The 72089-nt window shown below is 41.1% G+C and overlaps 3 protein-coding genes and 1 pseudogene across 3 annotated transcripts; 2 read left to right on the top strand and 2 right to left on the bottom strand.

Moving 5' to 3' along the window:
- Nucleotides 1-115: 115 nt before the first annotated feature.
- On the bottom strand, nucleotides 116-7108 carry LOC139477143 (uncharacterized). Its single transcript, XM_071259693.1, has 5 exons — nucleotides 7003-7108; nucleotides 4586-4663; nucleotides 2449-2514; nucleotides 1632-1805; nucleotides 116-1067 (listed from the first exon to the last, which is right to left on the bottom strand). Exons 1-5 carry the CDS (start codon nucleotides 7087-7089, stop codon nucleotides 834-836), a joined length of 639 nt encoding a protein of 212 aa, XP_071115794.1. The 5' UTR covers nucleotides 7090-7108; the 3' UTR covers nucleotides 116-833.
- A 1209-nt stretch (nucleotides 7109-8317) lies between these two features.
- LOC139477068 (GTP-binding protein Rheb homolog) lies at nucleotides 8318-8893 on the top strand. The gene has a single exon (XM_071259626.1). It carries the CDS (start codon nucleotides 8318-8320, stop codon nucleotides 8891-8893), a length of 576 nt encoding a protein of 191 aa, XP_071115727.1.
- Nucleotides 8894-25966: 17073 nt separating this feature from the next.
- LOC139477109 (uncharacterized) lies at nucleotides 25967-53882 on the top strand (annotated as a pseudogene).
- Nucleotides 53883-58785: 4903 nt separating this feature from the next.
- Nucleotides 58786-62300, bottom strand: LOC139477067 (perilipin-4-like). Its single transcript, XM_071259625.1, has 4 exons — nucleotides 62117-62300; nucleotides 61230-61255; nucleotides 60316-60501; nucleotides 58786-60204 (listed from the first exon to the last, which is right to left on the bottom strand). The coding sequence occupies exons 1-4, from the start codon at nucleotides 62298-62300 to the stop codon at nucleotides 58786-58788; spliced, it is 1815 nt and encodes a 604-aa protein (XP_071115726.1).
- Between the last annotated feature and the right edge of the window lie 9789 nt (nucleotides 62301-72089).

The raw sequence follows: 72089 nt of genomic DNA, 5'->3' as shown, positions 1-72089 counted from the left end.
AATTGATTGGACATTACACTTAATACATGAAAATTACATGTTCCAAGTAAAAACTTTAGGAAACATTTGTTTAACGTCTCCAATTAAATACAAGGAATAGATACTTTTGTGACAAACAATTTTTTTTAATGGCAATAGAAAAAGAACATGATGTCAAAATCTGGCAAACCTTTATACTTGAGATGGGGTTTAGCCGCATCATGTTATGCACGAAGTGTCAGATAATGTGGGAGGAGAGCCAAAATAGATGCAGATTTTTGACGTTAACATTTTGGTGACACTAATGAGCATGGGTATGGAATCATCATCCGAACGAATTTAAAAGTCGGTAGTAGGATCCTGACACAACTCAACACAATTGCGATGACTTTAACAGCGGGGGTCTCCGTATCCTGCGGCAGCAGCAGTAGTAGAAGTCGCAGTAGTAGAAGAAGAAGTAGTAGTTGTTGTAGTTTTAGTAGTAGTAGTAGTAATAGTCGTAGTAGTAGTAGTTGTAGTAGTATTAGTGGTAGTAGTAGTAGTAGTAGTTGCAGTTGTAGTGGTAGTAGTAGTAGTAGAAGTAGTAGTTGTAGTAGTAGTAGTTGTTGTTATATTTTTAGTTGTAGTTGTAGTGGTGGTAGTAGTAGTTTAGTAGTAGTAGTAGTAGTCGCAGTTGTAGTAGTAGTAGTAGTAGTGGTAGTAGTAGTTTAGTAGTAGTAGTAGAAGTAGTAGTAATAGTAGTAGTAGAAGTAGTAGTATAGTAGTAGTAGCAGCAGCAGTAGTAGTAGCAGCAGCAGTAGTAGTAGCAGCAGCAGTAGTAGTAGTAGTAGTAGTTGTAGACCACTTTGTCACGATCACGCCTCCGTTTCGTTTTGTCCACTAGGCAACTTTTTGTGGGCGCTAATCTCACATTTCTTCTTTTCCGGATGGTGGAGGACGACTGACGAACATTTCCGCCCAGCAAAGTACACAAGGAAAAATGCCAACAGCAGTAGAAATATGGATCCCAATAATATCCCTATCACCATAATATCATAGTTGTCGTTCTTCTCTTCCGACAGTAACTCGAAGTCTCTTATTATTATGCCCTGTGAAAAAGAAAAGTAGACTTATGATTGTAGAAGCTAGCGTATGACATATACAATGGACTAGTCCACACACACACACACACACACACACACAGACACACACACAGAGTCACACAGTCACACACACAATCACACACACACACAGTCACACACACACAGAGTCACACACACACACACACACATGCACACTTGTAGGACTTCAGCAACCCTTGCTTTCCATAAAAAGGCGACTGTGCTTGTCGAAAGAGGCGACTAACGGGATCGGGTGGTCAGACTCGCTGACTTGGTTGATACATGTCATCGTATCCCATTTGCGTAGATCGGTGCTCATGATGTCACTCACTGGACTGTCTGTTCCAGACTCGATTATTTACAGACCATCGTCATGTAGCTGGAATATTGCTGAGAGCGGAGTTAAACAACAAACAAACAAATGATGACACAGTTGAATTTATGCACACACAAAATGTTTTAGAAAATGTATCTGTCACATTTTTCATCCACGGGTACAATTTTTATATTAGTGTTTCGCGATTAAACAATATACAGTAATAAGATACTTACCTTATTATTATGACTGCATATTGCTAATCTGTAAGTGTTTTTATCGTTTCCAGATAACGAAAATGTGCCAGAACACTTGTATAACTCTCCATACTGGCCGACGTCGTCGCAATGTCCACCGGGCGGCTCCACCGTTTGACTCCATATAGCCTTGGCCTGTGAATCCTCACAAGGCTGAAAGTGAGTGAGTGAGTGAGTGAGTGGGTGGGTGGGTGGGTGGGTGGGTTTGTGCGTGAGTGAGTGAGTGAGTGAGTGAGTGAGTGAGTGACTTGTTCTCGTGCTCAACTTGGATGTAATGTCATATGATGTTTGTTTGTTTGTTGTTATGCTCGAAATACGCATATGTCGGAAAGCGAACGTTAAATTCCTAATTTAAGTAAGTAAGCCCTTCTTTACTTAACTAAGGATCGATAAAGTTACCAATAAACAGTGATGTGGATTACATAGTTGTTTGTTTTCAGCGTATGTCTAAGTTGGTATCTCTGCTATCCAAAATGTTGATATATATGCGATGTTTAATAACGCTAGCAAGGAACACTGGCAGGTTTCGTATTTAATTCACGCTCGCGTTAATTTCAAGATTTACAGTATTTAGTAACACCTTTAAGAGTCTGATGACAAAGCTGTAAGTGAGTTTGGTTTAACTGTCATTATTAACAATAATTCAGTTCGTGTCTTACGATGCTTACGCTTGAAAGACACGAGTTGGAATGTCATGGATGACAAACGAGGCCTTACATCTGTTAGCGACTTTGGACGCATCAGGCCACATACGATACTGTTAAGCTTATAAACCTTCACCTTTTCCTCAACCTACCCGAGATCTTTGTGCTGTCAAGTTGGTCTTTGAGGCATCAAACAGCATTAGATCCAATGTGTGACCCTGCAGAATTAACAGTACATTGTATATACCAAACTGACATGAGCTATATATATCAATATCACATTAACGACACCTTTCCCTCGTCTAGTGGTAAACGTCTGTATATACCGAATATGATAATATTATAAAAATGTAATGAATTGCAAAAGTTATATATCATCCAACCCCCGATGTGTTCCTTCTTACTGCTAAACACCTGCCATTTTATACTTTTAATGTCCATGAATAACTTTAAACATGTCTTGGGGCAAGGGTGGCCCAGTCGTCGAAGGTGCCGCGATTCGCTATGCAGAGTTGCATCCCTCGGGCACGTCAGAAACCTATGATTGTGGGTTTGAATCCCGGACGGTCCCGATTATGTTTCTAGGTTTGTCAGCACCATACCCGTGCTCGTGGGTTTCACCGAAGTGGTAAACGTCTGAGACTTGCATCACTTCGGGCTTTCCTCCCACATTATGCTGACACGCCGTGATATGACTGGGATAATGTTGAAAGCGGCGTTAAACCCAACTCACTCACTCACTCACTCACTCACTCATGTCTCCTTGTTCATGTATATTCAACTGAATGCATATATTACGAATATTGTAGTTTATTACACATTTTCATAATATCTTATACCTCCATATAGGACTTGTTAAAATTTATTGGCCTTTTTGCTGTATTTCTATTGAGGTGAGACAATAATAAGCAATCTGTCTGAGTGTCCGTCCGTCCGTCTCAGGCCTAGGTCACGTCTTGCTTTCCTCCCATGTTAGGCTGACGCGCCGTGTTATACAGTAATGCTCTCCATACTAACTCACTCAATGAAATATCAGTAGATGCTTGGAACCAGAAAATGAAGGTTCATTTATTGACTGACACACGCCCTGCACTCGTCGTATATATATATATATATATACACTGTAAAAACCCTCTTTTCACTTGACGTTTTTATACTGATGGAAAGGTGTAGGCGAGGTGAAATGGGGTTTAACGTCGCGCCCAAGATCATTGCACTTACATAGCGACGTGCGTGTGTATGGCTGCCTGTGCTGGTCAAGACAAATGCCGATTTTATAATGCTAGTCCGCTGCTAAATTTAGTACCATCGTTTCACGTAAGTTTGTATAACGCGATCGAGGATCGAACCAGGGGATTTCGCTCTCTATGGAGGAGGTCTTGAGTGAGTGAGTGAGTATGGTTTTACGCCGCTTTTAGCAATATTCCAGCAATATCACGGCGGGGGACACCAGAAATTGGCTTCACACATTGTACCCATGTAGAGAATCGAACCCGGGTCTTCGATGTGACGAGCGAACGCTTTAACCACTAGGCTACCCGACCGCCCCAGAGGAGGTCTTGAAAGAAGTAAGGGACGGTAGAATGATCATGTCTTGCATCAGATGCCGCATTACCTTGAGAGAGCCTAGAGATTTATACACACCTAGAATCGTGTTAAATACCGCTCACTATATATAGTCAAACACCGTTGTGTCGAACTTTGATGAGTCGAACTTATGGTTGTCTCCAAGCAAAAACTTCTTCATTCATCAGTTTTCGGGTATGTCGAACATCGGCTATCTCGAAGTATTTCAACTTCAACAAAACGGTGTTTGGTTCTTTTCTAGTATATCTGGAATTTCATTCTATGTTAAGCCAAGAGACGTATCGAATGAGTAAGTATAGTTGTTGCAACATTCAGGCAATATCACTGCGTCAGAAAAAGCGTCAAACAATGTACCCAGATGAGCAAACACTTTGACCACTTTGCTACTCTACAGCTTACCAAAGAACACTTAAATTCCTGAAATTAAACCTGATAAAGATGTACATGAAGGAGAATGAAACTCGAAGATAAAACACACAGAATAAAACAGGCAACATCCCCAGATGACGTCACAACAAGATGACGTCACAGTTGGATTGTCATCGTGTGTTTATGACCTCATGTGAGTTGCACTGTAAATATTTTCCCACGAATCAGTTTTCATTGTACAGATTATCAGCATTACATTACCCGTGTGCAGTGGATATTGTCTTTACCTCAGAAGTCCAAAGGAGAGGGGAGTTGGTTTAACAAGTGCCTCACCTTGGGTACAGTCAGCTTGTATTGATGTGAAGTGGCGTCACTGTCTGCATGGACTGTTTCTTGAAACACGTAGACATGCTGAAACATGGGACACTGAGTTGCAAGGGACCGGTCACAGTTTTGTATGTTTCTTATTCTATTACGTATTCTTCATAATTTGTATTATTAATTCTCTTTCTGTGTCTCTCCGTCTCTCTGTGTCTCTCTCTTTCTCACTCTCTCTCTCTCTCTCTCTCTCTCTCTCTCTCTCTCTCTCTCTCTCTCTCTCTCTCTCTCTCTCTCTCTCCACTATCTTTCTCACTCACTCTCTCACACTCTCTTTCCTTTTCTCTCTCTCTCTATCTCTCCCCTCTCTCTCTCTCTCCTCTCTCTCCGCTCTCTCCACTCTATCTCACTCTCTTTCTCACTCACTCTCTCTCTCTCTATCTCTCCTCTCTCTCTCCTCTCTCTCCACTCTCTCCACTATCTTTCTCACTCACTCTCTCACACTCTCTTTCCTTTTCTCTCTCTCTCTATCTCTCCTCTCTCCCTACTCTCTCCACTCTCTTTCTCACTCTCTTTCTCACTCACTCTCTCACACTCTTTTTCCTTTTCTCTCTCTCTCTATCTCTCCTCTCTCTCCACTCTCTTTCTCATTCACTCTCTCACACTCGTTTTCCTTTTCTCTCTCTCTAACTCTCCTCACTCTCCACTCTCTCCACTCTCTTTCTCATTCACTCTCACACTCTTTTTCCTTTTCTCTCTCTCTCTCTATCTCCTCTCTCCCTACTCTCTCCACTCTCTTTCTCACTCACTCTCTCACACTCTTTTTCCTTTTCTCTCTCTCTCTATCTCTCCTCTCTCTCCACTCTCTCCACTCTCTTTCTCATTCACTCTCTCACACTCTTTTTCCCTTTCTCTCTCTCTAACTCTCCTCTCTCTCCACTCTCTCCACTCTCTTTCTCACTCACTCACTCTCTCTCACTCTCTCTCTCTATCTCTCCACTCTCACTTTCTTAATTTCTCACAGGGGCGGTCGGATAGCCTAGTGGTTAAAGCGCTCACTCGTCACGCCGAAGACCCGGGTTCGATTCCCGACATGGGTACATTGTGTGAAGCCCATTTCTGTGATTTCTTTGATATTTCTTGGAATATTGCTAAAAGCGGCGTAAAATAATACTCACTCACTCACTCACTTAATTTCTCACTCACTTAATTTCTCACTCACTCTTTCTCACTCTCTCCCTCTCTTTCTCATTCACTCTTTCTCTTTCAATCTCCCCCACTCTCTCTCCACTTTCTCACTCCACTCCCTTGCTCTCTCTCCCTCTCTCTCTCTTGCTCTCTCTCTCTCTGAGACAGTACTGGTAAGTTAAAATTCCCACCCGGATATTTTGAAAGTATAGTAATAGTGACTTATTCAAGAGATCCTTGTATCTACTTCCTCGGGCTAATATTGTGAACACCGCACGTTTCAGAACAAAACACATGACGTCACATCAGACATCACAGTGGTCGTGTTGTGAACATTCCAACATAACAAGGGAATATCTGTTCTGTTAACACCGGACATCATCATCCTGCATTATGTGACCGCCTCCGTGGTCTAGTGGTAGAGCGTCCGCCCGGAGAGCGGAAAGTCCGGGGTTCGATCCCCGACCGCGTCATACCAAAAGACGTTAAAAGATGGTACTTGTTGTTACCCTGTCTGGCGCTCGGCCTAAAGGGGCTAAAACAAGGACTGGTCGGCTCGGAGTCAGAATACTGCGTTCGAGTGGGGTATTTATGTTAAACTGCGGCATGGTATCTCAGTGGGCTAGCACTATAAATCGGCATTAGTCCGGACTAGTACAAGCAGCCACACACACACACACACACACACACACACGTGCATGCACGTTGCTATATAAGTGCAGTAATCTTGGACCCGACGTTAAACCCAATTTCACCTCACCTTCGTTATGCAAGCCGACATATGTTGATCGATAAAGCAACGAGTATTTACTTGTGATTACAAACTAGATGCTCTAAAGTTCCTCCACCAGTGAAGATTCCGGGTTAGAATTGGTCTTCAGTAACCCCTGCTTGCTGTAAAGGGCGACTATGCTTGTAGTAAAAAGGCGACTAACGTGATCGGGTGTCACGGTCGCTGACGTGGCTGATACAGGGCATCGATCCTAATTGCGTGGATCGATGTTCATGACGTCAATCACTGGATTGCCTGGTCCAGACTCGATTATTTTACAGGCCGCCGTCATATAGCTGGACTATTGCTGAGTGCGGCGTTAGACAACAAACAAACAAAACAAACACACCCTAAAGTTCCTAATATAGGAATCATACATTGACAGATCCTTTCATTAGCAAACGTGTCTTGTCTGATGTCATGAACTACCCCCTCCATGACATATGTAACATGTATAACCGCATATACTTACTTCAGTAGTGTTGATATTTCTCGGGACGTTGTAGTGCCCGTACACCCCTGTCCATAACACAACAACTAGGTATCGCCATACCGACATGTTGTGTGTGATGATATGAAGACGATCAATGGACTAACTGCGCTCACTGTTCCGTTTAATAATATATTGATTCCTTCACCACCTGCCTTTGTGCAGTTGAAATACTGACGAATTGTTAAGCCAGTCATGAGGTTGATCAATTTTAACTCGCCATGACATTGGTTACCTGTACTGGCGGTTTGGTGACTGATATATCGACCAGTAGCATTGAGTTTCCAAGTCAGTATTATGGAGATCTGTATCGAGTCTGGACGTATTTCTGCAGAAATGTATTTATGACTACTAGTCGCACTTGTCTTCGTGTTAACCCAGTTCTACCCCCAACACCCACCACGAATACACACACATGGGGACACACACGGAGACATACACGGGCACACACACGGAGACACATGCTCACACATACACATATCCATACACACACACATACATATGAACATACATACACATACATAAACACACACACACACACACACACACACACACACACACACACACACACACACACACACACACACACACACACACACACACACACACACACATACATACAAATACATCTGCACACACACATACATACACAAACATATGCATACACATGCACACACACATACACATACACCCCCCCCCCCCCAACACACACACAAATACATGCACATACGCACACACACTTACAAACACATACACATAAACATACACATATACATACACACAAATACACACACACATACATACACAAACACATACACATACACATACACATACACATATACACACACATATACACACACATACATACACAAACACATACACATACACATGCACATACACACACATACAAACACAAACACATATACACATACACATATACACATACACATACACATACACATACACATTCACATACATACACATACATACACATCAATATGATCAAACCTTTATATAAGTCCTGAATATACGCATCACTGAAAACGCTATCGGCATGAAACAAAGTCACAATGTAACCACATTCTAGAATATGTCATATACACCATTAAATCAACGTCACCTTAAGTGAACTGAATCATTCATAAGGATCGTTGACAAATGGGATATTGATCAGGCACTTATAACGTACATGTATATATATATATACATGTTCCCGTTTAATAACCGTCGCCCAGACACTGTATATGCATCTCGATGGGAGAACGGCAAGACCACAGTGAATAACACAGCGCCAAAAATGAACAGGGAGTCGAAGATCACCCTCAACAATGATTGCTGTGACCATGACGAACTTGGCAGCTTCCACATTGCAGTCTGTGGTGACCACGGGGTAGGGAAGCGCACCCTTATCTCCAAGTTGAAGGAACTTTGGAAGGAAACGGTGGACTCGGTGTCAACGAAGACCACCTATGACGCGTATGGCATTTCAGATATGGGTCTCGCAGTCACCAAACGGAACACCTCACGTGTATCATCTCTGGAACGAGTTACAGTATGCGATGCCTATCTTCTCGTCTATTCCCTGACTGATGCTGCGTCGTTCCAGTCTGTGGTAGCCCACAGGGAGAGGCTCCTTGACCAGCATGGCATCGCTGTTCCTATTGTTTTCGTTGCCAACAAGGTGGACATTGCAGGGCCTACCGAGAAGGTGGACAGTGTCACCAGGGATCTCAATATCACGTGTCAGTGGGAGCATGGGTACGTTGAGGTTTCAGCTGAGGACGACGTTTACATTTACAAAGTGATTGAGCAACTTGTAAAACATTACACCAGAGTAGGCCCTGAACTACGAAAAGGTTCCAGCAATGCTTGAGGCTGGTGGAACCTCTTGAGGAACACCATGTGTCACGTCAGTATTTGTGTTTGTATCCGAAAGGGGAACGCCTCCATTTTGGTCCCTTCTTAAGGACAGATTTAGCTCTCTGGGTTTTTATGGACACACGGTGTCATGGTGTATTTGAATGTGTTTCCGGGGTAATTGTCTTCAATTTAGTTACTGTTCCCAGGACAAAACTGACATGACCTGTTGGTTCTTCAAATGATCGCCTGGTTACATCATACCGTGGTGTGTCGTGTATTTAAAGCTGTTCCACAGAAGAAAACGTTATCCCTATACTAACGTTTACTTGCCCAGAACTGGCAGATGGTCAGGACATTCTTGCTTGTTCTATGGACACATTGTGCCATCATGTTATCCGCCTTTCGTTTTCACTTCGTTGCCTTTACCAGTACATATCTGGTTTTAGGGGAGTAGAACAAATCTTTCCTCGAGACACCCGCTGCCATCACCCATGAAGCAATCATAATCCATCTAGTTACATCGGACAACGTGTTTACATTTGTCTAACTCGTTTTTGCTTGACTGTGAATTACTTTCCATTTGAAGATATGTCACGACTGATATGTACATGTTTCTGGTGTTTTAAATTGAATCTGACTTAACATTGTAACAGTTGATCAGCTACATTATGGAATCGCTTGATCCTTTTGATATATCCCTGAATACCTGACGTCACGACGTGTCAAGTGTTTCTATTTTATTAAGACGTTTATAGGAACACGTCAATGTATGTAGTAGATGTAAGCCCAGTGCTAGCCCCTACCCCCAGGAACAGAATGATACACTATGTCATTGTTAAGTATCTTGAAAACTATATTTCATGATTTAATAATGTTCCTAATTTAACCAGTCGACTGAGAAGTGCCTTTGCTCTAGATGCACCTGTGCCATTGATTTCTATTTTCGAAAACCACGGGGTCGGGTAGCCTAGTGGTTAAGGCGTTCGCTCGTCACGCCGAAGACCCGGGTTCGATTGTACATTGGTACAATGCGTTAAGCCCATTTCTGGTGTCCCCCGCCGTGATATTGCTGGAATATTGCTAAAAGCAGCGTTAAACCATACTCACTCGAAAACCACTCACCAGTTTAACACATATGATAATGTATTTTGCTTTTTAAGTAATGCTTGGCGCATGTACAAAAAACTTTCTTATACATGTATTAGTGCCTGCATATTAAAATATTTACGAGGTATCTAGTAACATTAACTATCCCTGTGAAATTCAACATGTTTGTTTTATTATATCATTATATATGCATAATGTAACGGCCGAAACCTGCTGTGCTATTTTAAAACAGAGGAAGCCAGTCTCATTTAATCCTTTTAATATAAGCACTAGAAGGGTGTTTTTATTATTTATAATGAAAGTGTGTACATAGTATATAAGCATGTATGTTTTACTCATCTCAGCCTCCTGTAGGTCCGGCGTTGCCATCTGGAAATAAACAATAAACAATCCGTCTGTCTATATCTGAACGCAATTTGTCAAATCACTAACTTATTGCACCCCTCCTGTCCCAAAACCCTGTATCCGAGCTTGCATTGGTCTACAATGAGTGAGTGAGTATGGTTTTACGCCGCTTTTAGCAATATTCCAGCAACATCACGGCGGGGGACATCTGAAATGGGCTTCACACATTGTACCCATGTCGGGAATCGAACCCGGGTCTTCGATGTGACGAGCGAACGCATTAACCACTAGGCTACCCGACCGCCCCGCATTGGTCTACAGAAACTATGGATTTATTCCATCAGATCCATCATTCCATCAGTTCTAGCATCATACACAATTCAACATTTCTGAATACAAATGACATCATTGCCGTTTATTATTCCGTAAATGTGGGAACACGTGCATATTTGGATGTGAATAAACGGCTCAACAATGTGTTATGTATTATTAAATCAATAGCTCACTGTTGTATGCAGCGACAGGGAGCTAATAAATGACACTTATATACAACTTATATAGGTCCCCTTACGCGACCAGGCAATTCCTGTAAATGTCACGCATCGGTCTCTGTACATAGAGACTGTTACACAAGATGTGTTAGGTGGCCTTTTGGCTGGTGAGTGGTGAGTTGGGTTTAACGCCGCCTTAAACAGTATGCTAGTAACATGACGGTGTCATATGGAAAAGGAAGGTGACCTTAGGGTGAGTGGTGAGTGGGTTAAACGCATTTGAGTAATATGACGGTGTCAGTTGGATGTGTGACTGTAATACTACTGAGTGAGTTGGGTTTAACGCCGCTTTTAACAGTATTCCAGTTATATCACGGCGTGTCAGCTTAATGTGGGAGGAAAGCCCGAAGTGATGCAGGTCTCAGACGTTTAACATTTCGGTGAAACCCACGAGCACGGGTATGGTGCTGACAAACCTAGAAACATAATCGGGGCGAACCGGGATTCGAACGCACAATCATAGGTTTCTGGCGTGCCTAAGGGACGCAACTCTGCACAGCGCATCGCGGCGCCTTAGATGAGTGGGCCATCCGTGCCCCCAAACTGTAATGATAAAATTATTGAATTGGAGTTCATTCCAACTCACTCTCTAAACTTATTGACGAGTAAATGCATATGAATTCAGACCGCACAAAATGACGCCAACACCTGTTGAAAACTGCGCGGACAGGTATAGAAATGGCCTGAATTACATTCATTTATTATAAACTATTGATCCCCCGATCTTTATAACAGCCACATCATTGTCATGACGATATTTATGTCCTCGGTAATAAATTTCTATATTAACGGATACAAATGCACATCGAATGCACGTATAGTATACACAATGAAACACAGTCCACTAAGTTAATATATCACATGAGATGATGTTATTGTGTTTGTTGTTTAACGCCGCACTCAACAATATTCCAGCTATATGACGGCGGTCTCTAAATAATTGAGTCTAGACCAGACAATCCAGTGATTGGCATCATGAGCATCGATCCACGCAATTGGGATCCATGACATGCATCAACCAAGTCATCGAGCCTGACCACCCGATCCCGTTAGTCGCCTCTCACGTCAAGCATGTCGTCTTTTACGACAAGCATGGGTTGCTGGAGATCTATTCTACCTCGGATTATATTACGGGAATATTATTAAAAGCGGTGTAAAGCCATATCTACCAACTCACTCCCTCACCCAATTATGTGCTTATAATAATGTACTAATATCAGTATATAGACGTCGGTCAGTTTCTGTCTGATATCTAGACCTCACCTCGATACAAATAAACATGGTGTAATTATTACGTGTGTTTGTCATCAGATGTAGTCTTGCAGAGGATAACCATGATTCATGTATAGTGTGTCACTAGCACATCATCATCATCATCATCATCATCATCATCATCATTATATCTCTGTTTCTAGGTATGTTTTGCCAGTAGGTGTAAATGAATTTTTTTAAATTTATCATTTTTGTTGCATTTTACATAAGTTGCGCATACATATTAGACTTGTCACTTCATTTTCTAAAATAGTAACTGACAGCTTGACCAGAACTTATTAAACATGCTGATGAAATCGTAGCCAGTAATCACAACCTCTTCCAGTGAGTGTTCTTAAATAAATCGGGGGCACATTGACCAACCAAGGCCAATGGGCTGCAAATGTATTCCTCAGATGCAGACTTTATCTCCGTTTGTCCACAGTGGTAAAAGTCTAAGCCATCCATCACTTCAGACTACGGCAAGAATCCTCCGACATCAATCTGACACGCCATTATACCTGAATACCCTTCAAAGCGGCGTAAGACAAAACTAAAATATGATCCTTCGTGTAATTACAGATAATTCATTTCCGAACAACCGAAGTAATTAGTAAAACATTAGATCGGCAAACTAATCAAGCCATCACTATAAATAACTGGATCAATCTCATCATTGTTAAGACAAATGAAAACATATTTATAATATTTTCATCTAGGAACATATTTTTATAGCATTTGTTATGTCCACAGCATGAAGACGTGAATTGCGTCTGTCCTCAGTACAGAAAGGTATGGAGACCGTCGCGGATATCAGGTTGTTGTAGTCTGTTTCACACGCCAGTCGTAGTTTCGTCAGATCTGCCACTATTTTAAAAGCGATATTCAGCGCAGTGACTTCACCAGCTCCAACGGCGACGTTAACGTTACAGCATCTGACAATGGCAGTATCACGTCGGAGTCAACAACGCCGTTAGTTCAACATTATCAACGGCAACGACGCCAGTATCAACGTCTATAATTACATCGATATCAACGCTAATTTCAAATACAGTGAAACCGCCGTTTCAAAATCGACAATGAGAGTCTCAACGACAACGTCATCAACTCAACCAACACGAACGTCAACATTGACAACGGACGTATAACGAAACTTAAATTGAAGAAATATTGAGACTGAACTGTTGGCTCATAGTTTAGCAAGTATAATTGATACATCTTCCTGTGTAAGATCACCATGATCTTGTGATTTGAGTGGAATTGGAAAAAAGTGTAGTTTGTCTCTTCAAGTAATCATCGTTCAAAAAGAGATTGTGAAGTGTTATATATCTGCTATACATTGATTAAATCGAAATCCCTGATACGGGCACGGAAGAGGGTGGCTGACGCGAACACGTATTCTAACATGGAAAGAAACCATCGCTACACGGGAATCAACAACATGCATTTGTGGGGTCTGTATCAAACTTTGAATATTTAAAGGAATTTAAATTCACATACAGCAAAGGTACCGAACATAATATTGCCCTTTTAAGAATGTGTAGTTATGTCTTTGAGTACAATGAAGTCTATTGATCAATGTTACTAGTATTTGACACTAGTAACAGAACTAAAGCATGTGTTCATGAATTATTTGACCAATTGCATGTGACACAACATAAGAAACTCCTTGGAAGTATGAATGTCTCTGGTTGCACCATTCCTGAACGGATGTGTGGCAACAATTTGATCACTCTCACCATCGTCGGGGCTGTGGTCAGTGCTGTTTGTGTCGTCGGCAATGGCATCATCCTTGCTGCTTTCATAACGGTCAAATCCTTACGCAAGCCCAGCAACGTCCTCCTCACCAACCTCGCATTTGGGGACTTCCTCTACGGCTTCATCGGCTTTCCTATCTACGTCATCCCCGACTTCCAACATCATCTGTTCTGTCACAGTACGTTTGTTTATATAAGGGTATTCATATTGCATCTTGTCTTCACTTTGTCCTTGAATAACATCTTTGTCATCGCCTGTGAACGATTTCTTGGTATAGAGTACCCCTTTTTCTACAAATCCCATGTAACCACAGCCACGGCCCTAATTTTGTCCACAACGAGCTGGACCTTCGGGATTGTTCGAAGCATTGTCTTTTGCACGTTCTACTTTAATCAAGAGAACGTGGCGATAAGCATAGAACTTGTTGTCATGGCGATGCTGCTTTCCGTAACCTGCATTGTTTACTGTCGTGTTTATTTTATCAGTAGGCGTCACCTGAGACGTGACTTTGAATTTGGGATCAGGAACCAAGAGAGTAGAGCACAAGTGGTGGTTATGATTGTGGTCGTAAACGCGTTGTCGTGGATGCCCGTCATTGTTATTCGTGTTCTGAACATGATGTCATTTGATGTCGGGAACTGGCTGCAGGCGTCGTGGCTTTGTCCTTTTGCCGGAACGGGTCTGAATCTTGTCATCTACACCTACAGGATGAGGGACTATCGCGAGGCTGTGAAAGCTTTGCTGGGAAGAAGGAACGTAGTTTCACCACCTGTTCACACCATTGAACTGTCTGTGCATTAAAAGTGACCTTAGTTATCACGAAGAAGTAAAAGGACGTTTATTTAGGTAAAGTGTATTTTAACTTCATGAAACAGTTCATGTGATTTCTTAATGTCAGATTTTCACATGCTGACACTTATGACGTTATTATCAGAGTCATATTGTTATGTGACAGTACGAACAGTTGAAAGTTTATTTGTAACGCTTTTAATACATGTATGTCGGCGTGAGTGGAATTTAGGGTTACCGCCCCTTGTTGTTTACACACACACACACACACCAGGCTTCATCGTTGGAGAAATTTCGGGATCGGGCAATTTCTCTGAGGCTGACCCTTTTCGACGCCTTTTTCGACGCGTTTTTCGACGAACGTCTTAGTTCCTTGTTAAGTCCGGTTTGGGGATATAGTGTCAAACACCGAATTGTTGACAACTTCCAGCAAACATTTTCCGGATTCAAGAATGTCTCATACATCTTCTCTCCTTTAACTAATACATCTTCCACCCGTTTTTTAATACATCTCCGTTATTTTGAGAGATTGATGCATTCACGAGTGCGTCATAATGATTCTATCGAATCGAGTGTCAGAAAAAAAAATATCCCGCACGAGAGTTCCGACTACATTATGAGCAGAGTTTAATCACTCTCAAATACCGGAGGCACCCGTCACAAACACATGTAAAGGCAAGTCAATTGTTTATCATTTATGCGTGCAAATGTCCTCCATATGTCTACTATAAAAAAAATTAAAGTGCGTTACATAATGAAACGTTCAAGCCATTCAAAACGTTACTGGCTCATTGTCAAATGAAGCGGAAGGATTCGTGGAATTTCCAACATTGATGTGGAAGACCGCAACTTGTACAGGACCACCAAAATGTGTGTGGCTCCGCGTGTGTTTGTGATAGGTGTGCACTTCTTCCGGGGTGCAACTCAGGGGAGAGACTCTGCTCTCGACGTTGACGCCGAATTCACAGTGAATTAAATATAACAGTGAACTGTGGGTAGTGACAAATTTCCTTGCTATATTTTGTCTCTTATTCTCCATAGTGTCGATGTATGTATTATTTTAATTAAAATGTCTTGTGTCATATTAATCCTAGATTAAAGTTCGATTATAGTCATACGACATTGTCACGTTCGATTATAGTTCATAGTTAACACTTATGAGTGAAATAGATTCTCGACATGGGTACATTGTGTGAAGCCCATTTCTGGTGTCCCCCGCCGTGATATTGCTGGGATATTGCTAAAAGCGGCGTAGAACCATACTCACTCACTATGAGTGAAATATGTAGTTCCGCATGCTGGTGTGTTCGGCTTCATCTTCCCCTCTGTGTTATACAATACCTCTTTCCCTCTCTGTTCTTTGTAATTCGGGGGCACGGGTGGCACAGTCGTCTAAGGTGCCGCGATTCGCTGTGCAGAGTTGCGTCCTTTGGGCACGCCAGAAACCTATGATTGTGGGTTCGAATCCCAGTGCAGATTTACCGTCGGTTTCCTTCATCCCCTCTCTGTTACCCCTTACTACTTCTCCTTCCAAGGGGCGGTGGGGTAGCCTAGTGGTTAAAGCGTTCGCTCGTCACGCCGAAGACCCGAGTTCGAGTCCCGACATGGGTACAATGTGTGAAGCCATTATCTGATGTCCCCCGCCGTGATATTGCTGGAATATTGCTAAAAGTTGCATAAAATCAAAACCACTCACTCACTCACTCTCCTTCCAAATTATCCCTTTCGCATTCAATCCAAATAAAACTGACACCCCGTGCTACAACTGAAGTAATACGGATACTACATTCATCTTATCAACAACCGTCTCAGATACCGACCCACAACTGATAACAGAGAGCTTTGTGACAAATAGTATTTGGTTTCATGTTCCTGTCTTGATAATTACATAGGCTATCGAAAAACAACTGACTCAGCACATTATAATAACAGGCACGGCTTCTTTCCTTGCTGACGTTGGTGTATCAATATTATTATTATGTGGTGAGGTCAAATGGGTTATTGCACTTATATAGCGACGTAGGATACACATAAGAACTGTCAACGATGCAGAGCAACATCACTGAGGTGAGGCCGACCGAGATTAGTGCACTTATATAATGACGTGCATGCACGTGTGTGTTTGTGTGACTGCTTGTACTAGTCCGGACTGATGCCGATTGATAGTGCTAGCTCACTGAGATACCATGCCATAATTGAACATGAATACCCCACTCAGACACAGTATACTGACTCCGAGCCGACCAGTCTTGTTTTGGCCCCTTAATGCCGAGCGCCAGACAGGGTAACAACAAGTACCATCTTTTAACGTCTTTTGGTATGACGCGGTCGGGGATCGACCCCCGGACCTTCCGCGCTAGGGGCCGCTCTACCACTAGACCACGGAGGCGGTCCACATTACATGTATAGAGATATAGCAAGTCAGTGATGTCCTACTTTCCTTCAAGTGCACATGTATCAATGAAACTTGTTCACGAGACGTAATCGATTGACATTTAACAACAAGTACCATCTTTTAACGTCTTTTGGTATGACGCGGTCGGGGATCGAACCCCGGACCTTCCGCTCTCCGGGCGGACGCTTTACCACTAGACCACGGAGGCGGTCCACATTACATGTATAGAGATATAGTAAGTCAGTGATGTCCTACTTTCCTTCAAGTGCACACGTTATCGATTGACATTTAAGCTGCATGGTCGTACATAGCGGAATTCTATCATGAACTTCTATAATTGAGTCCCATACACAGAACAGTCGAAGTCTACTGTTAGTCAGTTAATTGAAAACAGAATGTGACGTCTGGATGAGCCACCCTGCACTAAACACTTTCACGTCAGTCACAGCATAAGCTGCTTCCTGTTCAACGTCCACGTCATCATGAGATCATACGACTTTATGTTGCACCAAGAGGTTCAGCTGTGTAGCGACGAAATGCAGGCATGCGAAAGAGGTTTATCGTAAACTTTCATCTGACATTTTGGGATAAAATAGGGTTTTCGTTTTCGTTTTGTGGGGGCTGATTTTGTTTTTGGCTTGTTTCTATTTTATTGTTACATTATTTTGGCGGGACTGTTCAGGTCACTTAACAACAGCTCTTACCGTCAATAACCGCCTCCGTGGTCTAGTGGTAGAGCGTCCGCCTGGAGAGCGGAAGGTCCGGGGTTTGATCCCCGGCCGCGTCATACCAAAAGACGTTAAAAGATGGTACTTGTTGTTACCCTGTCTGGCGCTCGACATTACGGGGCTAAAACAAGGACTGGTCGGCTCGGAGTCAGTATACTGTGTCTGAGTGGGGTATTCATGTTAAACTGCGGCATGATATCTCAGTGTGCTAGCACTATAAATCAACATCAGTCCGGACTAGTACAAGCAGCCACACACACACACACACACACACAAACACGTGCAGGCACGTCGCTATATAAGTGCAATAATCTTGGACGCAACGTTAAACCCCATTTCAGCTCACCTCTTACCGTCAATACGTAGATTGCTATGCATCAGTATTACTATATTTTGAATTCAGCACTCTAAACACTAAGACATGTCAATTCCTCTCTTGTACATGATTCTAAAGTTCCGTTCAAAAGGAGATATATATTGCTGGGTCCAGCAAATGTACAATCAAATCCCTGTTTCAAAATTTTAACCATGTCCCTTAAATACAACTAAAGACGTGCTTTCTTCATAATCACATAAAGTATTTGAGACAAGTGCAAATAATACCATGTGGTGTCTCAAAACCTCAAATGATTTGCTTGACTTTTTGCAACTTCTGAAAAGAACCAAATTCAATTCTGTCAACACATTTGATTTTTCAACTTTGTATACCACCACAGAAGGATACGCTCATCGTTTAGCGGGCACCTGGTATCCCACTATTTTTCATAAACACACATGTATATGGAGCGGAAATAGGGTTGAAAAAAGAACGTTCGCTTATGATAGCTTGCAACACGTTTGGTAATGTTTTTATTCTGCAAACACCGAATGCTATGGTGTGTTGAGATTGCCGGCGTTACCCACTCTATGCAATTGCTCTGTGTCGTTCTGCAAAGTATTGGTTGAAATTGACTGAAATGGATGAATATAGGATACCAAGAAAATCTTATAACGTGCTTGTACACGTATGTAACGACAAGTGTGGCCATAATAACTAGGCTTCTATTTGTTCCCTACTATTTTCTCACGGACTGGGAGTAGTTTTGTTCAGTCGACCCGTTGAAGACATACCATTATTTATTAATATTTTTATAAAGTTTGTCCCTCGCCCTGATATGGCTGGACTTGAAATTGGTTGACATCGCCTGCGGGGCGGACGGGTAAAGCGTTCACTCGTCACGCCGAAGACATGGGTACAATGTGTGAAGCCCATTTCTGGTGTCCCCCGCCGTGGTATTGCAGGAATATTGCAAAAAGCGGCGTAAAAGCATACTCACGTACTACTTCACATGCATGTACATGTAGGACTACGAAAAGATTTTTCGTGTATTTAAAAGCAGGGAATAACAGTGACAACGCTACTTGTGACAAGGCGTTAAGCCATCTCTGTTTTAGCATAGCTGGACATTGACCGTGCATAGCAATAGCATGACAGATGTCCAGTGTCAATGTCATTGTTTATCAGTAGGTCATAACCGACTGAAATGGTAAGGCCCGAAAACATCGATACTAGATATCTGTTTACCAAATGAACAGTATTTATATTTTCAGTTTTATTTTCAAGATATACATGTATGTTATGTTTTCTTTTACTTCATCAACAATCTCGTCTTCATTACAAATGAAAGGTCCTTTTCTTAAATGCATTTGCAGTTAATGAAATAATGTCAAGTTTTCAATCATGGCTTAATTGTAAAGGTGCAAACTATGCATCCGTGGTAAACATTCACATTTTTGCATCCAAAACGTATGTGTGTTTCTAAAATGGATCTAAACAATGCAGATCTTATCTTCCGCGGACTGTCATTTAGGCCAATTTCTTAGCATTTTCTTTATCATCATTAATAAATTATTTCACAGTTTTTATCAGGTACGGGAATGTAGGTATTTTGTTAACATACGACATTGCAATTTTACATAAAATCCAGTTATTTTTGGGCCGCTTCTATTGTGACTTTATGAAGCGGAACTGCAATGAATGCTAACAGGATTGCAACCTTATATCACATGCAGTATACACTATTTCAAGAGTAACATAGAGCATACCACATGCAGTATACAGTATTTCAATAGTAACATGCAGCATACCACATGCAGTAACATACAGTGGACCGCGAGCGGTGTGCGCTGGGCAGTAGCTCACATTTCTTCCCCTTCTCCCTGAAGCAAACCCCTCGTGGGGGAGTGACCAGGTCATAGGTCAGGCGTGCACTGGTCAGCTGATTCACCGGGGGCTAATAAGGGATGCGGGAGGCCGGCCATGCACATACTTTTGGAGTTATGGAACCTCATATATCTCCTCATATTTCTGATGTGTTTTCATTATCACTTGCAGCTTCTGATGAAAAGTTATGTTTTCGAAGTGTTTGTTCAGAAACGAGAATGAAAGATCTTTCCAAGTATTATTGGAATCTTTCGAAATGGAGGTCCTCTCCGCAGAAATAATAATGGTTCCGAAGACATCCAATTTGTCAGCATGTACAGAAATCTTGTTATTGATTTTTCACTTAAATTGTCATAGGTCAAGGCTAAAACATTGTAAGCAGCTACACCGAACACAGCAGTTTTCTCAATCAACAACTACCATACACTTTACATAAATGATCATCGTGATCTTTTTAACGTTTTTGATACCATGGTCACACCTGTTCTCTGCTATGGATCTGGGATATGAGGACTACTTATTGTTATATAATTGAGAGTGTGCACACTCCATGCATGATGCATCCAGAGAGGTTAGGTACCGATTAAGCTGCCACAGCATAGACTTCCGCATCAAGCATATATTATTATGAAAACTCTTGCTAATAATGTTGGTTGGTTGTTTAACGCCGCACTCAACAATATTCCAGCTATATGACGGCGGTCGGTGAATAATCGAGTCTGGACCAGACAATCCAGTGATTAATATCATGAGCATCGATCCACGCAATTGGGATCGATGACATGCATCAACCAAGTCAGCGAGCCTGACTACCCGATCCCGTTAATCGCCTTTTACGAAAAGCATAGTCGCCTTTTACGCTAATAATGATAAAAATGTATGGGCATCACATATAAAAAGTATGTTACATAAATATGGATTTAGATTGATATAGCTGTCTCAATATATGAGATGCATCTCATCATTAATGGAAATCTTTAAAAAAAAATTTATAACTCCTTCTTCCAATATTGGCATCACTAACTCAGTGTTTCATCTGACTGTGATTATCATTCTCAATTTAAATCATTTCTAGATAAGGACATTTATTTAAACCGTGACCATATCAACGGAACACAATATCCCGTTGTGGTTGAAAAGTGGTCGACATACATAGTCTCGAAACCTTCATATAAAGATCGCTTCTGTTTATTCTGCCAGACTGGATGCCGTGATTATGTGGACAATGAACTACACTTATTATTGACAACCGAGAGGAGAATGTTCAGGCAATCATCTCATCAATCCACCAACAACTGGAACCTTTTTGAAGACCGACAATATCCATAACATTAAATGTTTGAGTAAATTCCAAGTACTCAAGGTCAGAAGCAAAACATTTATCGTTGTAACATAAAGTTCATTGTACTCCAGTCACGTTTAATCGTATTTCCCATCGTGCTTGCAGTATAGGTCTTTGGTCTAAAGATCCGAATACATTCTGTATGTCCGTGTGAAAGCTCAAGGTTACAACGTTTGCTGTCCAAACCACAGTGGAAGTCAATGATCGCACAAAAATAGCTTCCCGTTCATAGCTTCTCCAGTCAGGCAAACGACAAATAGTATGTGTCTTTGGAAAATTGAATGCCTGTGTCATTTCGGTAACAATGCATCAACACCTTATCATTCAATTCCCAGTTCTCGTGGTATTGCTGGAATATGAAAGCGTCACTTATTCACCCACTGACTCACTCATAAATGTAAAAAGGCTTTTTTTTAAATTTTAACCGTTCAAATTGACCGGCATCTCTCGTTAGATTCGCCCTGTGACTTCGTCCGCTGTCTAAGTACTAATGCGTAGAAGACAAGACTACTCTAGGTTAGCAACAGACAGCGAGCTCCAGTTTGGTTTCAATCGGTCCAAACAGAGGTCACCGAGTGCATCTGCTGAAAAACATTGTTTCAAATTGGTGGGCATTTTTTGTGATAATGGAGAAATCGTGAAACATGCGCGCCTTCTTGTCACCGTGATGATAATAATCTAAAAAATGAAAATGCTTCCAAGGCATTTAATTGGCCAAACAAACCACTCTTTTGCACATAAACCGAAAAAAGCCTACCGGACTACTGTTTACGCTCTGACTGATAATGCTATGGGTGACTAAGTTGGGTTGAACGCCGTTTTTAATTCGCGTTCCATCACGGCGAGTCAGTTTGATGTGGGAGGAAAGCCTGAAGAGATGCAGGACTTTGTGAAACCCATGAGCATGGGTATGGTACTGACAAACCCAGAAACATAATCATGGGTTTCTTGCGGGCCCTAGGGTCGAAACTCTGCACAGCGAACTCCGGCACCTTCGACAACTGGGCCACCTCTGTCAAATAATGGAGCGAGAGTGAGTGAGTGAGTAAGAGTTTAACGTCGCATCGCCATCATTTCAGCCATAAAGCGACGAGACCAAATTGATAATTTTACAAATGACTCATGAGAGTTATATTTAAAAACAATTTTGTGAAACATATTTGGGCATAACAATATCATATTCACAGTTTAAACACGGGATATAGGGCACCAGTAACCGAAGCTAGGCCACCTCGCTGGGGATCATGGTGACCCCAGCAGGATTTACATCATCACTTATGCCACTGGAGATTGTGCTCAATACTAGACAAAATTTAAAAAAATGCTCAGCAATGAGTTGGCTTAAAAACACTGGTTAATGACAGTTACATCGATCATGATAGGAATTAAGTGTCACACAGAGGACAATCATTTTACGGCACTTCAACCTTCTGGACAGATCCTTCAATGCTGTCAGATGGTAAAATCATCACACCAAATATAAAAACAAAGAATTAATTATTCACATTCACATTACAATCTTCGATTTATTCAAGGTGTGGATCGGTCAGATTCCTTACGTCTTATACTATTCGGGAACCTACTGCAGGAAGTAGCGAGAGTTGACGAATGACTGCCACTTGACTGCCATAATTTTTTGCGGGCCCTAGGGGCGAAACTCTGCAAAGCGAACTCCAGCACCTTCGACAACTGGGCCACCTCTGTCAAATAATGGAGCGAGAGTGAGTGAGTGAGTAAGAGTTTAACGTCGAATCGCCATTATTTCAGCCATAAAGCGACAAGACATAATTGATCATTTTACAAGTGAGTCATGAGAGTTATATTTAAAAACAATTTTGTGAAAATATGACTGCCATAATTCAGCCCTATTGTGAGTTGGTGTACGCATATGATTTTTAAACAGTTAACTTAGTTGGACACTGAGTGGTGTAATCAATGACAATTGATATCCTGGTTCTTTTAGCTATAGCAAAGTGCCCAAGGGCCAACAACAATCGCCCAACCCAAACACTCGGACGATATGACAGTAAAATACGTTTATAACGAACACGCTTATAACGAACTGACGGATATAACGAATTTACTTTTTGGTCCCGGCAATTTGCTGTATAGATGTTGTATGTATGCTTACAACGAACTACGGTTATAACGAACTAAAATAAGAGGTCCATTTGAGTTCGTTATAACCGTAGTTTACTGTAATGTGTTGATAACTACCAATAATTAACAAATAGGAGGATATTGGACCAATTGGCTTTGCAGGTTTGCGAGTCAGTTTGGTGCAAATTTTGAATTGTATTCTTTAAGTCTGAGTCAAGTAAGTCACAAGTGGATCTGGTTTTGACAAAACTCAAGAAAAAAGTACTAATCAACTGAAGTGAGTGAGTGTGTATGGTTTTAGGCCGCTTTTAGCAACATTCCAGCAATATCACGGCGGGGGACACCAACAATGGGCGTCACACATTGAATCCATGTCGGGAATCGAACCCGGGTCTTCGGCGTGACGAGCGAACGCTTTTACCACTAGGCTACCTTTCCGCCCCAATCAAATGAAGAATCAATAAGAATATACTAGTATTCAGTTAAGAAGCACATATGCCATCTGCAAATCTATAGGTTCTATTAAGACCAGATTACCAGCTCTGGAATATATAAATAAATATTTTAGATATAAACAGTTTGTAATATTCTGAGACTCACAATATGTAAACATTCACTTTTACTTTACTATCGAAATGATCGAACAGCATAATGATCATTGGTAACACAATAGCTGCAGGAAAGGCAGCACCCGACAAATCTGTGGAACCACTTCGTATTCAATACGGTGAGTATTCGCCTGTGATCAGATGGTGTAATGCAAAAGAAGTAGGTAATCAATTCAAACCACCAATCATTTACACCTGTATGGCTTGTGGGTCCATATTTTGTTAGAGCACTTTATGATGATATATCTGCCATACAATATATACTAGTAGACATGGCTTTTCTGTTGAAAACCGAAATCGTGACTTGCTTGTCATGCTGGATTTTGATCGCAAAGGATAAGTACTTCAAAGCATCATCTCTTAAGGACATTTTAAATATTGTTTTGATTTCAACAGTTGATCCCTAAACTATAACACACCTTTCATAAAATAAATCAACACTTTATATACTGATTGAGTAAATGAATGGTTAGGCACTGACATCCGTATGGCGGTATCGATGCAGGAAGCTGAGGCCGTGTAAAGTTATCATCGCTAGTTTGGTGTTGTCACAACGGCGATCTATGGCCCGAAATTTATGTAGTCCATGTTTAATAGTCTGTTGTTTATGTTCTCAAAGTAGTTTTAAAAGTGGAAAATGTGATATGTTACTAGCTATTACATTGTGATGAGAGAACAGGTCTTTAAATGATTTAATTCTTTTACATGCTGAAGTCATGAAATCGATGACATGTTACTTATTTGACCTTGAAGGGTAACTCCCGACGTTTCCCCTGGCTGTTATGACAATCACGGGCTACTGGTGATCCTCTATTCACGTCTCCATATCGAATCCTAGGGAAATATTGGAAATAAACCTATGCCAACGTAATTTGAAGCTAGGATTCTACATAAGTAACTCATGACTGTCAGTGAGTGTATTTACTCAGTTTTCCTTCTAGCATTGTTTGTGTTTGTGATACGCACCTGTGTTGTGTCAGATTAATTTTAGTCCGATATATATACCTTAGATCATGGCGTCATTACTGAAGAAGGTTTACTCTGAATACAAAGCACCTAGACTTTGTATGGTGAGAGTAGTCAGTGCTTTTGTATGTGAACGTTCTTGCTTCAACGTTGGGTGGATTTAATGAAGAAATTTAAATTGAAGAATAAAACAGTTCTTGCTCTAAGAAATCCTGGCCATGCAAACAACAGGTTTGAAAACAAATTCCTCGTTAGCGAATGCAAGAACTTCTTTCTGCGAGAAACCATTGTTCAAATACGATGGAAGAACCTTAATGACGTTATGAGGAGCCGATTATTGGATTTTATCGATTGACTCATTGTTGAAAAGATGTAGGGAGTGAAAGAAAAGTGAAAGGTAATTGAAGCTTCATGTTTGTATTTACTAGTCACAGTACTATCTCACTCACGATGTAACGTAATCATAAAATGAGAGGTGCTTGTGGAATATCCTGCAACTGAAACAATTTATAACACGTTTTAATTATTGATTCTTCTGTCTGGAGATGTCTGCAAGAACATTTTCGTAATAATATTTATTCAAACTGTCTATTCGCAATTACAAGCCAGTAAATATGTCTGAGCTGTAGCCGGTTAAAACAATCCTTCTCAAGGTGTCTTGTAGCAAGTGTGTCTTATCTCAAGGTGTCTTATATCAAGCCGAATCAGTTTAATTTGAAAGGGAAGTCCAAAGACTGGCGATAACAGTGTGTATGCTACTCATACATTTACGCACTATCCCGTAATTGGCCCATACAACTGATCAAAACTTATGTGGGAAGGGCGTGTACTATAAGAGTGTATGTTGCAGCGCTAGGAAGTAGTGTTTGTGGAAAACCGTTATTTACCATTCAAGATAGGTAACTCAGTAACTATTGAATCTAACTGAAGTAGAAGAGAAAGAATGATTCTGTAGATACTTCTATTCCTCTTCTTTCAAGTGGTGTTCTAAAAGAACTATGTGGTTTCCAGACATGTATTTGCAAGACTCATCCCTCTGGACAACCTTAGAGCGAGTGAGACACCAACCAGCATCAACCAGTCGGAGACTATGCCTGACTGTACCACCGTCTGTGTAAGGGATGAGGCCTGTGTTGCTATGATGCATCCCTGTCTCCCTCGGGTGTTTCCCTTCCTGGCGCCAGGAGTTTCATCAAGCAAGGAGGTTAGAAATAATGAACTTAATTTTAGGTTTGGTGATGTTATATTTTTTAAGGTCATCTGAATGTCAAGTGATCTTTTGTCATTGCGCGTTGTTTGCCATCCTATTGTCTGCTTGTCCGTCGATCCGAGGTTAACTTTCACTGCAAGGCCTGTAACGCTAGCTATTCAAAATAGTAAAAGCGGTAACCATAATTATTGCAGCCATATTGTAGATGCCATTTTTGCCCATGTTGCGTGATTTGTAATATTGATGATTTAATTCAGATTCGTTCAGGGCATCATGGTTTGCACTCAACATCATTGTCACAAGCGATCTTGCAAATATACCATTTTGTTTTTTTTCCTAGAATCTATTGCAAAAAAAATATTCAGCTCACTTTACGTGTTTGTCAGAATAATAACGTTGAAGCGTCATATATGTTTATTTGTGAACGAATCAGACTGTATTGGCTTGCGTTAACGGTTGAAACAAATCTCACAACAGAGATGATGTAATTGAGTCAGGATGTGTAACATACATTTGTCCTGTGGTTGAACAGACTAATCGGCATATGTATTTGTCATGGTCTTTCACTGTCTTTGAGCTTGGTATTGTTACGTGTCGTGTCCAAATTGAAACAATAGGTTAACCAAGAACTCTGTACGTTAAACAGTTTTGTGTGAAATCAACAAACAAACAGCAAATGGCATACAACCAACCATTGTACTACAAAATTAACTATGTTTACAAGTCAATACAAATTAATTACAATGACAGTACACAACAGAGTGCTTTACAATATCCAATGACACACTATAGAATGATAGCAGTGGTCAGTATCAAATACAAAAACAGTGGGAATAGCAAAAGTCAGTTATGATAATATATTCACCTATCAGCAACAGTGGGCAAGCTTCCGAGATGCTGGGAACCCGGGGTGATAACGGATCTTCACACGAAAGCTGGTCTTGATATTATGTGAGATGAGATAGGGACGCACCCGCTCCACTTTTATGATCTAACCAGCTTCCAGCACTTTCTACACAGTGCCAGACCAGCCCAGTGTCACTTGAACATCACAAAATATTCCACATGTTTCTCTAACGCTTGACATCCATCCATGCTATTTCGGAAGTCTACTGATAATTCGAGCATCTAGAAATAATAGGGGCGGTCGGGTAGCCTAGTAGTTAAAGCGTTCGCTCGTCACGCCGAAGACCCGGGATCGATTCCCAACATGGGTACATGGTGTGAAGCCCATTACTGGTGTCCCCCGCCGTGATTTTGCTGGAATATTGCAAAAATCAGCGTAAAACCATACTCACTCACTCTCTCTAAATATAATAACTTCACCATAACTGTTGACACTAAATATTACTACATTCCTGAAAACTAATCATTGTCCAAATACAATGCAATGAACTTCTTCTGAATCTGAACAGAAACAATGTAATATAGTTACAATCATTGTTTCACAACAAATTACACTTTGAAACCCAAGGCAAGATAAGATGGATGGTCAACTTCTTTATCACAATCGTAACATTGTATCTGACAACTAGGTAGTGAAGATGATCAACTGTTTGATGACAAAGTTGGCTTCAATTGTAATTACATTGCTAATCCATACTATATCTAGTTATCAGTTTTAATCTTGCACTGTCTATACCTTTAGCTCCAGATCTGCCACACCCAGACCCGTGCCCCGTGTCTCAAGGCTACACGTCAGTACTGTCCCCACGCCTGTGTTACTTTCCAACAGCCATCGTGCACGAAAATCGCTTAATATTTAAGAAAAACGTGTTTTTCACCTCTCCAGCAAAAGGACTTCCAAGTCTCCCATTCTTTAACACTGACTTCCGAAAGTCGCAAAACTAAGATCGCTTTGTGGAACGGGTCCCAGGTCTTTTGAAACACTTTGCAGTGACCAAATCTTTTGAAAACTTTGGGAAACATTGAAAGGGTTAGAATGGCTATCGAACTATGTTCAAATAACCACAATGGTGTTGCGCATGCGCGTTCGGTAGCACCCTAACAGAGGCCTCTGACGTCAATTTGGACACCTTCAAACGGTTGTATTTCCCTAACGACCTATTATATGATTGTCGGATTTGGTATCAAACGTCTTAGGATTTCAACAGCTTTCCAACGAGCCATCATGCACGAAAATCGCTTAATATTTAAGAAAAACGTGTTTTTCACCTCTCCAGCAAAAGGACTTCCAAGTCAGCAAACGGACAAGACATTGTTCTACCTTGTGTGTTTGAGAAACGCGCCAATTTTCGTTTTTGGAGTAAATGTACAGGTCTTTTGAAACACTTTGCAGTGACCAAATCTTTTGAAATCTTTTGGAAACATTGAAAGTGTTACAATGGCTATCGAACTATGTTCAAATAACCACAATGGTGTTGCACATGCGCGTTCGGTAGCACCCTAACAGAGGCCTCTGACGTCAATTTGGACACCTTCAAACGGTTGTATTTCCCTACCGACCTATTATATGTCTGTCGTATTTGGTATCAAACGTCTTAGAATTTCAAGAGCTTTCCAACGAGCCATCATGCACGAAAATCGCTTAATATTTAAGAAAAACATGTTTTTCACCTCTCCAGGAAAAGGACTTCCAAGGCAGCAGACGGACAAGATATTGTTCTGCCTTGTGTGTTTGAGAAACGCGCCAATTTTCGTTTTCGGAGTAAATGTGCAGGTCTTTTGAAACACTTTGCAGTGACCAAATCTTTTGAAATCTTTTGGAAACATTGAAAGGGTTACAATGGCTATCGAACTATGTTCAAATAACCACAATGGTGTTGCGCATGCGCGTTCGGTAGCACCCTAACAGAGGCCTCTGACGTCAATTTGGACACCTTCAAACGGTTGTATTTCCCTAACGACATATTATATGTCTGTCGTATTTGGTATCAAACGTCTTAGGATTTCAAGAGCTTTCCAACGAGCTATCATGCACGAAAATCGCTTAATATTAAAAAAACGTGTTTTTCACCTCTCCAGCAAAAGGACTTCCAAGTCAGCAAACGGACAAGACATTGTTCTACCTTGTGTGTTTGAGAAACGCGCCAATTTTCGTTTTTGGAGTAAATGTACAGGTCTTTTGAAACACTTTGCAGTGACCAAATCTTTTGAAAACTTTGGGAAACATTGAAAGGGTTACAATGGCTATCGAACTATGTTCAAATAACCACAATGGTGTTGCGCATGCGCGTTCGGTAGCACCCTAACAGAGGCCTCTGACGTCAATTTGGACACCTTCAAACGGTTGTATTTCCCTAACGACCTATTATATGATTGTCGGATTTGGTATCAAACGTCTTAGGATTTCAACAGCTTTCCAACGAGCCATCATGCACGAAAATCGCTTAATATTTAAGAAAAACGTGTTTTTCACCTCTCCAGCAAAAGGACTTCCAAGTCAGCAAACGGACAAGACATTGTTCTACCTTGTGTGTTTGAGAAACGCGCCAATTTTCGTTTTTGGAGTAAATGTACAGGTCTTTTGAAACACTTTGCAGTGACCAAATCTTTTGAAATCTTTTGGAAACATTGAAAGTGTTACAATGGCTATCGAACTATGTTCAAATAACCACAATGGTGTTGCACATGCGCGTTCGGTAGCACCCTAACAGAGGCCTCTGACGTCAATTTGGACACCTTCAAACGGTTGTATTTCCCTACCGACCTATTATATGTCTGTCGTATTTGGTATCAAACGTCTTAGAATTTCAAGAGCTTTCCAACGAGCCATCATGCACGAAAATCGCTTAATATTTAAGAAAAACATGTTTTTCACCTCTCCAGGAAAAGGACTTCCAAGGCAGCAGACGGACAAGATATTGTTCTGCCTTGTGTGTTTGAGAAACGCGCCAATTTTCGTTTTCGGAGTAAATGTGCAGGTCTTTTGAAACACTTTGCAGTGACCAAATCTTTTGAAATCTTTTGGAAACATTGAAAGGGTTACAATGGCTATCGAACTATGTTCAAATAACCACAATGGTGTTGCGCATGCGCGTTCGGTAGCACCCTAACAGAGGCCTCTGACGTCAATTTGGACACCTTCAAACGGTTGTATTTCCCTAACGACATATTATATGTCTGTCGTATTTGGTATCAAACGTCTTAGAATTTCAAGAGCTTTCCAACGAGCTATCATGCACGAAAATCGCTTAATATTAAAAAAACGTGTTTTTCACCTCTCCAGCAAAAGGACTTCCAAGTCAGCAAACGGACAAGACATTGTTCTACCTTGTGTGTTTGAGAAACGCGCCAATTTTCGTTTTTGGAGTAAATGTACAGGTCTTTTGAAACACTTTGCAGTGACCAAATCTTTTGAAATCTTTTGGAAACATTGAAAGTGTTACAATGGCTATCGAACTATGTTCAAATAACCACAATGGTGTTGCACATGCGCGTTCGGTAGCACCCTAACAGAGGCCTCTGACGTCAATTTGGACACCTTCAAACGGTTGTATTTCCCTAACGACCTATTATATGTCCGTCGTATTTGGTATCAAACGTCTTAGAATTTCAAGAGCTTTCCAACGAGCCATCATGCACGAAAATCGCTTAATATTTAAGAAAAACGTGTTTTTCACCTCTCCAGGAAAAGGACTTCCAAGGCAGCAGACGGACAAGATATTGTTCTGCCTTGTGTGTTTGAGAAACGCGCCAATTTTCGTTTTCGGAGTAAATGTGCAGGTCTTTTGAAACACTTTCCAGTGACCAAATCTTTTGAAATCTTTTGGAATCATTGAAAGTGTTACAATGGCTATCCAACTATGTTCAAATAACCACAATGGTGTTGCGCATGCGCGTTCGGTAGCACCCTAACAGAGGCCTCTGACGTCAATTTGGACACCTTCAAACGGTTGTATTTCCCTAACGACCTATTATATGTCTGTCGTATTTGGTATCAAACGTCTTAGAATTTCAACAGCTTTCCAACGAGCCATCATGCACGAAAATCGCTTAATATTAAAAAAACGTGTTTTTCACCTCTCCAGCAAAAGGACTTCCAAGTCAGCAAACGGACAAGACATTGTTCTACCTTGTGTATTTGAGAAACGCGCCAATTTTCGTTTTTGGAGTAAATGTACAGGTCTTTTGAAACACTTTGCAGTGACCAAATCTTTTGAAATCTTTTGGAAACATTGAAAGTGTTACAATGGCTATCGAACTATGTTCAAATAACCACAATGGTGTTGCACATGCGCGTTCGGTAGCACCCTAACAGAGGCCTCTGACGTCAATTTGGACACCTTCAAACGGTTGTATTTCCCTAACGACCTATTATATGTCCGTCGTATTTGGTATTAAACGTCTTAGAATTTCAAGAGCTTTCCAACGAGCCATCATGCACGAAAATCGCTTAATATTTAAGAAAAACATGTTTTTCACCTCTCCAGGAAAAGGACTTCCAAGGCAGCAGACGGACAAGATATTGTTCTGCCTTGTGTGTTTGAGAAACGCGCCAATTTTCGTTTTCGGAGTAAATGTGCAGGTCTTTTGAAACAGTTTGCAGTGACCAAATCTTTTGAAATCTTTTGGAATCATTGAAAGTGTTACAATGGCTATCGAACTATGTTCAAATAACCACAATGGTGTTGCGCATGCGCGTTCGGTAGCACCCTAACAGAGGCCTCTGACGTCAATTTGGACACCTTCAAACGGTTGTATTTCCCTAACGACCTATTATATGTCTGTCGTATTTGGTATCAAACGTCTTAGAATTTCAAGAGCTTTCCAACGAGTCATCATGCACAAAAATCGCTTAATATTAAAAAAAACGTGTTTTTCACCTCTCCAGCAAAAGGACTTCCAAGTCAGCAAACGGACAAGACATTGTTCTACCTTGTGTGTTTGAGAAACGCGCCAATTTTCGTTTTTGGAGTAAATGTACAGGTCTTTTGAAACACTTTGCAGTGACCAAATCTTTTGAAATCTTTTGGAAACATTGAAAGGGTTACAATGGCTATCGAACTATGTTCAAATAACCACAATGGTGTTGCACATGCGCGTTCGGTAGCACCCTAACAGAGGCCTCTGACGTCAATTTGGACACCTTCAAACGGTTGTATTTCCCTAACGACCTATTATATGATTGTCGGATTTGGTATCAAACGTCTTAGGATTTCAAGAGCTTTCCAACGAGCCATCATGCACGAAAATCGCTTAATATTAAAAAAACGTGTTTTTCACCTCTCCAGCAAAAGGACTTCCAAGTCAGCAAACGGACAAGACATTGTTCTACCTTGTGTGTTTGAGAAACGCGCCAATTTTCGTTTTTGGAGTAAATGTGCAGGTCTTTTGAAACACTTTGCAGTGACCAAATCTTTTGAAATCTTTTGGAATCATTGAAAGTGTTACAATGGCTATCGAACTATGTTCAAATAACCACAATGGTGTTGCGCATGCGCGTTCGGTAGCACCCTAACAGAGGCCTCTGACGTCAATTTGGACACCTTCAAACGGTTGTATTTCCCTAACGACCTATTATATGATTGTCGGATTTGGTATCAAACGTCTTAGGATTTCAAGAGCTTTCCAACGAGTCATCATGCACGAAAATCGCTTAATATTTAAGAAAAACGTGTTTTTCACCTCTCCAGCAAAAGGACTTCCAAGTCAGCAAACGGACAAGATATTGTTCTGCCTTGTGTGTTTGAGAAACGCGCCAATTTTCGTTTTCGGAGTAAATGTGCAGGTCTTTTGAAACACTTTGCAGTGACCAAATCTTTTGAAATCTTTTGGAATCATTGAAAGGGTTACAATGGCTATCGAACTATGTTCAAATAACCACAATGGTGTTGCGCATGCGCGTTCGGTAGCACCCTAACAGAGGCCTCTGACGTCAATTTGGACACCTTCAAACGGTTGTATTTCCCTAACGACCTATTATATGTCTGTCGTATTTGGTATCAAACGTCTTAGAATTTCAACAGCTTTCCAACGAGCCATCATGCACGAAAATCGCTTAATATTAAAAAAACGTGTTTTTCACCTCTCCAGCAAAAGGACTTCCAAGTCAGCAAACGGACAAGACATTGTTCTACCTTGTGTGTTTGAGAAACGCGCCAATTTTCGTTTTTGGAGTAAATGTACAGGTCTTTTGAAACACTTTGCAGTGACCAAATCTTTTGAAATCTTTTGGAAACATTGAAAGTGTTACAATGGCTATCGAACTATGTTCAAATAACCACAATGGTGTTGCACATGCGCGTTCGGTAGCACCCTAACAGAGGCCTCTGACGTCAATTTGGACACCTTCAAACGGTTGTATTTCCCTAACGACCTATTATATGTCTGTCGTATTTGGTATTAAACGTCTTAGAATTTCAAGAGCTTTCCAACGAGCCATCATGCACGAAAATCGCTTAATATTTAAGAAAAACATGTTTTTCACCTCTCCAGGAAAAGGACTTCCAAGGAAGCAGACGGACAAGGCATTGTTCTGCCTTGTGTGTTTGAGAAGCGCGCCAATTTTCGTTTTTGGAGTAAATGTGCAGGTCTTTTGAAACACTTTGCAGTGACCAAATCTTTTGAAATCTTTTGGAAACATTGAAAGGGTTACAATGGCTATCGAACTATGTTCAAATAACCACAATGGTGTTGCGCATGCGCGTTCGGTAGCACCCTAACAGAGGCCTCTGACGTCAATTTGGACACCTTCAAACGGTTGTATTTCCCTAACGACCTATTATATGATTGTCGGATTTGGTATCAAACGTCTTAGGATTTCAAGAGCTTTCCAACGAGCCATCATGCACGAAAATCGCTTAATATTGAAGAAAAACGTGTTTTTCACCTCTCCAGGAAAAGGACTTCCAAGTCAGCAGACGGACAAGACATTGTTCTGCCTTGTGTGTTTGAGAAGCGCGCCAATTTTCGTTTTTGGAGTAAATGTGCAGGTCTTTTGAAACACTTTGAAGTGACCAAATCTTTTGAAATCTTTTGGAAACATTGAAAGGGTTAGAATGGCTATCGAACTATGTTCAAATAACCACAATGGTGTTGCGCATGCACGTTCGGTAGCACCCTAACAGAGGCCTCTGACGTCAATTTGGACACCTTCAAACGGTTGTATTTCCCTAACGACCTATTATATGATTGTCGGATTTGGTATCAAACGTCTTAGGATTTCAAGAGCTTTCCAACGAGCCATCATGCACGAAAATCGCTTAATATTTAAGAAGAACGTGTTTTTCACCTCTCCAGCAAAAGGACTTCCAAGTCAGCAAACGGACAAGATATTGTTCTGCCTTGTGTGTTTGAGAAACGCGCCAATTTTCGTTTTCGGAGTAAATGTGCAGGTCTTTTGAAACACTTTGCAGTGACCAAATCTTTTGAAATCTTTTGGAAACATTGAAAGTGTTACAATGGCTATCGAACTATGTTCAAATAACCACAATGGTGTTGCGCATGCGCGTTCGGTAGCACCCTAACAGAGACCTCTGACGTCAATTTGGACACCTTCAAACGGTTGTATTTCCGTAACGACCTAATATATGTCTGTCGTATTTGGTATCAAACGTCTTAGAATTTCAACAGCTTTTCAACGAGCCATCATGCACGAAAATCGCTTAATATTTAAGAAAAACGTGTTTTTCACCTCTCCAGGAAAAGGACTTCCAAGGCAGCAGACGGACAAGATATTGTTCTGCCTTGTGTGTTTGAGAAACGCGCCAATTTTCGTTTTTGGAGTAAATGTGCAGGTCTTTTGAAACACTTTGCAGTGACCAAATCTTTTGAAATCTTTTGGAATCATTGAAAGTGTTACAATGGCTATCGAACTATGTTCAAATAACCACAATGGTGTTGCACATGCGCGTTCGGTAGCACCCTAACAGAGGCCTCTGACGTCAATTTGGACACCTTCAAACGGTTGTATTTCCCTACCGACCTATTATATGTCTGTCGTATTTGGTATCAAACATCTTAGAATTTCAAGAGCTTTCCAACGAGTCATCATGCACGAGAATCGCTTAATATTTAAGAAAAACGTGTTTTTCACCTCTCCATGAAAAGGACTTCCAAGGAAGCAGACGGACAAGACATTGTTCTGCCTTGTGTGTTTGAGAAGCGCGCCAATTTTCGTTTTTGGAGTAAATGTGCAGGTCTTTTGAAACACTTTGCAGTGACCAAATCTTTTGAAATCTTTTGGAAACATTGAAAGTGTTACAATGGCTATCGAACTATGTTCAAATAACCACAATGGTGTTGCGCATGCACGTTCGGTAGCACCCTAACAGAGGCCTCTGACGTCAATTTGGACACCTTCAAACGGTTGTATTTCCCTAACGACCTATTATATGATTGTCGGATTTGGTATCAAACGTCTTAGGATTTCAAGAGCTTTCCAACGAGTCATCATGCACGAAAATCGCTTAATATTTAAGAAGAACGTGTTTTTCACCTCTCCAGCAAAAGGACTTCCAAGTCAGCAAACGGACAAGATATTGTTCTGCCTTGTGTGTTTGAGAAACGCGCCAATTTTCGTTTTTGGAGTAAATGTGCAGGTCTTTTGAAACACTTTGCAGTGACCAAATCTTTTGAAATCTTTTGGAAACATTGAAAGTGTTACAATGGCTATCGAACTATGTTCAAATAACCACAATGGTGTTGCGCATGCGCGTTCGGTAGCACCCTAACAGAGACCTCTGACGTCAATTTGGACACCTTCAAACGGTTGTATTTCCGTAACGACCTATTATATGTCTGTCGTATTTGGTATCAAACGTCTTAGAATTTCAAGAGCTTTCCAACGAGTCATCATGCACGAAAATCGCTTAATATTTAAGAAAAACATGTTTTTCACCTCTCCAGGAAAAGGACTTCCAAGGAAGCAGACGGACAAGGCATTGTTCTGCCTTGTGTGTTTGAGAAGCGCGCCAATTTTCGTTTTTGGAGTAAATGTGCAGGTCTTTTGAAACACTTTGCAGTGACCAAATCTTTTGAAATCTTTTGGAAACATTGAAAGGGTTACAATGGCTATCGAACTATGTTCAAATAACCACAATGGTGTTGCGCATGCGCGTTCGGTAGCACCCTAACAGAGGCCTCTGACGTCAATTTGGACACCTTCAAACGGTTGTATTTCCCTAACGACCTATTATATGATTGTCGGATTTGGTATCAAACGTCTTAGGATTTCAAGAGCTTTCCAACGAGCCATCATGCACGAAAATTGCTTAATATTGAAGAAAAACGTGTTTTTCACCTCTCCAGGAAAAGGACTTCCAAGTCAGCAGACGGACAAGACATTGTTCTGCCTTGTGTGTTTGAGAAGCGCGCCAATTTTCGTTTTTGGAGTAAATGTGCAGGTCTTTTGAAACACTTTGAAGTGACCAAATCTTTTGAAATCTTTTGGAAACATTGAAAGGGTTAGAATGGCTATCGAACTATGTTCAAATAACCACAATGGTGTTGCGCATGCACGTTCGGTAGCACCCTAACAGAGGCCTCTGACGTCAATTTGGACACCTTCAAACGGTTGTATTTCCCTAACGACCTATTATATGATTGTCGGATTTGGTATCAAACGTCTTAGGATTTCAAGAGCTTTCCAACGAGCCATCATGCACGAAAATCGCTTAATATTTAAGAAGAACGTGTTTTTCACCTCTCCAGCAAAAGGACTTCCAAGTCAGCAAACGGACAAGATATTGTTCTGCCTTGTGTGTTTGAGAAACGCGCCAATTTTCGTTTTTGGAGTAAATGTGCAGGTCTTTTGAAACACTTTGCAGTGACCAAATCTTTTGAAATCTTTTGGAAACATTGAAAGTGTTACAATGGCTATCGAACTATGTTCAAATAACCACAATGGTGTTGCGCATGCGCGTTCGGTAGCACCCTAACAGAGACCTCTGACGTCAATTTGGACACCTTCAAACGGTTGTATTTCCGTAACGACCAAATATATGTCTGTCGTATTTGGTATCAAACGTCTTAGAATTTCAACAGCTTTTCAACGAGCCATCATGCACGAAAATCGCTTAATATTTAAGAAAAACGTGTTTTTCACCTCTCCAGGAAAAGGACTTCCAAGGCAGCAGACGGACAAGATATTGTTCTGCCTTGTGTGTTTGAGAAACGCGCCAATTTTCGTTTTTGGAGTAAATGTGCAGGTCTTTTGAAACACTTTGCAGTGACCAAATCTTTTGAAATCTTTTGGAATCATTGAAAGTGTTACAATGGCTATCGAACTATGTTCAAATAACCACAATGGTGTTGCACATGCGCGTTCGGTAGCACCCTAACAGAGGCCTCTGACGTCAATTTGGACACCTTCAAACGGTTGTATTTCCCTACCGACCTATTATATGTCTGTCGTATTTGGTATCAAACATCTTAGAATTTCAACAGCTTTCCAACGAGTCATCATGCACGAAAATCGCTTAATATTTAAGAAAAACGTGTTTTTCACCTCTCCAGGAAAAGGACTTCCAAGGAAGCAGACGGACAAGACATTGTTCTGCCTTGTGTGTTTGAGAAGCGCGCCAATTTTCGTTTTTGGAGTAAATGTGCAGGTCTTTTGAAACACTTTGCAGTGACCAAATCTTTTGAAATCTTTTGGAAACATTGAAAGGGTTACAATGGCTATCGAACTATGTTCAAATAACCACAATGGTGTTGCGCATGCACGTTCGGTAGCACCCTAACAGAGGCCTCTGACGTCAATTTGGACACCTTCAAACGGTTGTATTTCCCTAACGACCTATTATATGATTGTCGGATTTGGTATCAAACGTCTTAGGATTTCAAGAGCTTTCCAACGAGCCATCATGCACGAAAATCGCTTAATATTTAAGAAGAACGTGTTTTTCACCTCTCCAGCAAAAGGACTTCCAAGTCAGCAAACGGACAAGATATTGTTCTGCCTTGTGTGTTTGAGAAACGCGCCAATTTTCGTTTTCGGAGTAAATGTGCAGGTCTTTTGAAACACTTTGCAGTGACCAAATCTTTTGAAATCTTTTGGAAACATTGAAAGTGTTACAATGGCTATCGAACTATGTTCAAATAACCACAATGGTGTTGCGCATGCGCGTTCGGTAGCACCCTAACAGAGACCTCTGACGTCAATTTGGACACCTTCAAACGGTTGTATTTCCCTAACGACCTATTATATGTCTGTCGTATTTGGTATCAAACGTCTTAGAATTTCAACAGCTTTTCAACGAGCCATCATGCACGAAAATCGCTTAATATTTCAGAAAAACGTGTTTTTCACCTCTCCAGGAAAAGGACTTCCAAGGCAGCAGACAGACAAGATATTGTTCTGCCTTGTGTGTTTGAGAAACGCGCCAATTTTCGTTTTCGGAGTAAATGTGCAGGTCTTTTGAAACACTTTGCAGTGACCAAATCTTTTGAAATCTTTTGGAATCATTGAAAGTGTTACAATGGCTATCGAACTATGTTCAAATAACCACAATGGTGTTGCGCATGCGCGTTCGGTAGCACCCTAACAGAGGCCTCTGACGTCAATTTGGACACCTTCAAACAGTTGTATTTCCCTAACGACCTATTATATGTCTGTCGTATTTGGTATCAAACGTCTTAGAATTTCAAGAGCTTTCCAACGAGTCATCATGCACGAAAATCGCTTAATATTTAAGAAAAACATGTTTTTCACCTCTCCAGGAAAAGGACTTCCAAGGAAGCAGACGGACAAGGCATTGTTCTGCCTTGTGTGTTTGAGAAGCGCGCCAATTTTCGTTTTTGGAGTAAATGTGCAGGTCTTTTGAAACACTTTGCAGTGACCAAATCTTTTGAAATCTTTTGGAAACATTGAAAGGGTTAGAATGGCTATCGAACTATGTTCAAATAACCACAATGGTGTTGCGCATGCACGTTCGGTAGCACCCTAACAGAGGCCTCTGACGTCAATTTGGACACCTTCAAACGGTTGTATTTCCCTAACGACCTATTATATGATTGTCGGATTTGGTATCAAACGTCTTAGGATTTCAAGAGCTTTCCAACGAGCCATCATGCACGAAAATCGCTTAATATTTAAGAAGAACGTGTTTTTCACCTCTCCAGCAAAAGGACTTCCAAGTCAGCAAACGGACAAGATATTGTTCTGCCTTGTGTGTTTGAGAAACGCGCCAATTTTCGTTTTCGGAGTAAATGTGCAGGTCTTTTGAAACACTTTGCAGTGACCAAATCTTTTGAAATCTTTTGGAAACATTGAAAGGGTTACAATGGCTATCGAACTATGTTCAAATAACCACAATGGTGTTGCGCATGCGCGTTCGGTAGCACCCTAACAGAGACCTCTGACGTCAATTTGGACACCTTCAAACGGTTGTATTTCCGTAACGACCTAATATATGTCTGTCGTATTTGGTATCAAACGTCTTAGAATTTCAACAGCTTTTCAACGAGCCATCATGCACGAAAATCGCTTAATATTTAAGAAAAACGTGTTTTTCACCTCTCCAGCAAAAGGACTTCCAAGGCAGCAGACGGACAAGATATTGTTCTGCCTTGTGTGTTTGAGAAACGCGCCAATTTTCGTTTTCGGAGTAAATGTGCAGGTCTTTTGAAACACTTTGCAGTGACCAAATCTTTTGAAATCTTTTGGAATCATTGAAAGTGTTACAATGGCTATCGAACTATGTTCAAATAACCACAATGGTGTTGCGCATGCGCGTTCGGTAGCACCCTAACAGAGGCCTCTGACGTCAATTTGGACACCTTCAAACGGTTGTATTTCCCTAACGACCCATTATATGTCTGTCGTATTTGGTATCAAACGTCTTAGAATTTCAAGAGCTTTCCAACGAGTCATCATGCACGAAAATCGCTTAATATTTAAGAAAAAAGTGTTTTTCACCTCTCCAGGAAAAGGACTTCCAAGGAAGAAGACGGACAAGGCATTGTTCTGCCTTGTGTGTTTGAGAAGCGCGCCAATTTTCGTTTTCGGAGTAAATGTGCAGGTCTTTTGAAACACTTTGCAGTGACCAAATCTTTTGAAATCTTTTGGAAACATTGAAAGGGTTACAATGGCTATCGAACTATGTTCAAATAACCACAATGGTGTTGCGCATGCACGTTCGGTAGCACCCTAACAGAGACCTCTGACGTCAATTTGGACACCTTCAAACGGTTGTATTTCCCTAACGACCTATTATATGTCTGTCGTATTTGGTATCAAACGTCTTAGAATTTCAACAGCTTTTCAACGAGCCATCATGCACGAAAATCGCTTAATATTTAAGAAAAACGTGTTTTTCACCTCTCCAGGAAAAGGACTTCCAAGGTAGCAGACGGACAAGATATTGTTCTGCCTTGTGTGTTTGAGAAACGCGCCAATTTTCGTTTTCGGAGTAAATGTGCAGGTCTTTTGAAACACTTTGCAGTGACCAAATCTTTTGAAATCTTTTGGAATCATTGAAAGTGTTACAATGGCTATCGAACTATGTTCAAATAACCACAATGGTGTTGCGCATGCGCGTTCGGTAGCACCCTAACAGAGGCCTCTGACGTCAATTTGGACACCTTCAAACAGTTGTATTTCCCTAACGACCTATTATATGTCTGTCGTTTTTGGTATCAAACGTCTTAGAATTTCAAGAGCTTTCCAACGAGTCATCATGCACGAAAATCGCTTAATATTTAAGAAAAACGTGTTTTTCACCTCTCCAGGAAAAGGACTTCCAAGGAAGCAGACGGACAAGGCATTGTTCTGCCTTGTGTGTTTGAGAAGCGCGCCAATTTTCGTTTTTGGAGTAAATGTGCAGGTCTTTTCAAACACTTTGCAGTGACCAAATCTTTTGAAATCTTTTGGAAACATTGAAAGGGTTACAATGGCTATCGAACTATGTTCAAATAACCACAATGGTGTTGCGCATGCGCGTTCGGTAGCACCCTAACAGAGGCCTCTGACGTCAATTTGGACACCTTCAAACAGTTATATTTCCCTAACGACCTATTATATGATTGTCGGATTTGGTATCAAACGTCTTAGGATTTCAAGAGCTTTCCAACGAGTCATCATGCACGAAAATCGCTTAATATTTAAGAAGAACGTGTTTTTCACCTCTCCAGCAAAAGGACTTCCAAGTCAGCAAACGGACAAGATATTGTTCTGCCTTGTGTGTTTGAGAAACGCGCCAATTTTCGTTTTCGGAGTAAATGTGCAGGTCTTTTGAAACACTTTGCAGTGACCAAATCTTTTGAAATCTTTTGGAAACATTGAAAGTGTTACAATGGCTATCGAACTATGTTCAAATAACCACAATGGTGTTGCGCATGCGCGTTCGGTAGCACCCTAACAGAGACCTCTGACGTCAATTTGGACACCTTCAAACGGTTGTATTTCCCTAACGACCTATTATATGTCTGTCGTATTTGGTATCAAACGTCTTAGAATTTCAACAGCTTTCCAACGAGCCATCATGCACGAAAATCGCTTAATATTTAAGAAAAACATGTTTTTCACCTCTCCAGGAAAAGGACTTCCAAGGCAGCAGACGGACAAGATATTGTTCTGCCTTGTGTGTTTGAGAAACGCGCCAATTTTCGTTTTCGGAGTAAATGTGCAGGTCTTTTGAAACACTTTCCAGTGACCAAATCTTTTGAAATCTTTTGGAATCATTGAAAGTGTTACAATGGCTATCGAACTATGTTCAAATAACCACAATGGTGTTGCACATGCGCGTTCGGTAGCACCCTAACAGAGGCCTCTGACGTCAATTTGGACACCTTCAAACGGTTGTATTTCCCTAACGACCCATTATATGTCTGTCGTATTTGGTATCAAACGTCTTAGGATTTCAAGAGCTTTCCAACGAGTCATCATGCACGAAAATCGCTTAATATTTAAGAAGAACGTGTTTTTCACCTCTCCAGCAAAAGGACTTCCAAGTCAGCAAACGGACAAGATATTGTTCTGCCTTGTGTGTTTGAGAAACGCGCCAATTTTCGTTTTCGGAGTAAATGTGCAGGTCTTTTGAAACACTTTGCAGTGACCAAATCTTTTGAAATCTTTCGGAAACATTGAAAGTGTTACAATGGCTATCGAACTATGTTCAAATAACCACAATGGTGTTGCGCATGCGCGTTCGGTAGCACCCTAACAGAGACCTCTGACGTCAATTTGGACACCTTCAAACGGTTGTATTTCCCTAACGACCTATTATATGTCTGTCGTATTTGGTATCAAACGTCTTAGAATTTCAAGAGCTTTCCAACGAGCCATCATGCACGAAAATCGCTTAATATTTAAGAAAAACATGTTTTTCACCTCTCCAGGAAAAGGACTTCCAAGGCAGCAGACGGACAAGATATTGTTCTGCCTTGTGTGTTTGAGAAACGCGCCAATTTTCGTTTTCGGAGTAAATGTGCAGGTCTTTTGAAACACTTTCCAGTGACCAAATGTTTTGAAATCTTTTGGAATCATTGAAAGTGTTACAATGGCTATCGAACTATGTTCAAATAACCACAATGGTGTTGCACATGCGCGTTCGGTAGCACCCTAACAGAGGCCTCTGACGTCAATTTGGACACCTTCAAACGGTTGTATTTCCCTAACGACCCATTATATGTCTGTCGTATTTGGTATCAAACGTCTTAGAATTTCAAGAGCTTTCCAACGAGTCATCATGCACGAAAATCGCTTAATATTAAAAAAACGTGTTTTTCACCTCTCCAGCAAAAGGACTTCCAAGGAAGCAGTCGGACAAGACATTGTTCTGCCTTGTGTGTTTGAGAAACGCGCCAATTTTCGTTTTTGGAGTAAATGTGCAGGTCTTTTGAAACACTTTGCAGTGACCAAATCTTTTGAAATCTTTTGGAAACATTGAAAGGGTTACAATGGCTATCGAACTATGTTCAAATAACCACAATGGTGTTGCGCATGCGCGTTCGGTAGCACCCTAACAGAGACCTCTGACGTCAATTTGGACACCTTCAAACGGTTGTATTTCCCTAACGACCTATTATATGTCTGTCGTATTTGGTATCAAACGTCTTAGAATTTCAACAGCTTTCCAACGAGCCATCATGCACGAAAATCGCTTAATATTAAAAAAACGTGTTTTTCACCTCTCCAGCAAAAGGACTTCCAAGTCAGCAAACGGACAAGACATTGTTCTACCTTGTGTGTTTGAGAAACGCGCCAATTTTCGTTTTTGGAGTAAATGTACAGGTCTTTTGAAACACTTTGCAGTGACCAAATCTTTTGAAATCTTTTGGAAACATTGAAAGGGTTACAATGGCTATCGAACTATGTTCAAATAACCACAATGGTGTTGCACATGCACGTTCGGTAGCACCCTAACAGAGGCCTCTGACGTCAATTTGGACACCTTCAAACGGTTGTATTTCCCTAACGACCTATTATATGTCTGTCGTATTTGGTATCAAACGTCTTAGAATTTCAAGAGCTTTCCAACGAGTCATCATGCACGAAAATCGCTTAATATTTAAGAAAAACGTGTTTTTCACCTCTCCAGCAAAAGGACTTCCAAGTCAGTAAACGGACAAGATATTGTTCTGCCTTGTGTGTTTGAGAAACGCGCCAATTTTCGTTTTCGGAGTAAATGTGCAGGTCTTTTGAAACACTTTGCAGTGACCAAATCTTTTGAAATCTTTTGGAATCATTGAAAGTGTTACAATGGCTATCCAACTATGTTCAAATAACCACAATGGTGTTGCACATGCGCGTTCGGTAGCACCCTAACAGAGGCCTCTGACGTCAATTTGGACACCTTCAAACGGTTGTATTTCCCTACCGACCTATTATATGTCTGTCGTATTTGGTATCAAACGTCTTAGAATTTCAACAGCTTTCCAACGAGCCATCATGCACGAAAATCGCTTAATATTAAAAAAACGTGTTTTTCACCTCTCCAGCAAAAGGACTTCCAAGGCAGCAGACGGACAAGATATTGTTCTGCCTTGTGTGTTTGAGAAACGCTCCAATTTTCGTTTTCGGAGTAAATGTGCAGGTCTTTTGAAACACTTCGCAGTGACCAAATCTTTTGAAATCTTTTGGAATCATTGAAAGTGTTACAATGGCTATCGAACTATGTTCAAATAACCACAATGGTGTTGCACATGCGCGTTCGGTAGCACCCTAACTGAACAGAAGGAAACAGTTGTTCTTGGTTGGGTTGGTATAGCTCGTCCAAATACACTCGATTAATATGGAAGTGCTCGCCCAAACGCACCTGTTGCTCATGTTCTTTTTTTGTGGTAAATCTCGTGCGTGTCATGCTGATGAGACGGACCACTACGTTGAACGGGGTAACATGTGAAAGTTGACATTTATTCGTTGTGGGACGAAGACGTCCTCAGAGCTCCAGTCAGGAGATTGCCTTTGCTAATACTAGAATTAACTTCCATTATCCACTTTATAACAGAAAGTGGTCAATTATTCACTTTTGATGAATATATAGAAACATTACATTTTGGGGCGATTTGGTTAGTGTGGCAATGAAGGTTTGTGTTTCTGTCTTCTGTTTCTGTTTAATTAAAATGCCCGACATGATATTTTTGACTTGTTTATTTAACGGGGAATAACGTGCCTCATTCCCATATGGTAGCAGAGCGTGGTTTCAAAAGGTAAGTCAAATAAATTATGTCGTATCTGCAGGAGGGAGGCTCTGTAAAGAGCAATGAGTCTCTGGCCCAAGAAACAGAAGGGTCTCTGTTAAAACTGGAGAATATTTTGAAACTAAAACAACAAAAAGCAAATGTTAAATCAACCTTTACAAAAGCCAAAAACAAGCTGTACAGCTTACTAGAATCTTCTGACCAACCATCTCGAATAGACATACGAGATGGTATAGATAAAGTAAATGAAAGTCTGGTGAAAGCAATCGATGTTATGACACAACTCACTCTGGCTTTTGCAAAGAATCAACAAGGTGAAAATGTCGCTAAAACTGAACGAGAGATTAGTCACCTTGAGGATGAAACTAATGCTGTAGTTGAACAGGCACAATTTCACTTAGATAATAGGTCAGATGTGACTTCCTTGTCAAGTAAGGGACGCAATAGATTGTATAGACCTGAACAGGCTGCGGGAAGTGAGCCATGTATTCAGAAAGACATTGGGCATGGTGTTCATAGCATACCACATGAACACACACATGCTTATAAAGCAGAGTCACACAGTTATGCAATAGGCACTGATCTATGGAAACAACTCAAGCGTGTTTCTATCCCAGTATTTTCTGGAGATGTTAAATGCTATGAAAGTTGGAAGGCTGCATTTCTGACATGCATAGACCAAGCACCAGCAACTGCTGAATACAAGCTATTACAGCTAAGGCAGTATCTTTCTGGTGAGGCTTTGAAAACAGTACAAGCTTTGGGGCATAGTGCTATAGCTTATGACATTGCATTAGAGCGCCTAGAAAGGAAGTATGGTGGTAGGAGGCGTCAAGTAGCGTTACAGTTAGAAGAAGTGACAAATTTGAAGCCTATTCGCCAAGGGAATGCTAGAGATGTTCAAAGATTTGCTGATATCTTGGACATTGCAGTCGTTAGTCTGAAAGAAGCAGATAGAATAGAAGAGCTTGGTAATGGGTTATTTTATGCCACTTTACAAAAGAAAATGACTGAGTCAATGATCGCACAATACCAAAGATGGCTTCATGATAGAGATAGGCAAGAGTCTGTCGAGACTCTAAGAGAATGGGTACTTCAGGAAGCTGAATACCAAACGATAGCAGCGGAAACAATACATGGTGTTTCTGATAAAAACAAAAGACTAGAGTTCAAAAGAAAAGAATCGTGCTCATTTGTTGGTGAGCTGAATAGAAAGTCAAAGAGGGAGGTCATATGCAAGGTTTGTGGTGAACAGCATGTGTTATGGAAATGCAATGTGTTCAAGAATATGAATGTTTCTGAGAGATGGAACACTGCTAAGAAAATGAAAGTATGCTTTCGCTGTCTTGGTGGTAATCATCGTGGCTCACAATGTAGATATGCATATCGCTGTGGGATCAATGGGTGTACGAAAACCCACAATAGACTCTTACATGAGAACATACCCAGAATTGACATTGCACAAGGCAATCTGGATTTTGCAGAAAATAGTTTAGTTGTGGAGAAGGATACTCAGGTAGGTTCTCAAACAAAAGGTCATGACCAGGGCTTTTCTGAAAGAGCACATGCAACTATGCCATTGGAATTTGACCATCCATTCACAGCACTTCGGACAGTTCCAGTAGTGCTGAAGAATGGAACTAAAAGGATCCGTGTCAACGCATTATTGGATGATGCAAGTACCAAGTCATACATTAATGCTGATGTAGCTTCAGAATTAGGGATGCAGGGGTCAATAGAGAAAATATCTGTAAGTGTCTTGAATGGTAAGAAAGAAACATTTGAGACCAAGCCAGTGGTATTTGGAATTGAGAGTGAAGATGGTAGGGTGGATATGGAAATGACAGCACTGACTACTACTAAGGTCACGGGCGACTTGCAAGTGATTGATTGGCAAAAATGTAGACACAGATGGAGTCACTTGAAGAACATAAGCTTTCCAAGTATTGGGCGACGTCCAATTATCGATCTCCTGATAGGTATTGATCATGTGCAATTACATCAGTCATTCGAAGATGTTTGTGGAGATGTAGGCGATCCTATTGCAAGGAGAACGCCTCTTGGGTGGACATGCATAGGCAATGTAAGCAGTCAGGCAACATCCCAAACACACTGTGCATATACATACCACACATACAGCAAAGACAGTGAATTGTGCTCATTAGTGAAGTCATTTTGGGAAATTGAAGAGTTGAAGACTCCTCTCACACGCCTTATACCAGATGACGAGCAAGCTCTTCACAAAGCACAGGAGACACTAGTGTATATGAATGGCCAATACCAGATTGGTATTCCTTGGAAGAACGTTCCATCATTACCAAATGACTATGCCATGGCATTTCGTAGGCTGCTTAGCACTGAAAAGAAGTTATCCAAAGACCAGGACACGGCACTAGCCTATGACAATATCATCTTGCAGTATGTTGAAAAAGGCTATATCCATAAAGTAGATCATGAGGAATCGAGGGAAGATGTGTGGTATCTTCCTCATTTCCCGATATTGCGCCCAGATAAGACCACAACAAAGGTCCGTATTGTTTTTGACGCTTCGGCAAAGTATCAGGACACATCATTGAATGATGTAATCAGTCCAGGTCCGAAGCTTCATAGTGAGCTCTTTGATGTGCTGATACGGTTCAGGAGAAAACCAGTAGCTCTCATTTGTGATATAGCAGAGATGTTCTTGCAGATCAAAATATCACCGGAAGATAGACCTTACCACAGATTTCTCTGGAGATCTATGAATACAGATATGCCTCCTGAGGTATACGAGTTCAGTCGTCTTGTATTCGGTAACACCTCTTCTCCTTTCTTGGCTCAGTATGTTACCCAGGAACATGCTAAGGCACATCTGGTAGATCTGCCTATGGCTGCAGAAACTGTCATAAAATCCACATACATGGATGACAGTATGGACTCGGTAGAGAATGTGGATGAAGGTATAGAACTGTACAACCAATTAACTCAGTTATGGTCCAGTGCTTCAATGCATGCTCGGAAATGGTTGTCCAATTCCCTGAATGTCCTTGATAACATTCCTGAAGAAGATAGGGCTTCTGAAATTGATCTTTGTAAAGGCCATTTACCATCAGTGAAAGCACTTGGGTTAATGTGGGTGGCTGAAAAAGATATGTTCACATTCAAAGTTGGTACGTTTCCTGAAGAAGAAACCACTAAAAGAGGTTTTCTCAGGCAAATTGCAAGACTGTTTGATCCGCTTGGATTCATAGGACCATTTATAATCACTGCAAAGATTCTGTTACAAGAAATGTGGTTAACAGGACTCGATTGGGATGATGAACTGCCTCAGAACCTGCAACAGAAAATAGAAAAATGGTTAGTACAATGGAAAGAAGTACAAGGTGTTCAGGTACCCAGATGTTTGCGCCTTGATGCTGAGATTTGTTCAGTCTCTATTCATACCTTTGTTGATGCATCACAGGATGCATATGGCACCGTTGTTTATGCCATCTATAATTACATGGACGGAAAGAAGTCAAGCAGGATAGTTGCTGCAAAGAGTCGTGTAGCTCCGTTGAAAGCCTGTAGCATACCACGCCTTGAACTGATGGCAGCTGTACTTGGCCTCAGACTTGTATCTGAAGTGGTCAAAGTCCTTCAGATTGAGATTGAAACGGTTACCTTCTGGTCAGATAGTAGGAATGTCTTGTGTTGGATAAGAAACAATAGTCGTACTTTCAAACCGTTTGTTGGCAACAGAGTTGGAGAAATACACAGCACTACAAATCCATCTCAATGGCGACACGTACCATCTGCAGAAAATCCTGCAGATCACTTAACAAGAGGTCTGTCTGTTTCACAACTCATACACAATGAGTTATGGTGGTCTGGTCCTACGTTTTTGCTCAGAGATGAAACTGAATGGCCATCTGATAAAGCATTTTCCCTTGACATCATCAATGATGATGAAAGAAGAACGAGCAATAAGCAGGTTGCTCTAGTTTCAATACAGAAACCTGACCTTGCGACGTGGAGACTTGATCCTTCCAGATTCTCCAGCTGGAGAAAATTGACACGTGTGAATGCTTGGATTTTCAGATTCTTGCATAACTGTTCCACGTCAGATGATTACAAAATGAAAGGTGAACTGACGGTAGAGGAAATAGCAGATTCTGAGCACAGAATTATTGCTGATGCACAGGCGGAAGCATTTGCAAGTGAATATGCAACTTTGTTGTCAGGTAAGATGTTGGCTTCCAGTTCCAAACTCCTTGCACTTCAGCCACAACTAGATGAAAATGGGGTCATGAGATTGAGTGGACGCTTAGGCGATGCTGAATGTTTGCCACTTGGAGCACGATTTCCCATAATTCTACCTCGTAGAAGTTGGGTGACAAAGCTCATCATAAAACAGTATCACGAAGATGGTAAACATGTTCTGGGCACAAACCAAACATTGGCTGCAGTGTCATCTAAATACTGGATTATCTCAGCACGAGAAGCAATACGTGAATGGGAGAAAGAATGTGCTCGATGTAATAGGGACAAAGCAAAACCTGCCTATCCAATGATGGCTCCGTTACCAAAAATGAGACTTCGAAAATCCTTCCGTGCATTCAGCCAGGCTGCTGTTGACTATGCTGGACCTTTCATAACAGTCCAAGGCAGAGGAAAATCACGTCAGAAACGTTATTTGTGTCTATTCACCTGTTTGACTACAAGAGCTGTTCACCTAGAGATGGCATACAGCTTGGACACCAGCGCATTCCTAAATGCGTTTTACCGAATGGTAAATCGAAGAGGTCTACCACAAGATGTCATATCTGACAATGGAACAAACTTCGTTGGTGCCGTCAAAGAACTCAAGGAACTTCTTCACATGCTGGATCAAGATGCTGTTCGGCGTTCCATGGCCAATCGAGGAGTGAAATGGCACTTCAACCCTCCATACTCGCCGCATTTTGGAGGGGTATTCGAGACGATGATAAAATCGGCTAAGCGTGCTATCTTCGCTATCCTGGGGAATGGTGACGTCACAGATGAGGAACTGGAAACGGCATTCACAGGAGCTGAAGCGCTGATCAACTCGCGCCCTCTGACATATCAGTCGACTCATCCCCAAGATGAGATTCCTCTGACTCCGAATCACTTCCTGCATGGCCAGATTGGAGGAATGTTTGCTCCGGAATCCGTAGACACAACCGATTATCACCCAAGGAAGCGCTGGAGACGTATTCAGGAACTGATGAGGCACTTTTGGAAGCGTTGGATGAAGGAATGGCTCCCAGGTCTGAACCCAAGACGGAAATGGCGAACTCCAAGCAGAGACCTGTGTATCGATGATGTTGTGCTGGTGATATCTCCTGACACTCCACGGGGACAGTGGCCACTTGGTAGAATTGTCAAGACATACCCAGGAAGAGATGGACATGTGCGTGTCGTGGATGTACGGATCGGACAATCAGTGATTACTAGAGCAGCAAACAAGATTTGTCCACTGGAGTGGTCAAATGTGAACTGTGATCGGGGATTGTGACTTCGGATATTGTGACTTTGGATATTGTGACTTTGGATATTGTGACTTCGGAGAATGTGACTTCGGATAATGTGACTTCGTGAAACTGACGTCGTGAACAGTGACATCGTGAAACTGAAATGTGTTGTAAACTGTGACTCTTGAACTGTGACATTGTAAAATGTGATATGAGCATTCATGGATATTCAAGGACTAATGGATTGTTATAATTTCAATCATTTTGTAAGTATGGTACAGTTTTATTTCAATTCATTGCAAACGCTAGAAGTGTTAGTATTGTGTTGATATTGTGTTGATATTGTGTTGATATTGTATGTATTGTGTTGCCAGGAATCTGTCAAGGAGGGGGGTATGAACAGAAGGAAACAGTTGTTCTTGGTTGGGTTGGTATAGCTCGTCCAAATACACTCGATTAATATGGAAGTGCTCGCCCAAACGCACCTGTTGCTCATGTTCTTTTTTTGTGGTAAATCTCGTGCGTGTCATGCTGATGAGACGGACCACTACGTTGAACGGGGTAACATGTGAAAGTTGACATTTATTCGTTGTGGGACGAAGACGTCCTCAGAGCTCCAGTCAGGAGATTGCCTTTGCTAATACTAGAATTAACTTCCATTATCCACTTTATAACAGAAAGTGGTCAATTATTCACTTTTGATGAATATATAGAAACATTACATTTTGGGGCGATTTGGTTAGTGTGGCAATGAAGGTTTGTGTTTCTGTCTTCTGTTTAATTAAAATGCCCGACATGATATTTTTGACTTGTTGTTTATTTAACGGGGAATAACGTGCCTCATTCCCACTAACAGAGGCCTCTGACGTCAATTTGGACACCTTCAAACGGTTGTATTTCCCTAACGACCTATTATATGTCTGTCGTATTTGGTATCAAACGTCTTAGAATTTCAACAGCTTTCCAACGAGCCATCATGCACGAAAATCGCTTAATATTAAAAAAACGTGTTTTTCACCTCTCCAGCAAAAGGACTTCAAAGGAAGCAGACGGACAAGACATTGTTCTGCCTTGTGTGTTTGAGAAACGCGCCAATTTTCGTTTTTGGAGTAAATGTACAGGTCTTTTGAAACACTTTGCAGTGACCAAATCTTTTGAAATCTTTTGGAAACATTGAAAGGGTTACAATGGCTATCGAACTATGTTCAAATAACCACAATGGTGTTGCGCATGCGCGTTCGGTAGCACCCTAACAGAGACCTCTGACGTCAATTTGGACACCTTCAAACGGTTGTATTTCCCTAACGACCTATTATATGTCTGTCGTATTTGGTATCAAACGTCTTAGAATTTCAACAGCTTTCCAACGAGCCATCATGCACGAAAATCGCTGAATATTAAAAAAACGTGTTTTTCACCTCTCCAGCAAAAGGACTTCAAAGGAAGCAGACGGACAAGACATTGTTCTGCCTTGTGTGTTTGAGAAACGCGCCAATTTTCGTTTTTGGAGTAAATGTGCAGGTCTTTTGAAACACTTTGCAGTGACCAAATCTTTTGAAATCTTTTGGAAACATTGAAAGTGTTACAATGGCTATCGAACTATGTTCAAATAACCACAATGGTGTTGCGCATGCGCGTTCGGTAGCACCCTAACAGAGACCTCTGACGTCAATTTGGACACCTTCAAACGGTTGTATTTCCCTAACGACCTATTATATGTCTGTCGTATTTGGTATCAAACGTCTTAGAATTTCAACAGCTTTCCAACGAGCCATCATGCACGAAAATCGCTTAATATTAAAAAAACGTGTTTTTCACCTCTCCAGCGGATTCATGCAGGAAGCAAAGGTAATGTAAGTCCCCATGATCCTCAGTGAGGTGGTCTAACTTTGGTTGCTGGTGGTGTATAGCCTATTTTTAATTGCTATTATTATTCTATGTATTTACTGATGTTTTAAATTTGATATGGTTTGTTTTATTGTTTAATTGTGATATTTACCCTACCGTTTTACTGTCCTTTGTTGACAGGAATATCGAAATTATTATCTTGTTCTCATCGCAATATGGCTGCAATATTGCCGATGCGATGTAAAATTTAACTCACTCACTCACTCACTCACCTCTCCAGCAAAAGGACTTCCAAGTCAGCAAACGGACAAGACATTGTTCTACCTTGTGTGTTTGAGAAACGCGCCAATTTTCGTTTTTGGAGTAAATGTGCAGGTCTTTTGAAACCATTTGCAGTGACCAAATCTTTTGAAAACTTTTAGAAACATTGAAAGGATTACATTGGCTATCCAACTATGTTAAAATAACCACAATGGTGTAGCGCATGCGCGTTCGGTAGCAACCTAACAGAGGCCTCTGACGTCAATTTGGACATCTTCAAACGGTTGTATTTCCCTAACGACCCATTATATGTCTGTCGTATTTGGTATCAAACGTCTTAGAATTTCAACAGCTTTCCAACGAGTCATCATGCACGAAAATCGCTTAATATTAAAAAAACGTGTTTTTCACCTCTCCAGCAAAAGAAATTCCAAGTCACCAAACGAACAAGACATTGTTCTACCTTGTGTGTTTGAGAAACGCGCCAATTTTCGTTTTTGGAGTAAATGTGCAGGTCTTTTGAAACCATTTGCAGTGACCAAATCTTTTGAAAACTTTTAGAAACATTGAAAGGATTACATTGGCTATCCAACTATGTTAAAATAACCACAATGGTGTAGCGCATGCGCGTTCGGTAGCAACCTAACAGAGGCCTCTGACGTCAATTTGGACATCTTCAAACGGTTGTATTTCCCTAACGACCCATTATATGTCTGTCGTATTTGGTATCAAACGTCTTAGAATTTCAACAGCTTTCCAACGAGTCATCATGCACGAAAATCGCTTAATATTAAAAAAACGTGTTTTTCACCTCTCCAGCAAAAGAAATTCCAAGTCACCAAACGAACAAGACATTGTTCTACCTTGTGTGTTTGAGAAACGCGTCAATTTTCGTTTTTGGAGTAAATATGCAGGTCTTTTGAAACACTTTGCAGTGACCAAATCTTTTGAAAACTTTTGGAAACATTGAAAGGGTTACATTGGCTATCCAACTATGGATAGCCTTACAAGCTCTACATGACAGCGTTGAATTGGGCAGACAGTCAGGCCCGATGTGAGAGTCAAGGTGGCCGCCTGATCATATACAACACGGAAGAGAAACACGCCTACATTCTGGCTCAAGTTTTAAACAGGTTTAACCACCCTCCTTCTTCCTTCTTAACCTGTCCAACTTCTCAGTCAATCTCATGATAAACCTCAACAGCCTCACTGTATATGAAGTATGTGTTTGTTCAAAGTGTTCATCTCTTGAGTGATCTTCCGTTCAAGTTTTTCTTCGCCCCATATCAACTTACCACGTAACATTGAGGTATTTCAGATAAGAAATGTGTGTTTTGTTAATCTGATTCAAGTGCACCTTTTTTGCAGCGAGTATCGGTCTGAAATATGATGGTGGCTCCAAAACTTGGACTGACGGCTCAACCTACATCCCCGGAAAAATTGGAAAGTCAACTGGGAAATGTGGATACATACATCAGTTCGAAATCAAAGGCCGTCAATGTTATCCCCAACGCAAGTCCTTGTGTGAAATATCTGTGTAAACCACAATTCATTTTGTGAATTTGGAAGGGTCTTCTGTTGCATACGTGTATCCTCCACCATCATCTCATTCAAGTTGAGTTACTTGGTAACTTTCTGTTGTAGATGTTCTAGGCATTGCGTATATAATATCATGTCACACTACACTGTTAATCCTATGGTTTTAGTTAAAGGCAAGCTGGGTCTGAGCCCTTTGGTCTCAGCATTATATCATTCAAAACCCATGTTTTCAAAAAGTAGTGTGCGACCATTCTTACAACAAATGACAACCCTACATCGGTTACAATGAAATTCATGATTATAAGTCTGGGCCTAAACTGGTAGGACTTGAAGCACAATTGTCATATTAAGAACATTCTCATGCGTCAAAACAATACTTTTGACTTTTGACTTTTCGTCATGATACAACTGTATCAAAAACTTGGCCTTGATTCCCACATTACCATCCGAATTAAGAATTTACGCAATCTTTTAATCATGCTATAGCCAAAGGAGCAAGGGGTGATCATTCGTTTATTGTTTTAAATCACAGGAAATCAGTGGTCGTGGTCTCCAGGATCACTGCTACGATTTTACCCGAATACAATCCTGGGTTCTGCCTAAGACTTGATTCACTTTCTCTGCCACATGAACTAGACACGTCATTAATTCAAATCCCAAGTGACTCTTCGTATGGGAGGCAAGACGCATTGCTGTCTATCACACACCAGTTTGCCTGACACATGCTTTGTAAAATCTGTGTTGTCTAAGCGGGCCTTATCAGATGTACATTTAGAAAGATTTGTTGTTTTTTGTTTGACATCACATCCAGCAAGATTCGAGTTTAATGACGGTGGCAAATAGATTATCAATTTTGAACTAGGCAGTGCGGTTATTGGTTTAGACAAGAAGGTAACAGGGTGGGTGAACTTAAAGTAGGAGGGATGTCTGACGTTGTGCGGGTACGAGATGTTTACCACTCTGTGAAAACAACGTGCACGTTGTACGCATCTTGGACCTAACATGGCGACTTAGCCACACTGGTTTGTTTAGAAACGGTCAACCTAATCTATACAGACGCGTGAAAGCCGGTCAGTCAGCAACTCATGTCAAATAAAGAGAAAACATCTAACACCTCGATTACCATGTGTTGTTATCTCAATGAAAGTGGTAGATTCCAAACAAAAGTACAGTGAATGAATACCACCCATGTTATAATTTGCACAAAATCACATGCATAAACAGAAACTTGGAACATACTTACAAACAAATTGGTTAATTGTCAAAACAATTTGGTAAGTTCTAATACTCTTCCATGTGAGGTGGATTTAATCGTATACACTGGTATGCTATTCCTACTTTTTGTGGTGTCACCGTGATCAAGTGTTGGGGGATTTGAACCAGACTCTCATAGTCATAAACAGATGCAATAATATCTCTAAATCAGGGCACATCGTGAATTTTGTTCATTTGGAGCAAATCAAAATTCATTTTTGACACAAGCACTGATGGCGCTGCATGCGTACACTGGTTGTGATTCTACGAGTCCCTAAAAGGAACATGCTAAGGTAAAACCCTTGAAAACTCAAAAATAAATTCGTTGCACTTCTTGTCAGTATGGATGATACAGGGCATGTACCTGTCGGGGTCATGAATGAACTTGATGAGTTCACTTGCGCTCTTTATGACAGCTAATATGCTGACGGAGGCACGGGTTGCCCATTCGTCTAAGGCGCCGCGAATCAATGTGCAGAGTTGCGTCCCTTGGGCACGCCAGAAACCTATGATTGTGGGTGCGAATCCTGGTTCGCCCCGATTATGTTTCTAGGTTTGTCATCACCATACCCGTGCTCGTGGGTTATACTGAAGTGGTAAACGTATGAGACCTGCATCACTTCGGGACTCCCTCCAACATTAAGCTGTCACGCTGATATATAACTGGCCCATACACAAAAAATGTGATGTCAATAGCACAATGTGAAACACATTACACGGATTTTACGACGTCATGTCTTTTTTTGTATGCATAATGTACTTAATATCAAAGACGTTTTAATAAATCATCCTGAGTTGTACACAACAAACTTTTGAATTTATTTATAATTGGAAATTTCCAATACAATTCTGACAAATAAACTTTGCGTAGTTCAATATAATGTTTACAGATCAATACGAAATTATATTCGTCTTCAACAGACATATTGCAAACAGAACACATACAGAAACATGATTCAATAGATTGCCATCTTCCCTCGTTCTGTCGTAATTGTAAAACATTATATCTTAATTTAATAACAAAACTGCGTACATGTTTACTATTGTAAATACGCAAATATCTTTCAGGTTCAAACAGTGTTTTATATTCTTTATACATCACATATCGGGTACTATTGTTGAGTGTTGACATCCAGTTTTGACAAAATTCATCGACAAGACACGTTTTAAATACCCCAATGAAAGCTATATTGTCCCCAACCGACTGGTTTGACCATAACATTCCCAAACCATGCGAAACTAAAATGTTACGAACAGATGCTACCCAAGTATTATGAGCAATGTTGTTGAAATACATCAACATGTTATATGCCTTTCTTGGGACACGCCCTTCGTGCATTCTGGTTAATTCTAACCAATAATTTATAATACGGACAGGGGCATTGACATAAAGCTGGTAGCGACAACATTCACTGTAGACAATGGCATTTGGCGTTTGTTTTCCCACCTTTAAAAAACTTTTACATGCCAAAATATGAACTCGTTCTAATTAAGTATGGTAACCCATACTTCTGACCCATATAAAAGTATTGGCAATTTGCATGAAATATTATAAAATATACATTTGGATCAATCATTCCTATTTTATTCAAAATTATATTCAATTCCATCAAAACCCGTTTTCCACGATTTGCTAGATCAGCAACACACTTTGTCATCTTGAAATTTGACGAAAATATTACACCCAAGTACTTATATCTGTTAACTATGGACAGGGGGTGTCTTTGTATTTCAATTTGTCCTTGCAAGACTCCCCCTCTGCAAACAACTACGTTTGATTTTTAAGGATGTTAAGCGTGGTCTGTAAACCCGCAACAGATTCTGAGACAAGGATGACATCATCTGCATATAACAGTAACAGAAATTCATAAATATCAGGAAATAATTTTATACCGTGTTTACCATGTTCATGTATAACTTTTGATAGTTCTCCTATACATAGAGAAAATAGCAAAGGGCTAAGTATGCAACCTTGGCGTACATCATAGATGTCTGGAATCGTCTAATCTCCTTTCTTATGTAGCGGTACAATAATAGAATGGGTCCAAACTGAAGGAAATATACCAGAGTTCAAGATCTTATTAAAAAGACAAATAAAAAATGGCATAAAACTGTCTGATGTACTTTTTAACATTTCACTCAATATCTTAACTATACCCGCGGATTTGCCATTTTGTTTATGATAAAGAGCCTTTTCTATTTCTTCCTCAGTAAAAGGTGATTCTAGGATAAGATAATCAATTTCATCTAAAGGCTGGGTTTCAATATTAATCTGATTAACCTTGAGGTTTAAACTGTCGGACTAAAACATTTCACTGAAACACGTAAACCACATATTCTGGCTGATAGTGTAAACATGACGGGGTACTGTGGATATACCCCTAAGACTCTCCAAAATCTATCAGGGTTATCTGTTGTTTGTTTTAACATATCTGCTTTTTTCGCTTGATAAGCTTGTTTTGTCTGCCGACAAATGCTCTTATATTTATCACTAAATGTTTCCAGTAAATACAAAATGTCAAACTCTGATAAATATTTTAGAAAATCAAAATCATCGAGTTTAGATGATATACCGTTGATATTCCAGGTTAAGACTTTACGATAATCCGTAAGTAAACACTCATTTTAAGGAAGCATCTCAATTTGTCTTTAGTTGAAAAAAATATAGCATGTTTTGTTGACTTTGACTACCCTTCGATGTTGCAAAGGCTGCTGTTTATACATCGGAATCTAAAACCCTTTATTTCACAATAGAGTGAACATTTGCAACATGTTGAAATACACAAGTTTTGACAAACTAAGCTCCATTTTGCCTGAATGTGTAGATTATTCACGTATCACATATGTAAAAATAATGTCCATGCCTTGCTTGAATTCTCAGATCAATTTCTAACAACCTGATTGTACCATATTTAAAAGAAATCAATTTCTATGATAAAGTATAGATCTTAATTTGAAGTCAGTTGTTTACTCCTTAATATATTTTACTGAGATCTAAGCGATTTCCAACATCACTTACGTTGTGCTTGTTTACAAATAGTAAGACGTCTCTGCATTGTTATTTGGCGTTAAGCAACAATCACCCACACACTCCCCACACCTGTGATCAACCAAATCCCTGAGGAGACACACGGCTACATTCAGGCTTATGTTTCATATAAACTGACTGGTGTTTACATACATAAATGTTTTGGGTTAATATCTTCCTCAGCCTCAGTGTCAATCTCATTATGTACCTCCCCAGTCTCTGTCAATCTCATCATATACTTCCCCAGCCTCAGTGTCAATCTAATCATGTACCTCCCCTGCCTCCGTGTCAATCTCATTGTGTACCTCCCCTGCCACAGTGTTAATCTCATTATATACCTCCCCAGCCACAGTGTCAATCTCATTATGTACCTCCCCTGCCTCAGTGTCAATCTCATTATGTACCTCCCCAGTCCCAGTGTTAATTTCATTATGTACCTCCCAAATCTCAGTGTCAATCTCATTATGTACCTCCCCTGCCTCAGTCTCAATCTCATTATGTACCTCCCCAGTCTCAGTGTCAATCTCATTATGTACCTCCCCAGTCTCAGTGTCAATCTCATTATGTACCTCCCCAGCCTCAGTGTCAATCTCATTATGTACTTCCCCTGCCTCAGTGTCAATCTAATTATGTACCTCCCCAGTCCCAGTGTTAATTTCATTATGTACCTCCCAAATCTCAGTGTCAATCTCATTATGTTCCTCCCCAGTCTCAGTGTCAATCTCATTATGTACCTTCCCAGCCTCAGTGTCAATCTCATTATGTAACTCCCCAGTCCCAGTGTCAATCTCATTATGTACTTCCCCAGCCTCAGTGTCAATCTCACCATGTACCTTCCCAGTCTCAGTGTCAATCTCACCATGTACCTCCCCAGTCCCAGTGTCAATCTCATTATGTACCTGCCCAGCCTCAGTGTCAATCTCATTTTGTACCACCCCAGTCTCAGTGTCAATCTCACCATGTACCTCCCCAGTCCCAGTGTCAATCTCACCATGTACCTCCCCAGTCCCAGTGTCAATCTCATTATGTAACTCCCCAGCCTCAGTGTCAATCTCATTATGTACTTCCCCAGCCTCAGTGTCAATCTCATTATGTAACTCCCCAGTCCCAGTGTCAATCTCATTATGTACCTCCCCAGCCTCAGTGTCAATCTCATTATGTACTTCCCCAGCCTCAGTGCCAATCTCACCGTGTACCTTCCCAGTCCCAGTGTCAATTTTATTATGTACCTCCCCTGCCTCAGTGTCAATCTCATTATGTACCTCCCCAGTCCCAGTGTCAATCTCACCATGTACCTCCCGAGCCTCAGTGTCAATCTCATTATGTACTTCCCCAGCCTCAGTGTCAATCTCATTTTGTACCTCCCCAGCCTCAGTGTCAATCTCATTATGTACTTCCCCAGCCTCAGTGCCAATCTCACCGTGTACCTTCCCAGTCCCAGTGTCAATTTTATTATGTACCTCCCCAGCCTCAGTGTCAATCTCATTATGTACTTCCCCAGCCTCAGTGTCAATCTCATTATGTACCTCCCGAGCCTCAGTGTCAATCTCATTATGTACTTCCCCAGCCTCAGTGTCAATCTCACCATGTACCTTCCCAGTCACAGCGTCAATCTCATTATGTACCTCCCCAGCCTCAGTGTCAATCTCATTATGTTCCTCCCCAGTCTCAGTGTCAATCTCATTATGTACCTTCCCAGCCTCAGTGTCAATCTCATTATGTAACTCCCCAGTCCCAGTGTCAATCTCATTATGTACCTCCCCAGCCTCAGTGTCAATCTCATTATGTACTTCCCCAGCCTCAGTGTCAATCTCACCATGTACCTCCCGAGCCTCAGTGTCAATCTCATTATGTACCTCCCCAGCCTCAGTGTCAATCTCACCATGTACCTTCCCAGTCCCAGCGTCAATCTCATTATGTACCTCCCCTGCCTCAGTGTCAATCTCATTATGTTCCTCCCCAGTCTCAGTGTCAATCTCACCATGTACCTTCCCAGCCTCAGTGTCAATCTCATTATGTACCTCCCCTGCCTCAGTGTCAATCTAATTATGTACCTCCCCAGTCTCAGTGTCAATCTCATTATGTACCTTCCCAGCCTCAGTGTCAATCTCATTATGTACCTCCCCAGTCTCAGTGTCAATCTCATTATGTACCTCCCCTGCCTCAGTGTCAATCTCATTATGTACCTCCCGAGCATCAGTGTCAATCTCATTATGTACCTCCCCAGTCTCAGTGTCAATCTCATTAAGTACCTCCCCAGTCTCAGTGTCAATCTCTTTATGTACCTCCTCAGTCTCAGTGTCAATCTCTTTATGTACCTCCTCAGTCTCTGTGTAAGTCTGGGAACACTGGTGGCCCAGTCATATCAGGCACCGCAATTCGCTCTGCAGAGTTGCGTCCTTTGGGCACGCCAGAAATCTATGAACATGGGTTCGATTTCCGGTTCGCCCCGATTATGTTTCTAGGTTTGTCAGCACCATACCCGTGCTCGTGGGTTACACCGAAGTGGTAAACGTCTGATACCTGCAACACTTCGGGCTTTCCTCCCAAATCAAGCTGACACGCCGTGATATAACTGGAATACTGTTCATAGCGACATAAACCCATCTGCCTCACGCATTCACTATGCCAATCGCATTAAGTACCTCACAAGTCTCTGTGTCAATAATAGTATGCACTTCCCCAAGTTGGTACTTGGCGTTTTCTTGCCTGGCGTGACCGCCTCCGTGGTCTAGTGGTAGAGCGTCCGCCTGGAGAGCGGAAGGTCCGGGGTTCGATCCCCGGCCGCGTCATACCAAAAGACGTTAAAAGATGGTACTTGTTGTCACCCTGTCTGGCGCTCGGTATTAAGGGGCTAAAACAAGGACTGGTCGGCTCGGAGTCAGTATACCTTGTCTGAGTGGGGTATTCATGTTAAGCTGCAGCATGGTATCTCAGTGAGCTAGCACTATAAATCGGAATCAGTCCGGACTAGTACAAGCAGCCACACAAACACACACACGTACATGCACGTCGCTATATAAGTGCAATAATCTTGGACGCGACGTTAAACCCCATTTCACCTCACCTTCACCTCCTTGCCTTGCACTCCTCCTTAAGTGGATATAACAAAGACTGGTCAGTTCATGTTAAAGTGCGGAATGGTTTTGTTTGTTCGTTTATTGTTAAACGCAGCTTTCAAGTGGAAACAACCGTCAGCAGCTGGCGTGATGACGAAATGCAGGTAGCAGGGCAACCGGAAGTGGTTCCTGATGTAGCCATGTACCTTGCTTGCGATCTTTAGCCCAGTTTCGGTACTGTCTAATAATAGTCATAACATGTCAATGCTATGATACTAGTTTTTTATTAAATCTGTTCCAATCTAGTTATTGTAGAATTGAACAAGAGTTTGCAACTAATGTGGCTATATCCCCGCCCCTGTTGCAGAATTTATGACATAATTATATCTAAAAAAAACCTAACCTGTTTTAACCGAGGTGGAACTTGTGGTCATGGAAATTGTTAGAAAAGAAGAACGTGGCCAAGTCTTATATAAACATAAATTTCCAAAAATGTTAAATAGTAAAAGGCAGCAGTTGAGCATGTACCTGACAGACCTGCAAAGTTTCATGAAAAACTATTGAACGTTTTTTTAGTTATGCTCCGGAAACGAACCCTACCCTCACAGAGCCTAAGTCCATCTTGTTGCCATGGAAACGTAAAAAATAAACATTTCTAAAATGTCTAAATAGCAAAAGGCACCAGTTCAGCATGTACCTGGCAGACATGCAAAGTTTCAGAAAAAAATATTGAACGGTCTCTGAGTTATGCCCCGGAAACGAAACGTGACGGACGGACGTACGGAAGTACGGACGGACGGAGCCCGTTTCTATATCCCCCGCCAACACCGAAAATTTCAAACCTTACGTATCTTGATCATTTGTGTGTTATGTGTTCACGATTTGTCAAACATGCCTTCACTCGACGAGGCATACTCCGTCGGAGTCTCGCAATGGTGTCTGGTCCACTCCTCTTGCAGCGCCTGCCCAAGGTCAGCCAACGTGGCCGGCGGCCTGTGACGTTGATGCACACGTTGTCCTATCATGTCCCAGACGTGTTCAACGGGGAAAAGGTCTGTGTCGATTGCTGTCCGTGGCATTCTATGGATATTGAGCTGATGAAGGTGAGAATTGATGATTCGTGCACGTGTCCTGTAAGACAGAACGTCGACCTTGCAAATGGGACCACAGAGGGAATCAGTATGTTGGTGAGTACTTAAAGTCTAGTACTCCCAGGAAAATTTATTCGCTGTTTTCAAAACAGCAAATGTTGATGTCAAAATGTATTCGCTGTTGTTCAAATAGCAAATTTAATCTTGCGTGCTGGCTCTACCACACCATGCAACGTTGCCCATAACGTACAGCACACTGCCGTGAAGCTGGATAGTACTGAATGGACTTAAACCAACAAAGAAAAAAATGTCTTCTTGCTATTAGTCCAGGCCCTTAGGGAGCCATAATGAGGTATTGTGCAGATGTGTCTACAAGCACCAAATTTGGCACAGGTGTAGACCAGAACATGATTAATCCATTTTTGGAGGGCGCCAAAGCCGGCGCTCATTGGGGCGGCCATATTGGCAAAATCCAAGATGGCCGCCAATCCCTATTCGATTTTTCCTAACTTCATTACCAAAAGTCATAGGATCCTGAATTGAGGCTCTTTTTGTAGGTTTTTGACCTCAGGGTTTCCAAATGTGATCTTTGTTTTGATGTAGAAGTGCTTTTTGGCCAATTTAGTGGTTGAAAACATATTTTATTCAAATCAAATATCTTTTTTATGGTAATTTTACCTCACAGAAAAAGTTCACAAATGAGAACAACATAAGAAATATAAAAAAAACCATAACAAACTGTGCTTTGTTTTGACATACAAAATATGCTTTAGACAATTTAATTGTCAGAGTATTGAGGGCAAACACTTCCTGGTTCAGGCTTAATTTTGATGGGCACTCGTGAAGAGCAACCTCCTCGTGGTGAGTGCTGGGTAGCGCTAATAGCTCTTCCCCCGTGTGGAACCGGGGTAGAATATTTCCACAGCACCCCATTGCTGGTCGTAAGAGGCGACCAAAGTGGGCAGCCCGTTTGCCGTGGGTTGCGTCCCTGTGTCGGCGGAGGACGGGAGTCTGGTAGTTGAGGGCACTGGTTCCTGGAACTGTGTTCCTTTGCCCAACACACTACTTTGACCCTTACTTCGCCTAGACGGGTGGTAAGATGGGCCCGGTCTTATCAATCGGCTGGTCATGCCAGGCCCTGTGCGTATTATTGTATATGCACACCTGTGTTGTGTTATCATGTATATTTCGGTCTTGGCCAAACATACTTTGTATGAATTACCAATTTTGGATGGACTTAATTGCCTAGAGTCTTACGCCAGAAGGCGGTGGCTCATGGGCCAATCTGGTAATGTTGACCGCTGAATTCTGTATGTCTCTAAATTATTGTTATTTGCAGAACCAGCTTGGCAATCAATTTAGTAGACAAATATAGCTGTTCATGTCATATTTGCTGGAGTATAACACCCCTGTAGCCCTGGTGTTTGCATTTTGGATATCCAATGCAATAAGACACCGTCCTTGTTGACACTCGGTGGTGGGTGGGGAGCAGGGGTGCAGAACGACTTCCTTTCATTATGTCAAAACAACACTCTGGTTCGAAAAGGAAACATCTAGATGCTAGCTCATCTGATGACGAAACTGATCTGCAATTAGATTCCTGGGCTCGATTCATTGTAATCGAGGCTTCTGATCATCAGCCTTTGAAATTGAACCCATTTGCTATTTCTAAGGCCATCAATGGTTGTTGTGGTTCGGTTGACAATGTTACCCGCCTCCGTAATGGCTCCATACTTGTGGAATGTGCCAGGAAACAGCAATCTCTAAACCTTTTGTCCATCAGCCAGTTTGGAAATGTAGAGGTTGCTGTTTCAGCACATAGAACATTGAACTCGTGTCGAGGCATCGTGAGAGACAGAGCCCGATGTTTAGCGGACATGAGTGAAGATGAGATTGTGACCGAACTAACCAAACAAGGTGTTACAGCTGTCAAGCGTTTCACCAGAAAACAAGATAATAACATCATCAAGACAAACACCTATCTTTTTACTTTTTCCCTTTCAACTATTCCTAAATCTATCAAAGCTGGGTACTTTAATATCGGAGTGGAAGTTTATGTTCCAAACCCACTCCGATGTTATAAATGTCAACATTTTGGACATGGTGCCAAGACCTGTACTCTCAGAACTGTCTGTGTGCGCTGCAGTGGCTCTCATGAGAGCACTGAGTGCAATGATGCCATTAAGTGTGCAAATTGCGATGGGGACCACTTGGCCTCATCCAAACATTGTCCACACTTTCTCCTTCAATCTCAAATTCTAAAAATTAAACACACCAACAATATCTCTTTTTATGATGCTAAGAAGCTAGTTCAGTCACAATCTCCGAATAACTCAACAAAATCATACTCAGCAGCAGCAACTGTCACTCCTGTTGTCAAGGCTACCACAGTATCTGTAGGATGCCAAACAACCATCTCTTGGGTTGGTACTCAGCAGATGCTACAGGACAATACTGCTCAAACATCTTCAAGTGCACCAACACGAGCAACATCAGCTTCACAGACGGAGCTAGTGGAATCCAGAAGAACAGAACCAAAATCATCTACAATTATTGAAGACTTACCTTTAACTAAAACTGAAAAAAAGAAACTGAAAAAAACGGCCAGGGCCCTCCAACACTTGGAGGTGCCTTCTTCTGAGCCTACACCTGTTAAGGTTCAAAATCAATTTGAACCTTTGGCGATGGAGGTCACTCCTTCTCCAACAGGTCATGGGAGTGGACCTCCCTCCCGCTCCAGAACCCCAGTAGAACCACCATGACCTGTTCTAACCCGATAATACAATGGAATTGCAGAGGACTAAAAAACAATTTTAATGATTTGCAGCTATTAACACAAGATTTCAAGCCATCAGCCTTTTGTTTGCAGGAAACGTACCTTAAAACTACTGATCACCTAACCATTAGACACTACGACTCCTATCATTTCTTTTCACCTCCAGGGGTTAAAGCCACTGGAGGTTCTTCAATCTTGGTGAGGCAGGGTGTTATTCATAGCCCTGTTCCTCTCATTACCCCTCTACAAGCTACCGCAGTTCGTATAACTATGCACATTGTTTTTACTCTGTGCTCTCTTTACATTCCTCCATCTACATCTCTTCAGCAAACCGATCTTCAAGCTCTCTATGACCAGCTTCCTAAGCCCTGTATTATCATGGGCGATATGAACGGTCATAATCCACTTTGGGGTAGTGATCGTACAAGCAGTAAAGGCAAGCTCTTAGAAGATTTTATTTCCAACAATAATCTATGCCTTTTTAACGATAATTCCAACACATATTTACACCCTGGTACAGGCACATACTCTTCTTTGGATTTGTCTATTACCGATTCAAACCTGCTGAATGAATTTGAGTGGTTGGTCCACGATGACCTCTGTGGAAGTGACCACTTTCCAACCATATTAAACCCTATTACCCCATCTGATGTTCCTCCATCATCTCGATGGAACTTTACAAAAGCCAACTGGCCTCTATATGACATTCTGTGTACAGAAAAACTAACACCTGATCATTTCACTGACGTTCCTGACCCAATACAATGTTTTTCTGATGAACTTATCAATATAGCTGAAAAATGTGTTCCTCAGTCCTCTGGAATTCCCCACATACGTAAACCATGGTTTACCGATGACTGCAAGCAAGCTAGGAAGGCGAGGAAAAAGGCTGAGCGTTATTTCCGTCACCATCCTATGGTCCATAACTTAAACAAATTTAAAATATTAAATGCTAAGGCAAGGCGAACATTTAAACAAAGTAAACGCCAATCTTGGCGAAATTATGTGTCTAAAATAAATTCTCGGACGTCCATGTCCAAGGTATGGAACATGGTCCACAAAATCAAAGGTAAGGGCACTAAATCTAGTATTCACCATCTTAAAGATGGGGACCAACTTCTAACTCATAAATCAGATATTGCTAATAAACTTGGTGCAACTTTGGCAAAACACTCTTCCTCATCTAACTATGTACCTCAATTCCAAAAGTATCAAAAACAGCAAGAAAAGAAACCTATTAATTTTAATTCCGATAATGGGGAAGATTATAATGAACTATTCTCTATTCATGAACTCCACACTGCCCTTGGACAAGCTCATGATACTGCTACAGGAGCTGATAACATACATTATCAACTCCTGAAGCACTTACCCGAATCATCCTTAGAAACACTATTGAATATTTTTGATGTCATTTGGACCTCAAGGAAGTTCCCTCCTTCGTGGCGTGATGCTATTGTTGTCCCGATTCCCAAGCCCGGTCGAGATCACACTGATCCATCCAATTACCGACCAATATCATTGACAAGCTGCGTTTGCAAAACCATGGAACGCATGATAAACAATCGTCTCGTTTGGTACCTGGAATCCAATAATCTTATTACTAATATACAATGTGGTTTCCGGAAAAACAGAAGTACCATCGACCATTTGGTTCGCTTAGAATCATTTGTTAAAAATGCAATAATAAATAAACAACATGCAGTGTCTATCTTTTTCGATCTAGAAAAAGCATATGACACTACATGGAAACATGGTATTTTAAAAGATTTACATGATTTTGGATTACGAGGCCGTTTGCCTCAATTTATATCTGAATTTTTAACTGACAGGCAATTTCAAGTCCGCGTGGGCTCTACCCTGTCTGATCATTATCATCAGGATCAGGGTGTCCCACAGGGCAGTATTTTGTCTGTTACGCTATTTAGTATTAAGATAAATAGTCTCTCTAAGGTTTTAAATGACTCCATTGATGGATCTTTATTCGTGGATGATTTTAACATATCATGTCGTGGTAAAAACATGCATACTATCGAAAGACAATTACAATTATGTCTAAATAAGATAAATAAATGGTGTTTAGAAAATGGTTTTAAATTTTCAAAATCCAAAACAAATTGTATCCACTTTTGTAGGAAATACAAACCCCATAAAGACCCTGATTTAATTTTAGATAGCACTCCGATTAAAGTAGTAAAAGAGGCTAAGTTCTTGGGTCTTATTTTTGACCACCATTTAACGTTTTTACCTCACATAAAATATTTGAAAAATAAATGCCTGAAGGCCCTTGATCTCCTAAAAGTTGTTTCAAATTCCAAGTGGGGAGGGGATCAGAAAACCCTCCTTCAACTGTACAGAGCACTTATTCGCTCTAAACTTGATTATGGCTCCATCATCTATGGTGGAGCCTGCAAAAGTAATCTTAAACTTTTGGACTCTATCCACCATCAAGGTCTGAGACTCTGTCTTGGATCTTTCCGAACTTCTCCTATTGACAGTCTGTACGTTGAAGCTGATGAACCATCCCTCAAACAACGCCGAATTAAATTATCCTTACAATATGTCACTAAATTACGCTCTAATAACTCGAATCCTGCATATGACTGTGTTTTTAACCCCCTTTATGAAAATCTCTATAATAAAAAATCATCGGTTCTCCCCCCACTTGGAATACGACTTCAATCTGATATTTCTGCCGCTAAAATTAATCTTCATGCTATAGCCCCCACGCAGCTTTTGTCTTCTCCACCTTGGCAGTTAGTAAAGCCAGAGGTGGATCTGTCATTAACTAAATTAAAGAAATCGGAAACAAATCCACTTATTTATCAACAAAAATATAATGAATTAAGAAACACATATAATACTTACAAATCTATATTTACTGATGGATCCAAGGATAGTGGCGCTGTTGCTAGCGCCACTGTCATTGGATCCAGGACTATCTCCTCCAGATTACCCGATACTAGTTCTATTTTCACAGCTGAGGCCAATGCCATTTTAACAGCTTTACAGTATATCAGTAAACAGTCAAAATATCAGAAGTTTATCCTATTTTCCGATTCTCTTTCTTGCTTGCAGGCTATCCATAACATCTCATGTCAACATCCACTTTTAATAAAAATTATTGAATTATTTAATGAACTTGCTACTGGCCAATACGACATCGTCTTTTGTTGGTTGCCCAGTCATGTGGGCATCAAAGGCAACTCAATGGCTGATGCTGCTGCAAAAGCAGCACTCAACAAATCTGTGACACCACTTCTTATCCCATACACTGATTTTAAACCTGTAATCAGATCTTATATTTGTGATCTGATGCAAAAGAAGTGGGACTCCCAAGTAGGTATCAATAAATTACATGAAATTAAAACAAATATTGGTTACACCTACTTGGGCTGTCAGTCCAGATTTGAAGAGGTCATTATGCGACGATGTCGTATTGGCCATAGCAGGTATACACACGAATATCTTTAAAAGGTGAGGATCCTCCATTTTGTGTCCCTTGTGATGAAAGAATCACGGTCAAGCATGTCCTGCTTGACTGTGTTGATTTTTCCATCACAAGGGATAAATATTTTACATCATCATCAATTAAGGATCTTTTTAATAGAATCAATTCTCATTTAATCATAGGTTTTTTAAAAGAAATTGAACTTTTTGATAAATTTTGAATTGTGTACATAGCTATATTTTATATTGGTAATGTATAATTTGTAACTTCGATGGTCAGTGGCTATATCCTCAAAGGGGGTTGAAGTAGCGTAAAATTATTGTCCCCCTGAGAGGATATGTAAGACCACATCATTCAAAGTACATTTATTCTTACCTCGGTTTTACAACGTAGTATATTTGTTTCTTTTAATGGTTGGCTAAAATTGCATACCATTACCAGCAGCTGAAGGGATGGTGTAAATCCTACTGGGGAGCCGTGCAGGTAGCAAAAGTAATGTAAGTCCCCTCGGTCCCTTGTAAGGTGGCCTAACTTTGGTTGCTGGTGATCTATAGCCCAATTTTATATTGTCTTGTTGATTATAAATGTATTGTTTTAACTGTTCTCAACTAGTTTTACTATTGAACCTGTGATATTCTAGTTATCTTACTGTCCATCGTTGACAGCTTTTTATTAAATCAAAATGTAATTATTATAACTGTTTCGTCGCGGTATGGCTGAAATACTGCCGATGTGACGATAATTCTCACTCACTCACTCACTTAATTTTGATGCGACACAGTAATGTTAATTTTTGGTCTGCAAATGAGATGATGCACTGCTTGGTGGTTGATGGTTTATATTATTGAACACAAAAAGGTCACATAAATTGTTTCTTGCATGTATTTTGTTCTTCTTCCAGAAACGCTGAGAAAGGTTGTCATGACTAATTGGGCATTACTCCCGCATAGGTGGCCTATATGTTTACTTGTCCAGTGAATGTGTTAATATATTCCGTCTTTGAAGGTGTGTTTAGCTGAATTGGCGAGAACAGTGGTGCTGGTGAAATAATAGTTAATTGTACCTGTGATATTGCGCCAACAATGGAAAGTTTCAGTTGGGAACTTTGCTGTCTTTGCCAGTCAGATAAAAGTGGACAGTTGCAAACACCAAAGGAGGAAGGGCTTTTGACTCTTGACAGAGACCTGACTGACTTTAAGAAAATCAATGCCGTTCCGTCTGGTATTACAGTCGTCTTTGATCAACTAAATGATGGATCAGGTATTGCAGCAACACTCCGATCCAATAATGCTAAGTATTGTAGGAGCTACTGTAGTAGTTCTCGTGTGAAGAGGCTGCGTCAAAAACATGAGGACAGTGCACAGAGTTCACCAAAAAAACTCAGATCAGCGGGAACATCACATGGAAAAGGCAGTGATGTCAAATGCTGCATTATTTGTGATGGAGATGACCAGACCAATTTACGCAAGGTGGCAACTGACAACGTAGATGCAAATCTAAAAAGCTGGGCAAAGTCAAATAATAATTTCCGGTTAATGGGTAAATTGATTGCACAAGCTGTGGATGCCCATGCTGGTGATGTTTTTTACCATGTCCAATGCTACTTGCATCTGCGAGACTGTGCACACGCTGCTGATCGTCGAGCATCCACAAGCCCTGCTCAACCTGCGTTTCATCCAATTGCTACATCGCAAATCGTAGCTCTTGTTGAGGATTCAGACTCAGTTTATAAGCTATCAGCAGTTCGGCAGATGTACCGAAATCTGATGGAAGAACAAGGAAGTCCCTGCCATGATACTAGGCAGCCACATTCAACAAGGTTTAAAGAGCATATTCTCAATCTTCTTCCGGAATGGGCTGAGTTTTCACAGGGTAAGGAAATCTACATTTCTAATAATACAAAGATTGCAGATCTGCTCGCGAAAGCTCATGAGCCCCAACTTGGTCAAGATGATGCCCTTTTACTGATGCGGGCAGCGGTGATTTTGCGTAGGTGTTGTCTCCAGAAGCAGGACCCTTCCATGGGTCTTTCTCCCCAGACTGCCTAACCTCTCCTGTACCAGACGAGCTTCGTAGCTTCATCAATATCATCCTCCAAGGTGCATCAATTCTGGGAAAGCAAGTAATATCGAAATGGATGAATGTGTGCACGGGAGGGTAAAAATTGCATGTACAATCTCACAACTGCTCATTTACAACACATGTAGTGGGACACACCACACAACCAAAACAAGCACCATACGACATAGAAAAGCGTATAAGAGACACCATTCCCCCTTTACCAAGGCCTTAAGATGCACGGAGATGCACGACTTAAGAAACAGATCGAGAATGCCCACGAATTCGGCCTATCAGTGTCCTATAGCCGTGTTATGGAGGTGAAACAAGCTATTGCACGAGCAGTCTGCAAGCGCCATTCTGAGGATGGAATTGTTCTGCCAACTAATCTGCGATGCAATATTTTTGTCACCTTTGATGTGGACAACTTGGATAGTCATAACAAGGGAAACTTTTCACAGGATGAGTTTCATGGCACTGCTTTGAGTGCAACAAACCATCTATCTTGGGAAGACCAAGGAGTAGAGCGAGCTCCTATTCAACTGGACTTCTCTGATACATCTGAATCATATGCTATCATACATCCAGTTGAGCTACACAACACTCCCTTGTTTGTACCTAGAAGCATCAACAGCCAAATTCGACCATGTCATGATATGGTGCAGAGGGCCAAGACGAAGGACGAATCCTGCATGGCACATGTCACCACAGTGCTCCAGCAGGGCACTTGTTCAGAAGAAGACTCTCTGAAGCCTCAGGCAGTGATAGGGGTTTTTCCTCTCTTTCCAGACAAAGCAGCATCTCCATCCATGATAAAACATACAATGGAACTCACCATGCAAGGTACAGAGTTCCTGAATCCCGGTCAGACGGGTGTTCTGGGTGCAGATCAGCCCATTTATGCTATAGCAAAGCAACTACAATGGACATTTCCAGACATTTTAGGAGAAGATAAGTTGGTTGTGATGATGGGAGCATTGCATATTGAAGACAAAGTTCATCATATGATTGGAAAGTTGTTGCATGATTCAGGTTGGACTACAGTACTTTCTCAGGCACAGGTTCTAACATCTGGCCGTGCTGAGTCAGTTCTTAATGTGCAGCATATCAAGCACACACGTTATGCCCACCAAGTATCTGTAATGTCTCTTCACCTCCTTAAGCACAAGGCATATTCTACTTACTGCTCGAATGTTCATGGACCACCTGAGTCACAGGAGATGTGGGATCAACGATCCCAAACCAAAAAACCTCAGTTCAAGTTCTGGTCTACCATCATGGAGCTTGAGCTATTGATGTGTAGCTTCATTCGGTCTCTATGTGAGGGAGATTTCCTTCTCTATGTCCATGTATGTGATGAGCTCTGCCCATGGTTTCATGTGATGGACCACACAAACTATGCAAGATGGCTACCAATGCATGTGCGGGATATGGTCCAGCTGTCAGAGAAACACCCGAACATACATGCTGAATTTCTCAAAGGGAACTTTGT

The sequence above is a fragment of the Haliotis cracherodii genome, unplaced genomic scaffold (assembly GCF_022045235.1).
Source record: "Haliotis cracherodii isolate W230 unplaced genomic scaffold, xgHalCrac1.p SCAF_31, whole genome shotgun sequence".
NCBI classification, from domain to species: Eukaryota; Metazoa; Mollusca; class Gastropoda; order Lepetellida; family Haliotidae; genus Haliotis; species Haliotis cracherodii.
The sequence above is the reverse complement of the archived record's forward strand: the minus strand, read 5'-3'. Positions and strand labels throughout refer to the sequence as shown.

Excerpts from the sequence above, each read along its gene's own strand:
- LOC139477068 (XM_071259626.1), top strand. The coding sequence starts at position 8,318 with ATGAACAGGGAGTCGAAGATCACCCTCAACAATGATTGCTGTGACCAT.
- LOC139477067 (XM_071259625.1), bottom strand. The coding sequence starts at position 62,300 with ATGCCACGGACAGCAATCGACACAGACCTTTTCCCCGTTGAACACGTC. Across the intron at positions 61,256-62,116 it reads GTATGCCTCGTCGAGTGAAG|GAGGAGTGCAAGGCAAGGAG; the intron begins GCATGTTTGACA and ends TATCCACTTAAG. Across the intron at positions 60,205-60,315 it reads TTGACACTGAGGCAGGGGAG|ATTGACACTGAGGCAGGGGA; the intron begins GTACATAATGAG and ends GTACATAATTAG.
- LOC139477143 (XM_071259693.1), bottom strand. The coding sequence starts at position 7,089 with ATGTCGGTATGGCGATACCTAGTTGTTGTGTTATGGACAGGGGTGTAC. Across the intron at positions 4,664-7,002 it reads GAAATATCAACACTACTGAA|CATGTCTACGTGTTTCAAGA; the intron begins GTAAGTATATGC and ends CCCATGTTTCAG. Across the intron at positions 1,806-2,448 it reads TGACAGCACAAAGATCTCGG|CCTTGTGAGGATTCACAGGC; the intron begins GTAGGTTGAGGA and ends ACTCACTTTCAG.